General features: G+C 35.7%; 1 long non-coding RNA gene across 1 annotated transcript in view; it reads left to right on the forward strand.

Moving 5' to 3' along the window:
- Positions 1 to 1465, forward strand: part of LOC139855974 (uncharacterized) — a 2429-nt gene extending 964 nt beyond the window's left edge. Inside the window, exons 2-3 of the long non-coding RNA XR_011761627.1 lie at positions 84 to 166; positions 1200 to 1465. This is a non-coding gene — a long non-coding RNA (uncharacterized lncRNA). The remainder of the gene's footprint in view (positions 1 to 83; positions 167 to 1199) is intronic.
- The last annotated feature ends 70624 nt before the right edge of the window (positions 1466 to 72089 follow it).

A 72089-nucleotide genomic window follows, 5' to 3' on the forward strand; every position in this document is an offset into this window, starting at 1 on the left:
GATTTGTTTAACATTTAATCTTCTTTATGTTTTGACTAATTCTAAGATTACATTGCATATTATTTTATTTGAAAAATATGCAGGTATGAAAAAAGTGGGGTTAAATGTTAATAATCCGGTGCGTTTAAGGTGTTCGACGAAATGACTAAGACAAAAGAGAAACTTGGTAAGATTTTTTAAATACCTACTCTTTGATTGAGATTATCGATTTTATATTTATAAAAAATTTGTACATGTTAATTGTGAACTTTCTTAGTTTCATATTTAGATTTGAGTAGTTATAATTAAATGTTACTAGCTAATTAAGAATTGGTAGTTGTTGACCGAATACATGACAGACGTGGGAGTGTGGTATGATTTCTTTAGGTAGTGAAATTAGTAGTATGGGAGTGCTACTTTTATGGTTTCTTTTTGGCTATATATGTAGCCCATTTCTCTGTTAATGAATATGAGTGAAACTTTAAAGTATGTTTGTGATATTTGGACTAACAATTGTAGATTAGTTAATATAATCTTTGCCTTTAAGATTTGAGCAAATTAGTTGGACTCATGCCTCCGTTTGAAAAGACCCATTTGAGTAAGAGTTGAACCCATTTCAAGAATAAAAAAACTTGAAATCAATAATCATATTGTTATTTATGTTTTTCTGCTCAGAAATGATGTTTGCAGCATATAGTTTATCATGCGTCTTAAAATATACAGTTATACTTGGTAGTTTGAAAATGTCTACTACTTTGTTGCTTATGCTACTTTCTATTATAAAATAGTGTTCCTGCATTTATATTAGGCCAAAAGTTACTCCAAGAACTTAGGTTGTGTGTTAAAATTTATTAGTTTTGGAAATTTGTATGTTAATAATTTTTATAGAGACCTTACATCCATGTTTATTAGTTAAATATTGTTTTTATATTACTCTTCTTAAAGGTGGTAATATGGGTGGGTTGGCCGACTTTGTTTGACATGCCATAATTAATGGGGTTGTGTTGAAACATGCATACAAATTAAAATATCTATCTTGAACTGACATCAAATGCATGGTTTAAAAACTAATAACAATTTCAATACGGAGTAAGGGAGTATAATCTAGGCTTCTTAATTTATTTATTCATAAAAGCTTTAATTACGTTTTTATATATAATAGTTGTAGTCACTGACATTGTGTGGTTTATCTTTTGGGGTTGTTTTGCGAGATACTGCAGGGTATTATCAATGTGTGATGGTAAGGAAAAACTTGAACGGAGGTTTTGATAGAATATTCCAATGTTTGAACAACATGGTCGAAAAATCACTTGCTCAATGCCAATTAATTGTAAGGTTTGCCACTTATGTAATTTTTTGATGTATTCTACGTTATAATAGATTTGACATTACAATTTTGATGAGTTTGCATACACATCGGACACTTGGAATATATTCGATCACTTTCTACTCAAATGTTTTTATTATGATTTGTAGATGTTGAAATTCAAACCTGTAATGACCAAGTATAGGTCCTTTGATAAGCTTAAGTATTAGTCGCCTTTCAGTTTATTGTTGTGTTCTGCTTTTTTTTTCTTCTATGGATTATGGGTCCATTTGTTTTTTCAAAAGGATTATTAGGCGATGTTAAAGTCAGTTCCAATAACAACAACAACAACAACAATACCCAATCCCACCAATGTGGGGTATGGGGGAGGTTGATCGTAGACAATCCTTCCTCTATCCTAGAATAAAGAGCGATCATTTCTCCACCCCGAGTGTAACACTCCCAAGAGTAGAGAAATTCCTTTCTCTCTATATTCGTCAGATAGACAGTTCTAAATCTTCAAAAGGATTAGTCGGATCGTGTGTACTGTAGTCCATATGTTAGCAGGATCAAGTGCCGGAATCTTTTCAATAGAGCATTGTGTATGCTCAAAGTAGTTATTAAAATGATAATTCTTGAGATTGTTATAAGAAAACGTTCATGTAATATCCAATGCTTTTGGATTAGTGCACTCAAAGCAAGGCTGGTAGTTTTGGGTATAAAAGGCTGTATATTTACAAAGCTTTCAGGTCAATGAACTCACTGCTACAATCCAGATCTTTTTTTAATTGTTTTTTGATAATTATTTTTATAATTTTTATAAACAAACTCATAAATTCACGGGTATTTTAACTAGTTTATTACTATTATTATATTAACGTTTATACCCTCCTTCCTCCTCCTCCTATACATTATATAAAACCTAAATAGAGCAATTAATAAAAATCGAAATTGATATAGTCTATATTACATTGGCTAATTACATTGACTAGCCTTTATTTATTTATTTATTTGCAAAAAAAAAAATACTCATATAGAAACGACGCCATTTTCCGAAAGAAAACGCCCTCAACATGAAACAAAAGGACAAGAGGAGAACGGGGAAGCACGAACATAGAAAGCTACACTCTAAACAAAAATTATCTAAAAACGAGCATCCTCAACATCTCGAAAGACACCATGCAAACATATAAACCAAGCAAAAATCAAAAAATACATGAAAATACAAGGAACGAAACTAACCGAAGAACACAAAACGACCTAACAACAATTAACCTCGAGGACCTGCCCATTTCAATGTACCATTGACCATCTCTTTCAAAAAAAAATTTCCAGACTGATTTTCAATTTTGTAAGATAACACATTAGCGGATTCATCACCCTGTGCGCACTTCCCGACCAACCGTGTCATCATATCATCAAAGGCCGCGAAAGCTTCCACGAACATATTACCTTTCCCAAATGCCGATGAGCCGCCATCTTTTCCATCACGGGGACCCATAAACAAGTTTTGAATTGCATCCCCGTGATCCAAGTCATTGTTATCTTTAAGCTTATACTCACGCGAAGTGGAGGCCTCGTTCGTCTTCTTTCTTGATTTCGGGTTAACACCACTAAGTCCACATCTAGAAACATCTTTATTCAAAACATACCACGCCTTACAAAAGCCGTCACACGAGGGAACCTCGCAATCACAATAGCATCTACCACTACGACCAATCAAAATCGATTTAGGCCTTTCAACATCAACCTTTGTTTTTGCCAACAATTCTCCATTCTTTTTCTTTTTCTCCTTCTTCAATCGATCCAATCTTACCACAAACGTAATGTTATCATCATTCGGCTCCAACACATCAAGAGAAACGTCATTGGCCCCTTCGACTAGATCCTTATGATGTTCAGTTGACTTCGAATATTCTTTGGACACACTTTTCATAATATCCTCGAAACAAACACCTTTATCAATTTTTGAATCTAACTTCGTCATATCGACATCGTCTACCGCAAACAAATCAAAATTAATCTTTTTACAAAAAGGACCATTAACCTCACTGCTTCTTTTGTCCACTTCAACACAATTAATATTAAGGCTAGAACCAACTGTTTCTTTTGAATCGACAGTTAGCCTAGTAACATGAGCTTCATTCAATGACCTAAAATTGATTGTTGTAACAGCCCAATCGATGAATTTGAAGGTATAACATCAGCATCATAACACGCCTCTGATTTTGAGTATTTAAAACATTTGGAAACATCATTAGGAGGATTGTCCAACACAATAGTATTACGATTTAAAGCAACACCCACTGCCTCCAGATGAACATGAACTGAAGGTTTCTCGCTATTCGAAAAAACCTTCTCAAACCGAAATTCATCTTCTATCAAAGGGCCACTCGCAACCACACATCGAATAGTAGACAACAAGTGTTTATTATCAAATGAATCGAAAGTAAGTCTAGCCACACTAGACGTATCTGAAACCTCAGATGCCCACACTTCACATCTAGAGCAAAACGAATCTTCTATATCGGCCGTTACCAAATCATGAATATGTTTAACATTACTAGATTTGATAAAAAATAAAAAGCGAACCTACACAATCCAGATTAGTCGACGTTTTAGCCACGCAAATTACCTCGCCGAATTTTTCAGCCACATCATGAACACTTTCTTTAGACGCGCAATCAACGAGAATACCCGTGATTTCGATCCAAGCGAAACGAAAAAAGGAAGAGCCCATCTTTGCAAATGGAGCAACCAAAACAAATTCTTTGGAACACTGTTTAATGACATTGTTGTAGCTATCCGAATCTACGCAAATACAAATGCATCCATATGGACCAAACTTGCAATTCGAGCCACTTGGGCATTACACACGATTAAGAAGCTCGAAACTTTGGCGTCTATTATTTGTACATTTGTAACAGACTGAAACCAGGGTTAGAAGTAAGATTACTTAATTGCCTTAGGTTTTTATTTGTGTTTAAATATGCATTAATTAATTATATGTTTATAAGTGATTGAATATGTGGTTAAGACCAGTTTGTGACAAGGTCACAGAAATGGTTCGTTTGTTAAAATTTGGACTCCGTTAGGATTTCCTAACATAGTACGAAAGAATATCAGATAACTGATAAATACCCGTGTGTTGTGGGGTATGAGTTTTAATAACTCACTTAAGAGTTTAAGCTACTCCATTTTAATCTAGCTAGAAATATCCAAAAAATACAACCTGTACTTGTATGTGTCTCCATCTCAAACCATAGTTTAATTCAAGTGTGAAATTGAATCAAAAGGCTTTAGAGACTGATTTCTATCATCCTTGTAATCATCAAACCAGGTTAGAATGCTTGAATTCGTGTTTTAATTCATAGAAATTGGGTTTTTATGTCTAAATGGGTTTTGATGAAAAGCTAGCTTGATTCTTGATCTTAAATGTTTTTTATGCTTAATTATTGTTAGAAATAGTTTCTATATACTTTATATGATGTTTTTGAAGTGGTCTTGGGGTTAGAACTAGCAAAAATCAAGAATTGGGGTCAAAAGTGCGAAAACAGCGAGCTGGAGCTGTTCTTCAGTCCCACACTTTTGACAGCTCAGCCACGCGGTCAAGCACGTGTTGGAGGGATCAACCATGCGGTTGAGGGTTCAACCGTACGGTTGAGTACTCAACCACACGGTTGAGCACTTGTCAGCTTTTGGTAAAATTGAAAGGGCATAACTTTCAACTCGTAACTCCGTTTTCGATGAATAAACTATAATTGAAATCGTCCCGAGGTCTACTTTCTAATGATAAGGTTTTAAGAAGCTAGATCAAACTTTATTTTGGTCAGAAAAAGGGGTATTAGGATGTATGTCTTGTTTTGCACACATGTGAATGTTGTTATTAGGTTATGATGTAGACTTATCTCATAGTGAATACATGATTGTATGTGTTGATTTACAGTATGTATTGATGTTTTATGTTGTGCCTTTTGGGTTGAAACTGAAATGTCCCGTTCTTATTGATTAAAAACGTTCCATATTAATTGATTTCGTTGCGAGGTTTTGACCTCTATATGAGACGTTTTTCAAAGACTGCATTTATTTTAAAACAAACCATAACCTTTATTTCATCAATAAAGGTTTAAAAAGCTTTACGTAGATTATCACATAATGATAATCTAAAATATCCTGTTTACACACGACCATTACATAATGGTTTACAATACAAATATGTTACAACAAAATAAGTTTCTTGAATGCAGTTTTTACACAATATCATACAAGCATGGACTCCAAATCTCGTCCTTATTTAAGTATGCGACAGCGGAAGCTCTTAATAATCACCTGAGAATAAACATGCTTAAAACGTCAACAAAAATGTTGGTGAGTTATAGGTTTAACATATATATATCAAATCGTAACAATAGACCACAAGATTTCATATTTCAATACACATCCCATACATAGAGATAAAAATCATTCATATGGTGAACACCTGGTAACCGACATTAACAAGATGCATATATAAGAATATCCCCATCATTCCGGGACACCCTTCGGATATGATATAAATTTCGAAGTACTAAAGCATCCGGTACTTTGGATGGGGTTTGTTAGGCCCAATAGATCTATCTTTAGGATTCGCGTCAATTAGGGTGTCTGTTCCCTAATTCTTAGATTACCAGACTTAATAAAAAGGGGCATATTCGATTTCGATAATTCAACCATAGAATGTAGTTTCATGTACTTGTGTCTATTTTGTAAATCATTTATAAAACCTGCATGTATTCTCATCCCAAAAATATTAGATTTTAAAAGTGGGACTATAACTCACTTTCACAGATTTTTACTTCGCCGGGAAGTAAGACTTGGCCACTGGTTGATTCACGAACCTATAACAATATATACATATATATCAAAGTATGTTCAAAATATATTTACAACACTTTTAATATATTTTGATGTTTTAAGTTTATTAAGTCAGCTGTCCTCGTTAGTAACCTACAACTAGTTGTCCACAGTTAGATATACAGAAATAAATCGATAAATATTATCTTGAATCAATCCACGACCCAGTGTAAACGTATCTCAGTATTGATCACAACTCAAACTATATATATTTTGGAATCAACCTCAACCCTGTATAGCTAACTCCAACATTCACATATAGAGTGTCTATGGTTGTTCCGAAATATATATAGATGTGTCGACATGATAGGTTGAAACATTGTATACGTGTCTATGGTATCTCAAGATTACATAATATACAATACAAGTTGATTAAGTTATGGTTGGAATAGATTTGCTACCAATTTTCACGTAGCTAAAATGAGAAAAATTATCCAATCTTGTTTTACCCATAACTTCTTCATTTTAAATCCGTTTTGAGTGAATCTGTAACACCGGCCATTTTTTTATTTTTTATTTAAATACACAGCGGAAGACTTTATTAACAAACACAATATAAGTCACGTCATTACGTTTAAGTTTACACAACGGTGTTACGTTATCACAAAACATTATTTATACAAAAGTCCACATCAGAGTTGGGTTGTCAAACATGTCTTTTGCAATAGCACCCTTCCCGACTAGCAGTACCTAAACCTGCAAGGGGAGAATATGTGAGGGATTAGCGCACCGCTAAGTGAATGGAATCTATCTAACAGATATAGCTTAAGTCACACACAAGCTATATACTAACAACAACACATGCTAACTATCAACTAACATACAATAAGACAATACGAAGATCGGCGGCTTGTACGAGCACACGACTCCTAGCTGATCGGACTTGAGTCTACCGATAGTCCCTGCTACTCAATTCACAGTATAGTTATCCAGATGCAGGGGATGCATCATTCACACTATACTCTACAATCAGTAGCCTATGGACCCAACCTCCCATAGGCACGGTTGACCTCATACGGACTCTAACCTCTCCTAGGCACGGTCTCGAGTCCCCAGTCTCCCTAGGCCCGACTGGTGCCATTCACACAGTGTACACATAATTCACATACAACATCAGGCATACTATATTATTCTAACATGGCAATTTCTACACTATGCATGGTAAAAGAGTCAACCACAGTAGCATGATATGCTACTTAAACTCTATCCGGAGATAGACCCACTCACCAATTACCAGCAACTGCTGAGTTATTATTTCTGAGCTTCCTCCTTGTCCTTATAACCTGAGAACAACACAAACAAAGTTAATATAGATATCCAATAAATAATATAATCATTTCATACGATTAACTAGGTCATAACACCATATATTCATAATTTTATGAGTCTACATCATGACTCCACTCAATAATGGCATACAGGTGCGTGCAAAACACGACATACACACTAAAACTCCTTTTCCGGCCCAAAAATAGTTTGATCTAGTTTCTTAAAAGTTCACCATTAAAAAGTATTCTTTATTACGATTCTAACGATAGTTTATTCATCAAAAACGGAGTTACGTTTTGAAAGTTACGCCCGTTTCAATTTCATAAAAGTACTGTAGCAAATAGTGACACTGTAGCAACTCGGTACTGTAGCAAATAGTGACACTGTAGCAACTCGTGTACTGTAGCAACTCGAGCACTGTACCAACTCGGTACTGTAGCAAATAGTGACACTGTAGCAACTCATGTACTGTAGCAACTCGAACACTGTACCAACTCGGTACTGTAGCAAATAGTGACACTGTAGCAAATAGTGACAATGTAGCAGTTTGGGTACTGTAGCAACTGGGTTTCGAACTTCTTACGCTGATTTTGAGCATTTTTCGCCCAAAACTCGATTTTTGAGTGTTTTTGATCCGTTTTTAAGCACATGGAAGCTACTAAACATATATACAACCTATTTCTAACATCAATTAACACATACAAACACATAATATGAAGATTCAAGCTCAAAATTCATCAAAAACCCATTTACACCCAAAACCCAATTTCTATGAATTAAAGCACGAATTCAAGCTAACAAACCTGGATAAATGATCACAAGGATGATATGAATCAATCCTTAAAGCCTCATAATCCAATTTAAGACTTAGATCAATTAGGGTTTGAGATGAGATAAGTTTGGTACGTACTTGTTTGAGAAAAGTCTAGAAATGAGAAAATAGAAGCAGTTTACACTCTTAAGTGGGTATTAAAACCCATACCCCACAACACACGGGTATTTACCAGTTATCTTATCTGATAACCTTTCGTATCTCCTTAGGCGGTCCTAACGGAGTCCAAATTAAATAAACCAACCTGTTCTGGGACCCTTGTCACAAACTGGTCACAACACAATTATAATAAAACACTAATAAAATAATTAAAATAAAAGCACTTAAGACTAAGCACAAACCCTAAGGGCAAAATAGGCAACTTACAACTAGCCCGGGTTTCAGTCTGTTACAAATCCACCCCCCTTAAGAAGATTTCGTCCTCGAAATCTGGTCTTGGTCAAACAAACGAGGGTAGCGTTTTCTCATCAACTCTTCCGTTTCCCACGTAAGATTAGATCCCAAACTGTGTTTCCACTCAATCAACACCATCGGAATCTCTTTCTTTCTCAGCTTAGTCACCTTTTGGTCAACCACACGGACCGGCTCTTCCACCAATTTCTTATTCAAATCAACCCTTAAATCTTCTAAAGGAAGAAGTTGTGTTTCATCGTCGACTTTACACTTACGAAGATAACACACGTTGAATGTATTATGAATACCAGATAACTCTGACGGAAGATTTAACACCACAGTCTGATCATTCAACACTTCACTGATCGGAAACGGACCAATAAATCTCGGTGCTAACTTACCACGTTTACCGAATCTGATAACCCCTTTCCACGGCGAAACTTTCAGATACACTCGTTCACCCACATTAAAGGTTACCGGATGTCTACGTGGATCAGCATACATTTTCTGCCTATCTCTAGCGGCTTTTAACTTTTCTCTCGCAATTGCAACTTTTTCGGCTGTCATTTGAACAATTTCGGGACCTGCAAACTGTTTCTCCCCGGCTTCTAACCAACAAGTCGGAGTTCTGCAATGGCGACCGTATAACATTTCATAGGGCGGCATCCCTATACTCGAATGATATGAATTATTATACGCGAATTCGAGCAACGGCAAATGTGTATCCCACGAACCACCGTATTCTAACACACAAGCCCTTAACATATCCTCCAAAGTCTGTATTGTTCTTTCACTCTGTCCGTCTGTCTGAGGATGATAAGCTGTACTTAAATTCACACGTGTACCCAGATTCTGTTGAAGACTATTCCAAAAATTTGACACAAATCTGGAATCTCTATCTGAAACGATCGATAACGGCACACCATGACGACTAACTATTTCTTTCACATACAATTCGGCTAACTCACTTAACGAAGCTGTCTAACGAGTAGCAAGAAAATGAGCACTTTTAGTTAGACGATCCACTATTACCCAAATCATATCATGTCGTTTCTGAGTTCGAGGTAATTTGGTCACAAAATCCATCGTTATATGTTCCCATTTCCACTCTGGAATCTGTAACTGACGTAATGAACCATAAGGTTTCTGATGTTCGGCCTTCACTTGAGCACATATATGACACTTTTCGACATAACGGGCGATATCTGATTTCATTGTTGGCCACCAATACACTATTTTCAAATCATGATACATCTTATTACTACCCGGATGTACTGTCAATCTGGATTTGTGAGCTTCCGTCATGATTAAATCCCTCAAATCTCCAAGCTTAGGCACCCAAACACGATTGTTTAAGGTCTTTAGTCCACGTGAGTCATCAATTAAGTCCACTTTTCGTTTGGTCATTTGTTCAGATTTAATATGTTCGTCCTCTAAAGCACAGGCCTGAATGGTTTTTAAGCTGTTAATCAAATCTGAAGTTATATTCAAACGAAGAAATTTCACATTTTCACTTGACTTTTTACGACTTAGCACATCTGCAACCACATTTGCCTTACCCGGATGGTATTTAATTTCACAATTATAATCTTTGATCAACTCTTGCCATCGTCTCTGACGCATATTCAATTCTTTCTGTGAGAAGATATACTGCAAACTCTTGTGATCTGTACATATAACACAATGGGTTCCATACAAATAGTGTCTCCACAGTTTCAAAGCAAACACTACTGCAGCCATTTCAAGATCATGCACTGGATAATTCTTCTCATGAACTTTCAACTGTCGTGAGGCGTAGGCGATTACTTTATCTCTTTGCATTAATACACAACCCAACCCAGCATATGATGCATCACAGTATACCACGAAGTTGTCTGAACCTTCTGGTAAAGCTAACACTGGTGCCTGACACAGTAGCTGTTTCAAAATCTGAAAAGCCTTTTCCTGTTCATCAGTCCATCGAAAGGCTACATCTTTACGAGTAAACTTAGTCAACGGACCCGCTATTTTCGAGAAATCCTTGATAAATCTGCGATAATAACCGGCTAATCCCAGAAAACTCTTAATCTCAGTCGGAGTCTTCGGAGAATTCCAATTCATTACCGCTTCTATCTTTGTCGGATCAACTTTTATACCCTCGGCACAAATCACATGACCCAAAAACTGCACTTCACGTAACCAAAATTCACACTTTGAAAATTTTGCAAATAGTTGTTCACGTTTCAACATGTTCAAAACCTGTCTCAGATGTTCAGCATGTTCACTTTCGGTCTATGAATACACCAGTATATCATCTATAAACACAATCACAAACTTATCTAAGAACGGGCGACACACTCTATTCATTAGATCCATGAAGATTGCTGGCGCATTCGTCAACCCAAACGGCATGACAAGAAATTCATAATGACCATACCTTGTTCTGAACGCTGTTTTCGGTATATCAGATTCAGCAACACGAACCTGATGATATCCGGATCGTAAGTCTATCTTAGAAAAGAATGAAGCACCCTGTAACTGATCGAACAAATCGTCTATTCGAGGTAACGGATACTTATTCTTCACTGTTCTTTTGTTCAATTCACGATAATCAATACACATACGCATTGACCCATCTTTCTTTTTAACAAACAATACCGGAGCACCCCACGGTGAAGAACTCGGTCGGATAAACCCACGATCTAATAGTTCTTGAATCTGTGACATCATTTCACGGATTTCAGACGGCGCTAATCGGTATGGAGCTTTTGCAACTGGAGTTGTTCCAGGAACCAATTCAATCTTATATTCAACTTCCCTTACCGGCGGCAGACCTGGTAACTCATCTGGGAACACTTCGGGAAATTCTGATACTATCGGAATATCGGCCACTGTTTTCTTTTCTTTCTTCGCATCAACACATATGCAAGAAATGATTCACAACCCTTTGCCATCGACTTTTTCGCTTTCATCATGGTTATCAACAGAAAATTATACCCTCCCCGCTCCCCTCGGGCCACAACACGGGTTCCATCGGTCGAACGAAAGGTAATCATTTTCCTATCACACTTAATATTAGCCCTAAGCGAGCTCAACCAATCCATTCCTAGTACTACATCAAAGCTAGGAATAGGTAACACTAAACAAGTCACCGGGAAAGACTTCCCTTCGATCTCTATACAAACCCCAGTCACATAGGTTGTGACGGGTGTGGTCTTACCATCAGCTACTTCTACACTAACCGGCTTGGGTAACACAGTAGCTGGTAAATTCAACTTAGCACAGAAATCTAGGGACATAAAACACCTATTGGCACCACAATCAAACAATACGCGAGCAGGTATTGAATTGATTAGAAACATACCGGTGATTACTTCGTCGGTTGCCACAACATTTTCCACCGACATCTGAAAAGCTCTAGCCTCTGCTATTGGAGGGTTCTTCCTCTTCTGCCCACTCGAGGCAGTTGACCCTCCAGCTGATGCTGAACGCGCCCCTGACCCTGCCCCGGAACTACCACTCTTCGACGGACAACTAATTGCACGATGCCCTGGTTTGTGACAACTCCAACACACACTATTAGGATATGGGCATGCTGAAGACTCATGCCCAACAACACCACACTTTAAGCATCTTCTTGTAGCCTCAGAACACTGACCACTGTGAGAAGATCGACACGTGTGACACCAATTCCCTTTACCTGATCCAGATCCAGTACTACTCTGACCACTTTTACCCTTCGATTTAAACCCACTAGACTTCTTAAATTTAGATCCTGATTGACCAGATACTTGTCCACCTTGTTGTAGCACATTACCAAACATTCTGTTTCTGGCAGCCTGAACATCACTTTCTACCATCTTAGCCATCACAACAGCTTGAGACAATGATGTAGCTGTTCTAACAAAAGTTCTGTACTCAGGCAGAATGATATTAACAAAATGCTGGATACGAGACGCTTCGTCTGGCACCCATTGTTGTACAAACCTCAGTTTATCCATAAACTTCTCTACTACCTCATCGATCGTCATTTGAGGTGTCATCTTCATTTCAAGAAACTCAGTCTTGATTCGGTTCATATCAAATGGATTACAATATTGTTCACACACCTTCCCATAAAACTGCTCCCATGTGATCATACTCACTTGCTCTTTTGGTATACTAGAAATCAAAGAATCCCACCAAATCATAGCCCTACCTTTCAACAGTCTACTAGCATATGTTACCTTCAGCTCGGGTTCACACTGACACGCTTCAAATACCCTTTCAACTTCTCGCAACCAATTGAGAGTTACAGTCGGATCAGTACTTCCAGAGAACTCGGAGGGTTTGCAATCACGGAAGTTCTTATAAGGACATCTTTTGGGTGGTTGCATGTAAGGTTGATGGAACATTTGCATTTGGTATGGATTCATCATCATGGGATTTTGGTAAGTAAAGGTGTTTTGTGGTGGCATATAATATTGGTTAGGCATTTGATTCTGAAACTGGTTCTGGGGCACATTAGGTATCGTTTGGGATTGCGCTGTTGGGAATCCAGGTGGTGTATCATCATTTCCAGAATGCCTCGCCAATTCAAGCTCATTAATTTTGTCCTCAGCCTCTTTTAGCTTGCTTTCTAACTGAAGGATGTAACTACTCTGATCATCATCTGACTCAACACCTTCTTCTGGTGCTCTGAATGTTCCGGGGTTAGATGGGCCAGTTGCGTTTCTATCAGTCATACCTGTGCTACAAAACAGCTCACACAAAAGCTTAGTGGATAACAGTTAGTTCAATCACAACTAACACACGTATATCCTATTTTCACTTAGCCCCCACTCCCACAGACATGTTTGACTTGCCTCAGGGTTTGGGAACAAAATACGCGCACGTATTTGCTGCCAAACCATGCTCTGATACCAACTTGTAACACCGGCCATTTTTTTTTTAAATACACAGCGGAAGACTTTATTAACAAACACAATATAAGTCACGTCATTACGTTTAAGTTTACACAACGGTGTTACGTTATCACAAAACATTATTTATACAAAAGTCCACATCAGAGTTGGGTTGTCAAACATGTCTTTTGCAATAGCACCCTTCCCGACTAGCAGTACCTAAACCTGCAAGGGGAGAATATGTGAGGGATTAGCGCACCGCTAAGTGAATGGAATCTATCTAACAGATATAGCTTAAGTCACACACAAGCTATATACTAACAACAACACATGCTAACTATCAACTAACATACAATAAGACAATACGAAGATCGGCGGCTTGTACGAGCACACGACTCCTAGCTGATCGGACTTGAGTCTACCGATAGTCCCTGCTACTCAATTCACAGTATAGTTATCCAGATGCAGGGGATGCATCATTCACACTATACTCTACAATCAGTAGCCTATGGACCCAACCTCCCATAGGCACGGTTAACCTCATACGGACTCTAACCTCTCCTAGGCACGGTCTCGAGTCCCCAGTCTCCCTAGGCCCGACTGGTGCCATTCACACAGTGTACACATAATTCACATACAACATTAGGCATACTATATTATTCTAACATGGCAATTTCTACACTATGCATGGTAAAAGAGTCAACCACAGTAGCATGATATGCTACTTAAACTCTATCCGGAGATAGACCCACTCACCAATTACCAGCAACTGCTGAGTTATTATTTCTGAGCTTCCTCATTGTCCTTATAACCTGAGAACAACACAAACAAAGTTAATATAGATATCCAATAAATAATATAATCATTTCATACGATTAACTAGGTCATAACACCATATATTCATAATTTTATGAGTCTACATCATGACTCCACTCAATAATGGCATACAGGTGCGTGCAAAACACGACATACACACTAAAACTCCTTTTCCGGCCCAAAAATAGTTTGATCTAGTTTCTTAAAAGTTCACCATTAAAAATTATTCTTTATTACGATTCTAACGATAGTTTATTCATCAAAAACGGAGTTACGTTTTGAAAGTTACGCCCGTTTCAATTTCATAAAAGTACTGTAGCAAATAGTGACACTGTAGCAACTCGGTACTGTAGCAAATAGTGACACTGTAGCAACTCGTGTACTGTAGCAACTCGAGCACTGTACCAACTCGGTACTGTAGCAAATAGTGACACTGTAGCAACTCGTGTACTGTAGGAACTCGAGCACTGTACCAACTCGGTACTGTAGCAAATAGTGACACTGTAGCAACTCATGTACTGTAGCAACTCGAACACTGTACCAACTAGGTACTGTAGCAAATAGTGACACTGTAGCAAATAGTGACAATGTAGCAGTTTGGGTACTGTAGCAAAATACTGTAGCAAAATACTGTAGCAACTGGGTTTCGAACTTCTTACGCTGATTTTGAGCATTTTTCGCCCAAAACTCGATTTTTGAGTGTTTTTGATCCGTTTTTAAGCACATGGAAGCTACTAAACATATATACAACCTATTTCTAACATCAATTAACACATACAAACACATAATATGAAGATTCAAGCTCAAAATTCATCAAAAACCCATTTACACCCAAAACCCAATTTCTATGAATTAAAGCACGAATTCAAGCTAACAAACCTGGATAAATGATCACAAGGATGATATGAATCAATCCTTAAAGCCTCATAATCCAATTTAAGACTTAGATCAATTAGGGTTTGAGATGAGATAAGTTTGGTACGTACTTGTTTAAGAAAAGTCTAGAAATGAGAAAATAGAAGCAGTTTACACTCTTAAGTGGGTATTAAAACCCATACCCCACAACACACGGGTATTTACCAGTTATCTTATCTGATAACCTTTCGTATCTCCTTAGGCGGTCCTAACGGAGTCCAAATTAAATAAACCAACCTGTTCTGGGACCCTTGTCACAAACTGGTCACAACACAATTATAATAAAACAATAATAAAATAATTAAAATAAAAGCACTTAAGACTAAGCACAAACCCTAAGGGTAAAATAGGCAACTTACAACTAGCCCGGGTTTCAGTCTGTTACAGAATCAAATTGCTATGGTTTCATATTGAACTCTATTTTATGAATCTAAACAGAAAAAGTATAGGTTTATAGTCGGAAAAATAAGTTACAAATCGTTTTTGTAAAGGTAGTCATTTCAGTCGAAAGAACGACGTCTAGATGACCATTTTAGAAAACATACTTCCACTTTGAGTTTAACCATAATTTTTGGATATAGTTTCATGTTCATAATAAAAATCATTTTCTCAGAATAACAACTTTTAAATCAAAGTTTATCATAGTTTTTAATTAACTAACCCAAAACAGCCCGCGGTGTTACTACGACGGCGTAAATCCGGTTTTACGGTGTTTTTCGTGTTTCCAGGTTTTAAATCATTAAGTTAGCATATCATATAGATATAGAACATTTGTTTAGTTAATTTTAAAAGTCAAGTTAGAAGGATTAACTTTTGTTTGCGAACAAGTTTAGAATTAACTAAACTATGTTCTAGTGATTACGAGTTTAAACCTTCGAATAAGATAGTTTTATATATATGAATCGAATGATGTTATGAACATCATTACTACCTCAAGTTTAGTAGGTAAACCTACTGGAAGTGACAAGAAATGATCTAGCTTCAAAGGACTTGGATGGCTTGAAAGTTCTTGAAGTAGGATCATGACACAAAAACAAGTTCAAGTAAGATTTTTACTCGAATTAAGATAGTTTATAGTTATAGAAATTGAATCAAAGTTTGAATATGAATATTACCTTGAATAAGAAAGATAACCTACTGTATATAACAAAGGTTTCTTGATCTTAGATGATTACTTGGAATGGATTAGAAAGCTTGGAAGTAAATTAGTAAACTTGAAGGGATTTTTGAAGTGTTCTTGAAGTGTTCTTCCTATGATGATTATAGCTTGATTCTTGAAGTGATTTTTGATGAAGATGATGATTAACTACTGGAAAAATACGTTCATAATAGTGTGTGTGCGTTGAGAGAGAATTAGAAAGAGAATTGGAAGTGAAATGGAGTGAATGATGAGTGGTAATTGGTGAGTGGTGAGTGGGGTTAAAAGGAGTTCTAGTTAGTTGACTAGCTCATGGTAGAAGTTAAAATTGATTAGTCATACATGACATAATCAAGAGTGGAATCCCATGCTAGTTCCTATTGGTATATACCCATAGTAAGTACGTTTTGAAGCTGTGTATAATACGGGTAAGAATACGACTAGAATTCTTGATGAAAGAAAAGAATGGGAAAGTAACTGTAACCATTTTCGTTAAGTATGAGTGTTTTGATATATGTCTTGAAGTCTTCCAAAAGTAATTTAATACATCTAAATACACTACATGTATAATAATTTTAACTGAGTCGTTAAGTCATCGTTAGTCGTTACATGTAAGTGTTGTTTTGAAACCTTTAAGTTAACGATCTCAATTAATGTTGTTAACCCATTGTTTATTATATCTAATGAGATGTTAAATTATTATATTTTCATGATATTATGATATATTAATATATCTTAATATGATATATATACATTTAAATGTCGTTACAACGATAATCGTTACATATATGTCTCGTTTCGAAATCCTTAAGTTAGTAGTCTTGTTTATATGTATATAACTCATTGTTAATATACTTATGGAGATACTTACTTATCATAATCTCATGTTAACCATATGTATATCCATATATATATCGTCATGTCGTTTTTACAAGTTTTAACGTTCGTGAATCGCCGGTCAACTTGGGTGGTCAATTGTCTATATGAAACATATTTCAATTAATCAAGTCTTAACAAGTTTGATTGCTTAACATGTTGGAAACATTTAATCATGTAAATATCAATCTCAATTAATATATATAAACATGGAAAAGTTCGGGTCACTACAGTACCTACCCGTTAAATAAATTTCGTCCCGAAATTTTAAGTTGTTGAAGGTGTTGACGAATCATCTGGAAATAGATGCGGGTATTTCTTCTTCATCTGATCTTCACGCTCCCAGGTGAACTCAGGTCCTCTACGAGCATTCCATCGAACCTTAACAATTGGTATCTTGTTTTGCTTAAGTCTTTTAACCTCACGATCCATTATTTCGACGGGTTCTTCGATGAATTGAAGTTTTTCGTTGATTTGGATTTCATCTAACGGAATAGTGAGATCTTCTTTAGCAAAACATTTCTTCAAATTCGAGACGTGGAAAGTGTTATGTACAGCCGCGAGTTGTTGAGGTAACTCAAGTCGGTAAGCTACTGGTCTGACACGATCAATAATCTTGAATGGTCCAATATACCTTGGATTTAATTTCCCTCGTTTACCAAATCGAACAACGCCTTTCCAAGGTGCAACTTTAAGCATGACCATCTCTCCAATTTCAAATTCTACATCTTTTCTTTTAATGTCAGCGTAGCTCTTTTGTCGACTTTGGACGGCTTTCAACCGTTGTTGAATTTGGATGATCTTCTCGGTAGTTTCTTGTATAATCTCCGGACCCGTAATCTGTCTATCCCCCACTTCACTCCAACAAATCGGAGACCTGCACTTTCTACCATAAAATGCTTCAAACGGCGCCATCTCAATGCTTGAATGGTAGCTGTTGTTGTAGGAAAATTCTGCTAACGGTAGATGTCGATCCCAACTATTTCCGAAATCAATAACACATGCTCGTAGCATGTCTTCAAGCGTTTGTATCGTCCTTTCGCTCTGCCCATCAGTTTGTGGATGATAGGCAGTACTCATGTCTAGACGAGTTCCTAATGCTTGATGTAATGTCTGCCAGAATCTTGAAATAAATCTGTCATCCCTATCAGAGATAATAGAGATTGGTATTCCATGTCTGGAGACGACTTCCTTCAAATACAGTCGTGCTAACTTCTCCATCTTGTCATCTTCTCTTATTGGTAGGAAGTATGCTGATTTGGTGAGACGATCAACTATTACCCAAATAGTATCAAAACCACTTGCAGTCCTTGGCAATTTAGTGATGAAATCCATGGTAATGTTTTCCCATTTCCATTCCGGGATTTCGGGTTGTTGAAGTAGACCTGATGGTTTCTGATGCTCTGCTTTGACCTTAGAACACGTCAAACATTCTCCTACGTATTTAGCAACATCGGCTTTCATACCCGGCCACCAAAAATATTTCTTGAGATCCTTGTACATCTTCCCCGTTCCAGGATGTATTGAGTATCTGGTTTTATGAGCTTCTCTAAGTACCATTTCTCTCATATCTCCAAATTTTGGTACCCAAATCCTTTCAGCCCTATACCGGGTTCCGTCTTCCCGAATATTAAGATGCTTCTCCGATCCTTTGCGTATTTCATCCTTTAAATTTCCCTCTTTTAAAACTCCTTGTTGCGCCTCCTTTATTTGAGTAGTAATGTTGTTATGAATCATTATATTCATAGATTTTACTCGAATGGGTTCTCTGTCCTTCCTGCTCAAGGCATCGGCTACCACATTTGCCTTCCCCGGGTGGTAACGAATCTCAAAGTCGTAATCATTCAATAATTCAATCCACCTACGCTGCCTCATATTCAGTTGTTTCTGATTAAATATGTGTTGAAGACTTTTGTGGTCGGTATATATAATACTTTTGACCCCATATAAGCAGTGCCTCCAAGTCTTTAATGCAAAAACAACCGCGCCTAATTCCAAATCATGCGTCGTATAATTTTGTTCGTGAATCTTCAATTGTCTAGACGCATAAGCAATCACCTTCGTTCGTTGTATTAATACACAACCGAGACCTTGCTTTGATGCATCACAATAAATCACAAAATCATCATTCCCTTCAGGCAATGACAATATAGGTGCCGTAGTTAGCTTTTTCTTCAATAACTGAAACGCTTTCTCTTGTTCATCATTCCATTCAAATTTCTTCCCTTTATGCGTTAATGCAGTCAAGGGTTTTGCTATTCTGGAAAAGTCTTGGATGAACCTTCTGTAGTAACCAGCTAGTCCTAAAAACTGGCGTATGTGTTTCGGAGTTTTCGGGGTTTCCCACTTTTCAACAGTTTCTATCTTTGCCGGATCCACCTTAATACCTTCTTTGTTCACTATGTGACCGAGGAATTGAACTTCTTCCAACCAAAATGCACACTTTGAAAATTTAGCGTACAATTCTTCCTTCCTCAATACTTCTAACACCTTTCTCAAATGTTCACCGTGTTCTTGGTCATTCTTTGAGTAAATAAGTATGTCATCAATGAAAACAATGACAAACTTGTCAAGGTATGGTCCACACACTCGGTTCATAAGGTCCATGAACACAGCTGGTGCATTAGTTAAATCAAATGGCATGACCATAAACTCGTAATGACCATAACGTGTTCTGAAAGCAGTCTTTGGAATATCATCTTCTTTCACCCGCATTTGATGATACCTAGAACGTAAGTCAATCTTTGAATAAACAGACGAGCCTTGTAGTTGATCAAATAAGTCGTCGATTCTCGGTAGTGGGTAGCGGTTCTTGATGGTAAGTTTGTTCAACTCTCGGTAGTCGATACACAACCTGAATGTACCATCTTTCTTCTTGACAAACAAAACAGGAGCTCCCCACGGTGATGTGCTTGGTCGAATGAAACCACGCTCTAAAAGTTCTTGTAATTGGCTTTGCAGTTCTTTCATCTCGCTGGGTGCGAGTCTGTAAGGAGCACGAGCTATTGGGGCAGCTCCTGGTACAAGATCTATTTGAAATTCAACGGATCGATGTGGGGGTAATCCCGGTAATTCTTTCGGAAATACATCGGGAAATTCTTTTGCAATGGGAACATCATTGATGCTCTTTTCTTCAGTTTGTACTTTCTCGACGTGTGCTAGAACAACATAGCAACCTTTTCTTATTAGTTTTTGTGCCTTCAAATTACTAATAAGATGTAGCTTCGTGTTGCCCTTTTCTCCGTACACCATTAAGGGTTTTCCTTTTTCTCGTATAATGCGAATTGCATTTTTGTAACACACGATCTCTGCTTTCACTTCTTTCAACCAGTCCATACCGATTATCACATCAAAACTCCCTAACTCTACTGGTATCAAATCAATCTTAAATGTTTCGCTAACCAGTTTAATTTCTCGATTCCGACATATATTATCTGCTGAAATTAATTTACCATTTGCTAATTCGAGTAAAAATTTACTATCCAAAGGCGTCAATGGACAACTTAATTTAGCACAAAAATCTCTACTCATATAGCTTCTATCCGTACCCGAATCAAATAAAACGTAAGCAGATTTATTATCAATAAGAAACGTACCCGTAACAAGCTCCGGGTCTTCCTGTGCCTCTGCCGCATTAATATTGAAAACTCTTCCGCGGCCTTGTCCATTCGTGTTCTCCTGGTTCGGGCAATTTCTAATAATGTGGCCCGGTTTTCCACATTTATAACAAACTACATTGGCATTACTTGCTCCGACACTACTTGCTCCGCCATTACTCGTTCCAACACCATTTGTTCCTTTCGTTATATTAACCCCTGGTCCGTAGACCTCACACTTCGCCGCGCTATGACCATTTCTTTTACACTTGTTGCAAAATTTGGTGCAGAACCCCGAGTGATACTTTTCACACCTTTGGCATAGCTGCTTCTGATTGTTGTTGTTGTTGCGGTTATTATTGTTGTTGGGATGATTGTTGTAGTTGCTGTTGTTGTTGTTGTTGTTGTTGGGCCGTTTGTTGTAGTTGCGATTGATGTTTCGATTGTTGGGATAATTGTTGCGATTATTGTTGTAATTGCTGTTGTTGTTGTATTGGTGATTCTTATCACCGTTTTCCTCCCACTTTCTTTTGACTTGCTTCACATTGGCCTCTTCAGCAGTCTGTTCTTTAATTCTTTCTTCAATCTGGTTCACTAGTTTGTGAGCCATTCTACATGCCTGTTGTATGGAGGCGGGCTCGTGTGAACTTATATCTTCTTGGATTCTTTCCGGTAATCCTTTCACAAACGCGTCGATCTTCTCTTCCTCATCTTCGAATGCTCCCGGACACAATAGGCACAATTCTGTGAATCGTCTTTCGTACGTGGTAATATCAATTCCTTGGGTTCGTAACCCTCTAAGTTCTGTCTTGAGCTTATTGACCTCGGTTCTGGGACGGTACTTCTCGTTCATCAAGTGCTTGAATGCTGACCACGGTAGTGCGTACGCATCGTCTTGTCCCACTTGCTCTAGATAGGTATTCCACCATGTTAACGCAGAACCTGTGAAGGTATGCGTAGCGTACTTTACTTTGTCCTCTTCAGTACACTTACTTATGGCAAACACCGATTCGACCTTCTCGGTCCACCGTTTCAATCCGATCGGTCCTTCGGTTCCATCAAATTCCAAAGGTTTGCAGGCAGTGAATTCTTTGTAGGTGCATCCTACACGATTTCCTGTACTGCTAGATCCAAGGTTATTGTTGGTATGTAGCGCAGCCTGTACTGCGGCTATGTTTGAAGCTAGAAAAGTACGGAATTCCTCTTCATTCATATTCACGGTGTGTCGAGTAGTCGGTGCCATTTTCTTCAAAATAGTCAAATGGAACAAGTTAATCATACAGAATATTAAGAGTAGTTAATAGTATTTCGTAGCATAATATGAACTCATTTATAAAAGCTTTTTCTTCATATTAGCGTTTTATAAGTTTAAATTCGGGTAGTACCTACCCGTTAAGTTCATACTTAGCAGCTAATATACAATTCAACTACTACAATTCTATATGAAAAACTGATTATAATAATATTTCGCGTTCAAACTTTTATACAATATTTTACAAACTTACAATACCGCTTATTTTACATAAAGCATGAAATATAGCACACAATAACTTCGATACAAGATAGTTGTGAAGATAATTCTAGCTAGTACACAAGTCGTTCAGCAAAGGCAATAAAGACACGTAATTCATACGTCCAGAAACAAGTCATGCATTCTGGTTTTACTAGGACTACTTCCCATCCTTGGTCTTGTGGAACATAACCATTATGGCCGTTGATAAGACAGCGTGTTGTAACGTCGTCAAAGGGACGAGGGTTACGTAATGTCCAACAGTCCCGTAACAATCTAAAAATCTCATTTCTTACCCCAATTACCGACTCCGTCACTTGTGGGAATGTTTTGTTTAATAGTTGTAGGCCGATGTTCTTGTTCTCACTTTGGTGAGAAGCGAACATTACTAATCCGTAAGCATAACATGCTTCTTTATGTTGCATGTTAGCCGCTTTTTCTAAATCACGAAGTCCAATATTCGGATATATTGAGTCAAAATAATTTCTTAACCCATTGCGTAAAATAGCATTTGGGTTCCCCGCAATATATGCGTCAAAGTAAACACATCGTAACTTATGGATTTCCCAATGTGATATCCCCCATCTTTCGAACGAAAGCCTTTTATAAACCAAGGCATTCTTGGAACGTTCTTCGAATGTCTTACAAACTGATCTCGCCTTAAATAGTTGTGCCGAAGAATTCTGACCGACTCTAGACAAGATTTCATCAATCATGTCTCCGGGTAGGTCTCTTAAAATATTGGGTTGTCTATCCATTTTGTGTTTTTATACTGTAAAATAGACAAGAGTTAGATTCATAAAAACAAATACTTATTAATACAAGCAATTTTTACAAATATCATAAAGCATAAGCACACTATATTACATATATTACACCACACGAATACAACTATCTTATTCCGACTCGCTTGTTTCTTCTTCTTCGGTTTTGGTTCGTTTTGCCAAGTTTCTAGGGATATATGATGTTCCCCTAATACGAGCCGTCGTTTTCCACATTGGTTTAGAAAAACCTGGTGGTTTAGAGGTTCCCGGGTCATTGTTACAACTTAAGGGCTTCGGGGGTTGACGATACATATAAAGTTCATCGGGGTTGGAATTAGATTTCTCTATTTTTATGCCCTTTCCCTTATTATTTTCTTTTGCGTTTTTAAATTCAGCTGGGGTAATTTCTATAACATCATCGGAATTCTCGTCGGAATCCGATTCATCGGAGAATTGGTAATCCTCCCAATATTTTGCTTCCTTGGCGGAAACACCATTGACCATAATTAACCTTGGTCGGTTGGTTGAGGATTTTCTTTTATTTAACCGTTTTATTATTTCCCCCACCGGTTCTATTTCCTCCTCCGGTTCCTCCTCTTCCGGTTCTGATTCTTCTTCCGGTTCCGACTCTTCTTCCGGTTCCGACTCTTCTTCCGGTTCCTCTTCGGGAACTTGTGAATCAGTCCACGAATCATTCCAATTTACATTTGACTCTTCATTATTATTAGGTGAGTCAATGGGACTTGTTCTAGAGGTAGACATCTATCACATAATATCAAACGCGTTAAGAGATTAATATATCACATAGTATTCACATGTTAAAAATATATAGTTTCCAACAAAATTTGTTAAGCAATCATTTTTCAAGTAAACACGGTCGAAGTCCAGACTCACTAATGTATCCTAACAAACTATATAAGACACACTAATGCAAAATTCTGGTTCTCTAAGACCAACGCTCTGATACCAACTGAAATGTCCCGTTCTTATTGATTAAAAACGTTCCATATTAATTGATTTCGTTGCGAGGTTTTGACCTCTATATGAGACGTTTTTCAAAGACTGCATTTATTTTAAAACAAACCATAACCTTTATTTCATCAATAAAGGTTTAAAAAGCTTTACGTAGATTATCACATAATGATAATCTAAAATATCCTGTTTACACACGGCCATTACATAATGGTTTACAATACAAATATGTTACAACAAAATAAGTTTCTTGAATGCAGTTTTTATACAATATCATACAAGCATGGACTGCAAATCTCGTCCTTATTTAAGTATGCGACAGCGGAAGCTCATATTAATCACCTGAGAATAAACATGCTTAAAACGTCAACAAAAATGTTGGTGAGTTATAGGTTTAACCTATATATATCAAATCGTAACAATAGACCACAAGATTTCATATTTCAATACACATCCCACACATAGAGATAAAAATCATTCATATGGTGAACACCTGGTAACCGACATTAACAAGATGCATATATAAGAATATCCCCATCATTCCGGGACACCCTTCGGATATGATATAAATTTCGAAGTACTAAAGCATCCGGTACTTTGGATGGGGTTTGTTAGGCCCAATAGATCTATCTTTAGGATTCGCGTCAATTAGGGTGTCTGTTCCCTAATTCTTAGATTACCAGACTTAATAAAAAGGGGCATATTCGATTTCGATAATTCAACCATAGAATATAGTTTCACGTACTTGTGTCTATTTTGTAAATCATTTATAAAACCTGCATGTATTCTCATCCCAAAAATATTAGATTTTAAAAGTGGGACTATAACTCACTTTCACAGATTTTTACTTCGTCGGGAAGTAAGACTTGGCCACTGGTTGATTCACGAACCTATAACAATATATACATATATATCAAAGTATGTTCAAAATATATTTACAACACTTTTAATATATTTTGATGTTTTAAGTTTATTAAGTCAGCTGTCCTCGTTAGTAACCTACAACTAGTTGTCCACAGTTAGATATACAGAAATAAATCGATAAATATTATCTTGAATCAATCCACGACCCAGTGTAAACGTATCTCAGTATTGATCACAACTCAAACTATATATATTTTGGAATCAACCTCAACCCTGTATAGCTAACTCCAACATTCACATATAGAGTGTCTATGGTTGTTCCGAAATATATATAGATGTGTCGACATGATAGGTCGAAACATTGTATACGTGTCTATGGTATCTCAAGATTACATAATATACAATACAAGTTGATTAAGTTATGGTTGGAATAGATTTGTTACCAATTTTCACGTAGCTAAAATGAGAAAAATTATCCAATCTTGTTTTACCCATAACTTCTTCATTTTAAATCCGTTTTGAGTGAATCAAATTGCTATGGTTTCATATTGAACTCTATTTTATGAATCTAAACAGAAAAAGTATAGGTTTATAGTCGGAAAAATAAGTTACAAATCGTTTTTGTAAAGGTAGTCATTTCAGTCGAAAAAACGACGTCTAGATGACCATTTTAGAAAACATACTTCCACTTTGAGTTTAACCATAATTTTTGGATATAGTTTCATGTTCATAATAAAAATCATTTTCTCAGAATAAAAACTTTTAAATCAAAGTTTATCATAGTTTTTAATTAACTAACCCAAAACAGCCCGCGATGTTACTACGACGGCGTAAATCCGGTTTTACGGTGTTTTTCGTGTTTCCAGGTTTTAAATCATTAAGTTAGCATATCATATAGATATAGAAAATGTGTTTAGTTAATTTTAAAAGTCAAGTTAGAAGGATTAACTTTTGTTTGCGAACAAGTTTAGAATTAACTAAACTATGTTCTAGTGATTACGAGTTTAAACCTTCGAATAAGATAGTTTTATATATATGAATCGAATGATGTTATGAACATAATTACTACCTCAAGTTTAGTAGGTAAACCTACTGGAAGTGACAAGAAATGATCTAGCTTCAAAGGATCTTGGATGGCTTGAAAGTTCTTGAAGTAGGATCATGACACAAAAACAAGTTCAAGTAAGATTTTTACTCGAATTAAGATAGTTTATAGTTATAGAAATTGAATCAAAGTTTGAATATGAATATTACCTTGAATAAGAAAGATAACCTACTGTATATAACAAAGGTTTCTTGATCTTAGATGATTACTTGGAATGGATTAGAAAGCTTGGAAGTAAATTAGTAAACTTGAAGGGATTTTTGAAGTGTTCTTGAAGTGTTCTTCCTATGATGATTATAGCTTGATTCTTGAAGTGATTTTTGATGAAGATGATGATTAACTACTGGAAAAATACGTTCATAATAGTGTGTGTGTGTTGAGAGAGAATTAAAAAGAGAATTGGAAGTGAAATGGAGTGAATGATGAGTGGTAATTGGTGAGTGGTGAGTGGGGTTAAAAGGAGTTCTAGTTAGTTGACTAGCTCATGGTAGAAGTTAAAATTGATTAGTCATACATGACATAATCAAGAGTGGAATCCCATGCTAGTTCCTATTGGTATATACCCATAGTAAGTACGTTTTGAAGCTGTGTATAATACGGGTAAGAATACGACTAGAATTCTTGATGAAAGAAAAGAATGGGAAAGTAACTGTAACCATTTTCGTTAAGTATGAGTGTTTTGATATATGTCTTGAAGTCTTCCAAAAGTATTTTAATACATCTAAATACACTACATGTATATACATTTTAACTGAGTCGTTAAGTCATCGTTAGTCGTTACATGTAAGTGTTGTTTTGAAACCTTTAAGTTAACGATCTCAATTAATGTTGTTAACCCATTGTTTATTATATCTAATGAGATGTTAAATTATTATATTATCATGATATTATGATATATTAATATATCTTAATATGATATATATACATTTAAATGTCGTTACAACGATAATCGTTACATATATGTCTCGTTTCGAAATCCTTAAGTTAGTAGTCTTGTTTATATGTATATAACTCATTGTTAATATACTTATGGAGATACTTACTTATCATAATATCATGTTAACCATATGTATATCCATATATATATCGTCATGTCATTTTTACAAGTTTTAACGTTCGTGAATCACCGGTCAACTTGGGTGGTCAATTGTCTATATGAAACATATTTCAATTAATCAAGTCTTAACAAGTTTGATTGCTTAACATGTTGGAAACATTTAATCATGTAAATATCAATCTCAATTAATATATATAAACAAGGAAAAGTTCGGGTCACTACAGAAACATGTCTAAAGAAGTTGTTACTACTGTTCTTCATCACTCACACGAGTGAACCCTCACCCGTACGGTTGAGGTGGTCAACTGTGTGATGAGACATGCGAGTGAGTGGTTAAGGAGAATTATTGTTTTAGTTAAGATAATACGTACGGTTGAGATGTGACTCATACGAGTCACTGGTCACTCGTGTGGCGAACTGTACGGATCAGGTGATTCATTGATGGATGTTCAGTCATAGATCAAACATACGAGTAAATTGTCAACTGCACGGTTGACCGTTCTCAAATGTGCGTTTGAGGGTGTTACTCGTACTGTTGGCATATCAGTCGTAAAGTGCTTAAATGTTGGTATTTGTTGTTGTTTTATTGTTGTCGGGTTGTTATTAAGACATGATTACTGACTGTTATTTCTATTCTCAAATGGAAAAGATAAAGAGAAAACTCATTAGTTACAATTTGAGCCGTTGCTGGTAATTGGTGAGTGGGTCTATCTTCGGATAGAGTTTATGTAGAAAATCATGCTACTGTGAATTACTGTAATTACCATGTGTAATATAGTGATTGCCATGCTAGTAGATAATTGCCTGCTCTGTGAATTGTATGTTGTATATGTGTGCACTGTGTTAGACGCCAACCGATGCTGGGTCAGGTTGGGAACCCAGATGCCGGGACAGGTGGAGTTCGTATGAGGTCAACCGATGCTAGGTCAGGTTGGGTCCAAGTCCTACAGTCTGTTCAGTATATCTTTGAAGGACGCATGTGTTGCATTTGGATAGTTATGCAGAGACTTGGTAGGAAGGACTATCGGTAGATCATAGCCCTATCAGCTAGGGTCGTATGCCCGTACAAGCCATTGATCCTTATATTGTCTTTGATTGTATGCTTGTTGGTTGTAAGCATGTTCGTTGACTGTTGTATGATGAATTGCTTAAGCTTAATCTGTAGATAGATTCCATTCACTTAGCGATCCGCTAATCCCCCACATTCCCCCTGTAGGTTTTAGGTACTGCTAATGGGATTGGGCCATGATGTAGAAGACATGTTTAACTAGTAACTCTGATATGGACAATTGTAACCGTGTTTGTAATAATGTAACACCGTTTGTGAAAGTTAAACTTAATTAAGTAGCTTTTGTACTAATGTAATTAATGTTGTGATTTTGTTAAGTAAGACTTCCGCTGAGTTATAAAAAAACAGCCGTTGTTACAAGTTGGTATCAGGGCATAGGTTTGACAGCAAGTACACGCGTTTATCTTGTTCTCAAACCTTGAGTGGAGTCAAACATGTCTGTGGGTGGGGCTAAGTGGAGTCAAACCTTGAGATGCAAACGCTACCAGCCCGACAAACCCTGCAACATACAGAGCACCAGACGAGGGTGTTGAGTCCGATAATGATGATGATCAATAGAGTTATATTCAAGAGTTAGAAAGTAAACTGTAAGAAACCCAGGATAGGATTATTGAGCTTGAGCTGGTAAATGCTGCGGGAAATGATGATACCCCACCTGGATTTCTGACAGCACAATCCCAAACAGTACTCAACATGAACCATACCTAATTCCAATACCCATGGCAAAATTAGATACATCAGCAGTACTACATGCCACCACAAAATACTTTTCCATTTCAAAATCCAATGTTAATGAACCTGTATCAAATGCAGATGTTCCAACAACCCTTTGTTCTACCCTATAAGAAATGTACTTATAAACAGTTCTTAGATTGCAAACGCCCAGAATATTCGGGAAGTTCTGACCAGACAAAAACTATAAATTGGTTGATGGAGGTTAAAAAGGATTTGGAAGCCTGTCCATGTGAACTGGATTTGCGGGTTATGTATGTTAGTAGATTGCTAAAGGGTAGAGCTATGGTTTGGTGCAATGCATTAACGTCAAGTATGCCAAAGGAGAATGTTAAGCAGATTACTTGGGAACAGTTCCAATGGAAAGTTGGTGAACATTAATGTTCCTCGTTCGATCTTAACCGATTGAAGACTGAGTTTTTAGACATGAGAATGACACCTCAGATATCAATTGATGAAGTGATTGGTCAGTTTATAGATAAGTTGAGATTTGTCTCTCGGTGGATACCAGATGAAGCATCAAGGATTCAACATTTTGTTAATGTGAGCTTGCCAGAATATAGAATGTCAATGAGGATGGCAACGAGTTTGTCTCAGGCCTTTGTTATGGCCCGAATGGTGGAAAGTGATTTAAAAGCAGCAAGAGGAATGATGACAGGGAGTATGATGACTCAGAGTGGTCAAACGGGTGGTTAGTCCAGTGGTAAGTCAAAGAAATCGTTTGAATTTAGACAGAAGGGCAAAAGTAAATAGAGTAGTTCTGGAACTGGTTCAGTCGAGGTGAATGGTGTACGACGTGTAGGTCATCACATAGTGGTCAGTGCTCAGAGGCTACCAGAAGATGTTTGATATATGGTGCAGTAGTGTAACAAACTGAAATCGGGGTTAGACGTAAGATTACTTAATTGCCCTTAGGTTTATAGTTGTGTTTGAAATATGCTTTTAATTTAATTATATGTTTATAAGTGATTGAATATGTGGTTAATACCAGTTTGTGACAAGGGTCACAGAAGTTGTTCGTTCGTTAAATTTGGACTCCGTTAGGACTTCCTAACATAGTACGAAAGGATATTAGATAACTGGCAAATACCCATTTCTATACATTTCTCAAGAAAACCCGTATCTAATCTTTATCACTCTAAAACCCTAATTGAATCAAAGTGTGTAATTGGATCAAGAAGCTTTAGAAACTGTTTTCTTTCATCCTTGTGATCATCTATTCAGGTTAGCATGTTTGATTCGTTGTTTGATTTCTTAAAAATTGGGTTTTGGGTGTAAATGGGTTTTATGTATTTTTGAGCTTGAATCTTCATGAATTGTGTTTGTTAGTGCTAATTGATGTTAGATATATGTTATATACGTGGAAATGATGTTTGTAAGTGAGTTTTGTGACCAGAACAAGCAAAAATCAAGATTTGGGGTAAAAAAGTGCGAAAACAGCGACCTGGAGCTGTTCTTCAGCTCCCACTTTTGACAGCTCAACCACGCGTTGAGCACGCATTTGAGGGCTCAACCGTACGGTTGAGGGTTCAACCACGCGGTTGAGCACTCGTCAGCTTTTGGTAAAATTGAAAAGGGCATAACTTTCAAACCGTAACTCCGTTTTTGATGAATAAACTATCGTTGGAATTGTCTTTAGGTCTACTTTAAAATGATAAGGTTTTAAGAAGCTAGATCAAACTTTATTTTGGTCAGAAAAGGGGGTTTTAAAGTGTATGTCTTGTTTTGCACACATTGATTGTCGTTATTGATTGAGTTTATGATGTAGACTTATCATATAGTGAATTAATGATTGCATGAATTGATTTAAAGTATGTATCAATGTTTGATGTCATGAATTTTGGGTTAAAACCCGTCTAAACAAGTTGCTGCTACTGTTCTTCATCACTCGCACGAGGGAGCCTTCACTCGTACGGTTGGGGTGGCCAACCGTGTTATAAACCGTGCGAGTGAGTGGTTAAAGAGAACTATTGTTTTGGTTAAGATGATACGTACGATTGAGATGTGACTCGTATGAGTCAATGGTTACTCGTGTGGTGAACCGTACAGATTATTTGATTCATTGATGGGTGTTCAGTCATAGACCAAACATACGAGTAAGTTTTCAACCGCACGGTTGAGTGTTCTCAAACATGCGAGTGAGGGTGTTACTCGTACGGTTGGCAAACCAGTCGTAAAGTGATTAAGTGTTGGTATTTGGTGTTATTGTCTTGTTGTCAGGTTGTTATCTAGACATTATTACTGACTGTGTTATGTCTATTCTCAGGTGAAAAAGATAAGGAGAAAACTCAATAGTAAGAATCTGAGCCATTGCTGGTATTTGGTGAGTGGGTCTATCTTCCGATAGAGTTTAAGTAGAAAATCATGCTACTATGGATTACCCTGATTACGCTGTGTAGTGATTGCCATCCTAGTTGGATAGTTGCATGCTATGTGATTAATATGTTGTATATGTGCACTGTGCTTAACACCAGCCGTTCTTAGGGAGGTTGGGGATTCGAAACTGTTCCTAGGGAGGTTGCATTCCGTATGAGGTCAACCGTTCCAAGGGAGGTTGGGTCTCAATATTCTGATGGGTGATTGATTCGGTAGAGAGGACTATCGGTAGATGCTAGTCTGAACAGCTAGGTCGTGTGCTCGTGCAAGCCGCCGATCCTCATATTGTATTTGTTTGTATGCTTGTTGGTTGTAAGCATGTTAGTTGAGTGTTGTATGATGGATTCCTTAAGCTTAATCTGTAGATAGATTCTATTCACTTTGTGGTACGCTAATTGTAACATCCCGCCTTTTTCCGTTTACTTTTCCGTTTAACTATTTAAATTCCGTTAAATGTTTATAACATCTCCCGTTAATACGCGTTTTAAAAATATCTCATTTAGGTAATTCACGCACCCGCAACCGAACTCGAGGGACTAGTTTCGCCAAAGTGCCAAAGAGGTGACTAGCATTTGACTAGTCAACCCACCTCCTCTTTCTTTTCCATTTCATTTTCCTTTTCTTTCTATACTTCCCATTTTTCTCTCAAATCTTCAAACAAAGAATCATCATCTAAATTCAAGCTAGCGGGTGTCTTGCAAAACAAATTACATATTTGGAATCCTTGCAACTTCCTCTTCGATTCCATACCGATTTCATTACATTTGGGTAACTTTCTAAAATCACTAGATTTTGTGTTCTTGATGTTTTTAACTTATAAAGTTGTTAATTAGTGTCTATGGCTCAAGTCTAACATGAATATATGATTTATATGTTCGATTTTATTATTTGAAGTAACTAGCATGAACATAAACTTTGGTGTGTTTGATTTAGTGATTTGGTTGTTTGAATGATGTTAAATGTTATAAATGCATGTATTAAATGTGTTCCTAACATCACTAGCTTCAATTTGATGTGTAGGTTGCTTGAGAAAACTCCATAAAATTGATTAGTGATTTTGGTAAATTTGGGTTAGGGTTTGATAAGCTTGAAATGAATATTTGATGCATTGAATGCCATGAATTATTGTTAGTAAGTAGTTAGTTGTATTGTATGCTCGATTACCTACAAAACGGCGTGTTGTATGTATGCATTAAATGCCCGAATCATAAATGTGCACTTATCAAATTTGAGTATTAAATGTGTGCATTAATTGATCATTTATTTTGGAAAGCCGATTGTTACAAATAACGTTTTTGGTTGGTGAAATGTATTTAGTTGTGTTCTTTGTCAAATTAGCTTTCCAACGATATAAAATGTGTGTCGTAAGAGTTTACGGTTTATGATTTATGTGAAAATGAAGTTTGATTTGAGACTTGGACAATTGAGACTGACCAGGTACCAGCAACCGTTGATCGGCGCGGCCATCCTGGGTAGCGGCGCGACATATAACGTGTCCAGGTTCTGACCTCCTTGGTCAAAATAAGAAAAATGTTTGGCACACTATGGACCTACGATTCACATGAGACTTGTTCTAACATGCTTATATATGAATAAAAACCTCAGAAAAATAGTTTGGGACCCGACCCGAACGTGTTGACTTTTTCGTTGACTTTGACAAACCAAAGTTTGACTTTTTGTCAAACTTAACCAAATGATTATGCAATCTTTCTAATTTGTTTCTATACTTGTATCTTGCATAAAACTTGACAATTTGATTCACATGCTACATAATCGAGTCGTAATGAGCCATAGGACTAATTGAACATCTTTGACCTATCGTGTTTACCGTTATTGATACAACCTATTTGTTTAGGTCAAGACTAGCATTTTCCTTCGCACACATTACTTTATGAAGTACTTTTCATACGTGCACTCAAGGTGAGATCATAGTCCCATCTTTCAAACAACTTTTATGCCTTAAACTATGGGAAGAGAAGCATATACGTATCATACTTTTTCACATTGAACACAAGTACGAAAACGAACATTCCACGTACGGGTTTGAACGAAAATCCTCAATTCAATTATCATTAGTTACACTTGCAAGGTGTAAACGTGAACTTATATTATGTGATCACATGGGCTTGACGAGCCTCATTCGGACGGTTCGCTACCGTTAGCGGATGAAATATATTTTCGGGTCTAGTGTATGTTCTAACACTACGCAAAGGGTGCAAAACAGTTAAGTTTGATAATTGGGTGTCCACGAAACAATTAACAACTTTGGAATGCAAATGATTTTGATAATCATATTATATTAAATCTTGTGGTTCAAATGCAACGTTTACTAAAACACCTATGATTTCACCAACGTTTTCGTTGACAGTTTTCTATATGTTTTCTCAGGTCCTTGAACGCTACTTGATACATGCTTCCGCACTCTTTTTGATACTTGCTTGGATGTCGAGTATACATGCATAGTTGGAGCGTCTTTTGACAACTTTTAAATTGTGTCGCATAGGTTTCATTCGTACGTTAAACTTTGTAATGTAACTAGTCTTTTGAACTACATTTGTAAACTTGAAACATCCTTTTACTTATGAAATGAATGCGATATATTTTGGTCAAACGTCATGTTAAAGACTTATGACCACGTAACGAGACATAAGTAGTCGGCGCCGTCAAACATGATTTGGTCGGGTCGCTACAGATGGTATCAGAGCGTTGGTTGTAGGGATTTAGAGTCCATTAGTGTCGACCCCGAGTCATAGGGTACATTGGTGAGTCTAGACTACAACCGGCGTATAGACTTGAAGTAGGGATTACTTGACTACTTGTGTATTATACTCGATCTCGTCTATCATATCTAATTCTTATTCAATCTTAATCTCACGTTACTTGATTTAATTGACGCACCACCTTGACTATATGAATTAGTGTCGAATGCACATATGAATTAGGGTAATATAATTTCCGGGATTATATTACGGTGACTCATATGAACATTCCGACATTATGACATAAAGAATTTAAGGCGAGTCAAGGAAAATTTCTCTCTATCCTTATTCCATATCATGGTTAGTATTATTAAGAATACTAATCAACGGTATTCTTGTGTTTTGAAGGAACAATGCCTCCTCGTCTTGTGCCACGCCATGAGACTCCCGAACAAGCTCTACAACGAATGATAGCCACCGCCGTGGAAGCGGCCATGGCCGATCACTCCTCCAACAATAACAACAACCACAACAACAATCAAGGGGCCGGTAACTCAAGAGAAGGGTGCTCCTACAAAGCCTTCATGTAGTGAAAACCTCACACTTTTGATGGAACCGGGGGACCGGTTGTACTCACTCGATGGTTCGAACAAACGGAAGCCGTTTTTAGCATAAGCGGTTGTCGAGACCAAGATAAAGTCGAATATTCCACCCACACCTTTGCCAGTATCGCCCTCACGTGGTGGAACACGTATGTACAATCGGTGGGTACCGACGAAGCTTACATCCTCTCTTGGGCCGATTTAAGGGAAAGGATGATCGTCGAATTTTTCCCTCGTGAAGAAACCCGAAAGCTCGAACAAGAGCTAAGAACTTTAAAGGCGGTTGGAAACGATCTCAAGGCCTACAATCAACGATACGCCGAGCTATCCTTGATGTGTCCCAACCTCGTGAACCCCGAATCTCAAAGGGTTGAACTCTATATGGATGGTCTTCCAAAGAGCATCAAACAAGGAGTGATGTCATCCAAACCCGCTAACCTACAACAAGCTTTGAACATGGCCCGCCAATTGATCGAAACGGTTGACGAAATCGTAGTTTCGGTACCTAAGGCCGAGGATAAATCGGGCGGCAACAAAAGAAAATGGAAAGCCCCCCAATCAAGCAACAACTACAACAACAACTTCACCAAAAAGCCTTTCACCTCCGATGCCAAGAAAAGTTATGGCATAAATAAACCCTTTTGCAACAAATGCCACAAACACCACTATGGTGAATGTAGCAATCTATTTTGGCATCAGTGCCAAAGGGGTGGTCATGTGGCCAACGATTGTAGAAGTGCCGCCCCCGTCGCTCAAAAGGTGCCCAATGCACCAAAATTGGGTACTTGTTATGAATGTGGCCAAACGGGTCATTTTAGAAATGCATGTCCGAAGAAGAAAGCCAACCCCAACACACGTGGTTGAGCTTTCAACATCAACACCAAGGAAGCCCGAGATGACAATGAATTAGTCACGGGTACGTTTCTCCTCAACAACACTTATGTTACTTGTTTATTCGATTCGGGTGCCGATAAGAGTTTTGTATCCAAGACTTTGACTCATTCTTTTAACACTCCACCACTTCCACTAGATACTATTTATACCATTGAAGTGGCCAACGGAAAACTATTGCGTGCCGACACATATTACCGGGGGTGTACGTTAAACATTTTGGGTAATGAGTTTGAAATTGACTTGATACCCATGGAACTAGGAAGCTTCGATGTAATAATCGGCATGAATTGGCTAGCCAAAACGAAATCTCACATCCTTTGTGATCTTAACGCAATCCAAATTCCTATCGAGAATGGTGAACCTTTGATCGTCTATGGCGATAAGAGTTGCACCGGACTCAATCTCGTTTCATGCATTAAAGTTAGAAAACTACTCCGTAAGGGTTGTTTTGCGATCCTTACTCACATTAAGAAAGTTGAGTCCGATGAGAAGCACATCGATGATGTGCCAATTGTTAGTGACTATTCCGATGTATTTCCCGACGAATTGCCAGGTCTTCCACCTCATCGACCAGTTGAATTCCAAATTGATCTTATTCCGGGAGCCGCACCTGTAGCACGTGCACCATATAGACTCGCTCCATCCGAAATGCAAGAATTGAAAAGTTAAATCCAAGAACTACTTGATCGTGGTTTTATCCAACCTAGCCATTCACCTTGGGGTGCTCCGATTTTGTTTGTTAAAAAGAAAGACGGATCCCTACGAATGTGCATTGATTATCGTGAACTAAACAAATTGACGGTTAAGAACCGATATCCTCTTCCTCGCATCGATGACCTCTTTGATCAACTACAAGGGTCTTGTGTATACTCAAAAATCGATCTCCGCTCGGGTTATCATCAACTAAGGGTTAAAGGGGAAGATATCTCCAAAACCGCTTTCCGAATTCGTTATGGTAGTTATGAATTCCTTGTCATGCCATTTGGTCTCACTAACACACCGGCGGTGTTCATGGATCTTATGAACCGCGTGTGCAAACCGTATCTTGACAAATTCGTTATTGTGTTCATCGATGATATTTTGGTTTATTCTAAAAGCGAAGAAGAACACGAGGAACACCTCCGACTTGTGCTTGAAATTTTGAGACAAGAACGACTCTATGCCAAATACTCCAAGTGTGAATTTTGGTTAAAGGAAGTTCAATTTCTTGGTCATGTTGTAAGTGACCAAGGTATTAAAGTCGATCCATCAAAAATCGAAGCCATTAGTAAATGGGAGACTCCTAATACTCCTACTCACATTCGTCAATTCTTGGGTCTCACTGGATACTATCATAGATTCATCAAGGATTTCTCTTTGGTTGCTCGTCCTCTAACCGCGTTAACTCACAAGGCAAAGAAATTCGTTTAGGCGACCGAACAAGAATCCGCATTTCAAATCTTGAAAACGAAGCTAACCACCGCTCATATTTTGTCACTTCCCGAGGGCAACGATGATTTTGTTGTGTATTGCGACGCCTCGAAACATGGTTTTGGGTGTGTGTTGATGCAACGAACGAAAGTCATTGCTTATGCTTCTCGACAACTCAAAATTCATGAATGAAATTACACGACGCATGATAATGCTAAAAACAAACATATATTTCATAGCATTATTCCCCAAGAAAGACAAGCTTTTAGTTGCAAATGTTCTATTTACAAGTGATATTCGTTTAAATATTAAAAGGTGAAGACAAAAGACAGATTCGACGAATTGAAGACGCAAACGACCAAAAAGCTCAAAAGTACAAAATACAATCAAAGAGGTTCAAATTATTGATAAGAAACGTCTCGAAATTACAAGAGTACAAGATTCAAAACGCAAAGTACAAGATATTAAATTGTACGCAAGGACGTTCAAAAATCCGGAACCAGGACCAGAGTCAACTCTCAACGCTCGACGCAACGGACTAAAAATTACAAGTTAACTATGTATATAAATATAATATAATATATAATTAATTCTTAAAATTAATATATATATATTATAATATATTTATAAAACGTCGGCAAATTAAAAGACAAACCTTTGTGAGCTGGAATTACGAACTCCGCGAGTTGCGGAGTATGGAGGCCAAAAATGCCGCGACTCGCGGAGCAGCCAAATACGAAAATCCCTATAAAACCCAACGAATTCTGATCATTTTTATCATCCAATATATCCATCCATCTATCTATACGTAATATTTATATTTATAATTTATATTTTAATTTTAATTTTAATTTTAATCCTAATAATAAGGGTATGTTAGCGAATGTTGTAAGGGTGTAAGTCGAAATTCTGTCCGTGTAACGCTACGCTATTTTTAATCATTGTAAGTTATGTTCAACCTTTTTAATTTAATGTCTCGTAGCTAAGTTATTATTATGCTTATTTAATCCGAAGTAATCATGATGTTGGGCTAATTACTAAAATTGGGTAATTGGGCTTTGTACCATAATTGGGGTTTGGACAAAAGAACGACACTTGTGGAAATTAGACTATGGGCTATTAATGGGCTTTATATTTGTTTAACTAAATGATAGTTTGTTAATTTTAATATAAAGATTTACAATTGAACGTCCCTATAAATAACCATATACACTAGATCGGACACGATGGGCGGGGTATTTATATGTACGAATAATCGTTCATTTAACCGGACACGGGAATGGATTAATAGTCACTAGAATTATTAAAACAGGGGTGAAATTATGTACAAGGACACTTGGCATAATTGATAACAAAGTATTAAAACCTTGGATTACACTCAGTTGACATCCTGGTGTAATTATTAAACAAAGTATTAAAATCTTGTTACAGTTTAAGTCCCCAAATTAGTTGGAATATTTAACTTCGGGTATAAGGATAATTTGACGAGGACACTCGCACTTTATATTTATGACTGATGAACTGTTATGGACAAAAACCAGACGGACATATTAAATAATCCAGGACAAAGGACAATTAACCCATGGGCATAAAACTAAAATCAACACGTCAAACATCATGATTACGGAAGTTTAAATAAGCATAATTATTTTATTTCATATTTAATTTCCTTTAATTTTATATTTAATTGCACTTCTAATTATCGCATTTTTATTGTTATTGTATTTAATTGCACTTTTAATTATCGTACTTTTTAATTATCGCAAGTTTATTTTATCGTACTTTTATTATTCGCAATTTCATTATCATTATTTACTTTATGCTTTAAATTAAGTCTTTTATTTATTTAATATTTTACATTTTGTTTTAACTGCGACTAAAGTTTTAAAATCGACAAACCGGTCATTAAACGGTAAAAACCCCCCTTTATAATAATAATATTACTTATATATATATATTTGTATTTTTATAAAAGTAAACTAATATAGCGTTAAGGTTTGTTTAAAGATTTTCCCTGTGGAACGAACCGGACTTACTAAAAACTACACTACTGTACGATTAGGTACACTGCCTATAAGTGTTGTAGCAAGGTTTAAGTATATCCATTCTATAAATAAATAAATATCTTGTGTAAAATTGTATCGTATTTAATAGTATTTCCTGCTAAAATTCAATAGTATTTTATACCCCTTAGCTTTAACATCAAGTTTTTGGCGCCGCTGCCGGGGAACAATCAAACTTAAAATCCGGAAGCGCAACGCTAAATAAATAAAAAAAAAAAAGATTTTTATTTTTAGTTTACTTTTATTAAAATTCACTTTTGTAAAAATACGTTTTTAATTATTCGAAAATATAAAAAGAAAACAAAAATTTATATATTTTTTTAAGATTTTGTTAAATATTTAAGTTTTATAAAGTTTCTTTATTTTTATTTTATAAAAATATAAGTTTTATTTAAATATTTTTATTTAAAACATAAAAAAAACTGAAAAAAAATTAATATATATATAAATCTATTTTTAAGATATTTTTAAAATTATAAAGTAGTTCTATTTTTATTTTAGTTTTTAAATATAAGTTTTTATTATATAAATATTTTTATTTAAACAGAAAATATAAAACAGAATATAAAAAAAAAACGCGTCGAATTTTAATCAACCTGTCATCTGAAAATTGGAACCCCGCGACTCGCGGAGTTTGCAGCTTCGAATACCGCGACTCGCGGAGACACTCTGACACACCGACAGAAACCCTAATCAGCATTAAATACGGGGTAATTATTATTTATTTATTATTATTAACCCTAATTACTTATTTATTATTATAATTAGTTTTAAGTTTTTAAATTAAATTGTATTTTAGTTAAATTAGTTTAATTAAAATATAAAATTAATAGTTTAATAAAATAAATAATATAAAAATAATATTTTTATAAAAATTGTAATTTTTACAACTTTTTGTATATTTTTATATTTTGTCCTTTTTTAATTGTTTTAGCGTAATATTTGTATTTTTCGCTCGTATTTAGTTTTAAGATATAGTTTTTGCCATAGTTATTTTTTTACTTCTAGATTTTTAGGCTTTGCCGTAAAATCCCTTAAGTGCCTTTTCTTTAGACTAAGATTTAGGTACTTTAGAATTTTGCGATGCCTTTTTAAGTTTTAGTTTCTTTTTAAGTTATTGCCATTTGGGATATAGTTTTTCTTGTAAGCTTTAATATTTTTAGACACCTTTTACCTATGTATCAATTATCATTCCAATTAGTAATCTCAATTTGCGATTATAATTTTAAGTTAGTGATAGTAATAAGGTTGGGTTAGTCTAGTGTTTTTAAGTTCTATAAGTCACTCTTTTTCTTTCTTATTTTTATTTTTCGATCTTTTTCCGACACGCTCTTTTTCTTTCTTATTTCTCGCTATTCTAGTTTTTAGGACATAGATTTTTTATTCTACTTCTTATCTAAATTTCTTAAAATTACGAAAATTTATTTTAAGTGGTTAAATTGATAGACATCAAAATTTTCTGGTTCGTAGTAATAGTTGGATTTGTACGTGGACCGGGTTATTGAAGCCAAACAGTCCTCAATTATATTGAGACCAAACGAATCCTGCCCCTCTGCTGCATCTTTTGGCTATTCGAAACGTGGGCAAAATCAGAAAAGTCTATTAATTGGATAACTTATATAATTTTTCTTTCCTTTTTAAAAACTAATAGGATATTCAGTGAATGCACCGAGCAAGACGTTCACCACCTTTTGTACATTCACCACCTGTAACTAGATCAAGACATTTAGCAAATATTACCGCCGTTGATTTTTCTTTAGAATCGTCATCCAGTCAACCAAGTACTCCAATTCAAATTTCCGATAATCCATTTTTTGAACCCGACCTCACAATTGAGAATCCGGAGAATATTCAGGGACGATTCATAGATCCTGAACCATTAAATTTTCCTCCGGAACCACCAATCATTCAAACAAAGATTGTTGAGGAACGAACCATTAAATCAGAATCCTCTAGTGATTCCGATTCAACAAATTCAATTATGGAGAATCTGGAACCTTTAAGTATGGAAGACCGAATGAGAGCTAAACGTACCGGCCAAGGTCACGCAATTACTCATCCAGACATTAATGCGCCAGATTATGAAATCAAAGGACAAATTCTACACATGGTGACTAATCAATGCCAATTTAGTGGTGCGCCGAAGGAAGATCCAAATGAACATCTTCCTACCTTTAATAGGATCTGCACTCTATTTAAAATCCGAAAAGTGGAGGATGAACAGATATATCTCATGTTATTTCCCTGGACTTTAAAGGGAGAAGCCAAAGATTGGTTGAAATCGTTACCTGAAGGGGCGATTGATACATGGGACGTTTTAGTTGAAAAATTTCTTAAACAATTCTTTCCTGCATCTAAAGCCGTAAGACTTCAAGGAGAAATTGTTACGTTTACACAGAAACCGAATGAAACTCTATATGAGGCGTGGACAAGATTTGGAAAGTTATTAAGAGGATGTCCGCAACATGGTTTAGATACCTGCCAAATAGTACAAATATTCTACCATGGATGCGACATCACTACAAGGAAAGACATAGATATAGCAGTTGGTGGTTCCATTATGAAGAAAACCGAAACTGATGCTTATAAAATTATTGATAACACTGCTTCCCACTCACATGAGTGGCACCAAGAAAAAGATATTGTTAGATCATCTAAAGCAGCTAGAGCCGATTCTAGCCATGACTTAGATTCCATTTCCGCAAAGATAGATGCTGTGGAGAGACGAATGGAAAAGATGACTAAGGATATTCACTCAATACGAATTAGTTGTGAGCAGTGTGGAGGACCACATTTGACAAAAGATTGTCTCAGTATTGAATTAACAATGGAACAAAGAGAGAATATTTCATACATAAACCAAAGGCCTGGAAATAATTATCAGAATAATTATCAACCGCCAAGACCTATTTACAATCAAAATCAGAACTATAACCGAAATATTCCATACAACAACCAACAAGGTCCTAGCAATCAACAAGTATCCAACAATACTTACAATCAGCAAAGACCTAATTTTCAAAACAAACCACCACAACCCGATGATAAAAAGCCGAATTTAGAAGATATGATGACGAAGCTAGTTGAAACTCAAACGCAGTTTTTCACATCTCAAAAACAAACCAATGAACAAAATGCTCAAGCATTTAGAAATCAACAAGCTTCTATTCAAAATCTGGAACAAGAAGTAAGTAACCTAGCAAGGTTAATAGGTGAAAGAAAACCGGGAAGTTTACCTAGTGATACAAATGCTAAACCCAGGAATGAAACATCTAAAGCCATTACCACAAGAAGTGGTACAACACTTAAACCACCTGAAATACCTGTAACTTCTGATGAAGCTATTCCTACTCCACAAGAACCACAACCTGAACAAGATAAGGAAAAAGAACCGGTAGTTGAAAAGGTTAATGAAAATAACACAGTTAAGGCTAAACCTTATGTTAAACCATACCAACCACCACTTCCTTACCCGAGTAAAATGAAGAAAGAGAAACTTGAAGCCGAGCAATCCAAATTCTTGGATATGTTTAAACAGATAAATGTAAATCTTCCTTTCATTGATGTGATTTCAGGAATGCCTAGATATGCTAAATTCTTGAAAGATCTGATCACGAATAGAAAGAAAATGGAAGAACTCTCGGCTGTTACCATGAACGCTAATTGTTCAGCAGTGCTGTTAAATAAGATACCAGAAAAATTATCTGATCCAGGAAGTTTCACAATTCCATGTTTTCTGGGTAGTCTTAGTTCAATAGAAGCATTGGCAGACTTAGGTGCTAGTATAAATTTAATGCCGTTTTCACTATACACTAAACTAGACCTTGGAGAATTGAAACCAACAAGAATAAGCATACAACTAGCCGATAGATCAATAAAATATCCTAGAGGGATAATGGAGAACATGCTAGTTAAAGTTGGTACTTTAGTATTTCCAGTAGATTTTGTTGTTCTGGACATGGAAGAAGATTCTCAAGTTCCTCTCATATTAGGAAGACCATTCTTAAACACGGCTAAAGCAATGATAGACGTGTTCGGTAAGAAACTGACCCTAAGTATAGAGGACGAGAGTGTTACCTTTTCAGTTGATAGAGCAATGCAACAACTGCAATCTGCAGATGATACATGTTATTATATTCAAACTATAGATTCACATGCAGAATTATTAGAAGAATTTCCAGAATTACAAGGAACAGGAGAATGTTCTTTAGGAGAAGGAACTGAACCAATTGATGAAGTTGAAATGTTAGCTACACTTATAGCTAATGGATATGAACCAACAACAGAAGAAATTCAAATGCTAAAAGAAGAAGACAGATATCGATACAAATCATCGATAGAAGAACCTCCGAAATTAGAGTTAAAGCCACTTCCAAACCATTTGGAATACGCTTATTTACATGGTGAATCTGAATTACCTGTAATAATATCGTCTTCTCTTACTGAAAATGAGAAATCACAACTCATTTCTGTGTTGAAAGCTCATAAACCAGCCATTGCATGGAAGATTCATGATATTAAAGGAATAAGTCCTTCGTATTGCACACATAAAATTCTTATGGAAGAAGGTCATAAAACGTATGTGCAACGCCAACGAAGACTAAATCCTAATATGCAAGATGTAGTTAAAAAAGAAATTATTAAACTGCTAGACGCAGGTCTAATTTATCCAATTTCTGATAGTCCATGGGTAAGCCCAGTTCAATGCGTACCTAAGAAGGGTGGCATGACTGTAATTACAAATGAAAAAAATGAGCTTATTCCTACTAGGACTGTAACAGGATGGCGTGTATGTATTGATTATAGAAAATTAAATGACGCCACCAGAAAAGATCACTTTCCCTTACCTTTCATTGATCAAATGTTGGAAAGATTAGCCGGAAATAGTTACTATTGTTTTCTAGATGGATTTTCCGGATATTTTCAAATTCCAATAGCACCCGAAGATCAAGAGAAAACCACATTCACGTGCCCTTATGGTACTTTTGCTTACAAACGCATGCCATTTGGACTTTGCAACGCCCCTGCAACCTTTCAAAGGTGTATGATGGCGATTTTTCACGACATGATAGAAGAATGCATGGAAGTTTTCATGGATGACTTTTCAGTCTTTGGTGATATATTTGAATCATGTCTAGTTAATCTGGAACGAATGCTTATTAGATGCGAACAATCAAATCTAGTACTTAATTGGGAGAAATGCCATTTCATGGTTAAAGAAGGCATCGTTCTTGGACATAAAATTTTAAAAGAAGGAATTGAAGTGGATAGAGCTAAAGTAGATGTAATTGCTAAACTTCCACATCCCACCAATGTTAGAGGAGTTAGGAGTTTTCTAGGGCATGCCGGTTTTTACCGACGTTTCATAAAATATTTTTCTAAAATTGCCACTCCTATGAATAAACTCCTAGAAAAGGATGCTCCATTCATCTTTTCAGATGAATGTATCAAATCTTTTAATATTCTTAAAGAGAAACTCACTAATGCGCCAATCATGATAACACCAAATTGGAATCTACCGTTTGAACTAATGTGCGATGCAAGTGATTTTGCAATGGGAGCCGTTTTAGGACAAAGGATTGAAAAATGATTTCAACCTATATATTATGCTAGTAAGACGTTACAAGGAGCACAAATGAACTATACAACTACTGAAAAAGAACTCCTTGCTATTATCTTTGCTTTTGACAAATTTCGTTCATATCTCGTTCTAGCAAAAACGGTGGTCTATACCGACCATTCTGCTCTTAGATACCTATTTTCGAAACAAGATGCCAAACCAAGATTAATCCGTTGGATCTTACTCTTACAAGAGTTTGATATTGAAATCCGAGATAAAAGAGGAGCAGAAAATCTCGCCGCTGATCATCTTTCTCGTCTTGAAAATCCCGAATTAGAAGTTCTAAATGAATCGGCCATACAAGACAACTTTCCTGATGAATATCTATTGAAGATAGATTATAATGAAATTCCATGGTTTGCAGACTATGCAAACTACTTAGTTTGTGGATTCCTTGAAAAAGGATTATCGTACCAAAAACGAAAGAAATTCTTTAGTGATATAAAACACTATTTTTGGGAAGATCCACATCTGTTTAAAAGTTGTCCAGATGGAATAATACGCCGATGTGTATTTGGAGATGAAGCTAGTAAAATTTTAAACCATTGTCACACAGGACCAACAGGAGGGCATTATGGGCCTCAACTAACAGCAAGAAAAGTTTATGAAGCTGGATTCTATTGGCCTACAATTTACAAAGACGCACACCTTCTTTGCAAATCCTGTGATGCATGTCAAAGGGCCGGAAAAATAAGTCAACGTGATGAAATGCCACAAAATGTCATCCAAGTATGTGAAGTATTTGACATTTGGGGTATTGACTTTATGGGTCCATTTCCAAAATCTCATAATAATCTATATATACTCGTAGCCATTGATTATGTATCTAAATGGGCGGAAGCACAAGCTCTCCCAACTAACGATGCATGAGTTGTAGTCAACTTTTTAAAACGTCTTTTTGCAAGGTTTGGAACACCGAAAGCTTTAATAAGTGATCGGGGAACTCATTTTTGTAATAATCAACTTGAGAAAGTTCTTAAAAGATATGGAGTAACTCATAAAATCTCCACCGCATATCATCCACAAACAAGTGGACAAGTTGAAAATACCAACCGAGCTTTAAAACGTATTCTAGAGAAAACCGTAGGATCAAATCCGAAGGAATTGTCCATTAAATTGGAGGATGCACTCTGGGCTTTTAGAACAGCCTACAAAACTCCAATTGGAACCACACCTTTTAGACTTGTTTATGGAAAAGCATGTCATCTTCCAGTAGAAATTGAACACAAAGCATTTTGGGCTTTGAAGACATGTAATCTTGATTTACATGAAGCTGGACGTCTACGATTAAGTCAACTAAATGAATTAGAAGAATTAAGACATGAAGCATACGAAAATTCGTTAATCTATAAAGAAAGAACGAAGAAATGGCATGATAAAAGAATCAGAAGTTTAAAAGAATTTAAAGAAGGAGACAGAGTTCTTCTTTTCAATTCACGATTCAAGCTATTTCCTGAAAAATTGAAATCAAGATGGTCTGGACCATTCATAGTCAAAAGAGTTTTCCCATACGGAATGATAGAATTAATAAATTCAAATGGGATTGAATTTAAAGTTAATGGTCACAGAGTTAAACACTACATAGATAGTCCGATGGAATTCGACAATGAAGTTAATCACAATTTCGATACCACAGCTAACTAAGTATGGGGAGAATCAAGTCTTTAAAGGATAATATGTATTTCTTTTAGAGTTAGATTGTCTGTTTTCGTGTAGTTCTCGAAAATGAAACCCGAATGGTCTTTCCCTAGCAGACCCTAAAGAACTAGTCTTCTCCCCCCATTCTGAATTTCTATTTTTTTAGGAAATGAAGACTGCCTGTGAACTAAACCATGGTCTAATGCTACACGCTTTGATCACTAAACGTAATAATGACACACTTCCGAGTGAAATAGTATCAGTAATCAGAGAAAGATTGGACGGAGTAAGAAAAGAATCCAGATGCGAAGATAATAAGTCACAATTTGGTAAAGGAAAATCAAAATCCGTTGCGAAAAGAAGAGCACGACACCTAGAAAGATGTCACAAATGCGGAAAATGGTCACATGGAGGTAAATGTTCAAATAATCAAACCTATTCAAATACCGAATTTGTTACTTTATGCAGAGACGGACCGTTCATATGTTTAGAAGAAAAAACACTGAATGCTGGAGGTTACGCCTATGTAGCCTTGGAAAACCAATTAAACCGACTATCTTATGAATGGGATAGATCATATAACTAAGAATACTATCTCACAGGTGAAATGTCCCGTTCTTATTGATTAAAAACGTTCCATATTAATTGATTTCGTTGCGAGGTTTTGACCTCTATATGAGACGTTTTTCAAAGACTGCATTCATTTTTAAAACAAACCATAACCTTTATTTCATAGATAAAGGTTTTAAAAAGCTTTACGTAGATTATCAAATAATGATAATCTAAAATATCCTGTTTACACACGACCATTACATAATGGTTCACAATACAAATATGTTACAACAAAATAAGTTTCTTGAATGCAGTTTTTACACAATATCATACAAGCATGGACTCTAAATCTCGTCCTTATTTAAGTATGTGACAGTGGAAGCTCTTAATAATCACCTGAGAATAAACATGCTTAAAACGTCAACAAAAATGTTGGTGAGTTATAGGTTTAACCTATATATATCAAATCATAATAATAGACCACAAGATTTCATATTTCAATACACATCCCATACATAGAGATAAAAATCATTCATATGGTGAACACCAGGTAACCGACATTAACAAGATGCATATATAAGAATATCCCCATCATTCCGGGACACCCTTCGGATATGATATAAATTTCGAAGTACTAAAGCATCCGGTACTTTGGATGGGATTTGTTAGGCCCAATAGATCTATCTTTAGGATTCGCGTCAATTAGGGTGTCTGTTCCCTAATTCTTAGATTACCAGACTTAATAAAAAGGGGCATATTCGATTTCGATAATTCAACCATAGAATGTAGTTTCACGTACTTGTGTCTATTTTGTAAATCATTTATAAAACCTGCATGTATTCTCATCCCAAAAATATTAGATTTTAAAAGTGGGACTATAACTCACTTTCACAGATTTTTACTTCGTCGGGAAGTAAGACTTGGCCACTGGTTGATTCACGAACCTATAACAATATATACATATATATCAAAGTATGTTCAAAATATATTTACAACACTTTTAATATATTTTGATGTTTTAAGTTTATTAAGTCGGCTGTCCTCGTTAGTAACGTACAACTAGTTGTCCACAGTTAGATGTACAGAAATAAATCGATAAATATTATCTTGAATCAATCCACGACCCAATGTATACGTATCTCAGTATTGATCACAACTCAAACTATATATATTTTGGAATCAACCTCAACCCTGTATAGCTAACTCCAACATTCACATATAGAGTGTCTATGGTTGTTCCGAAATATATATAGATGTGTCGACATGATAGGTCGAAACATTGTATACGTGTCTATGGTATCTCAAGATTACATAATATACAATACAAGTTGATTAAGTTATGGTTGGAATAGATTTGTTACCAATTTTCACGTAGCTAAAATGAGAAAAATTATCCAATCTTGTTTTACCCATAACTTCTTCATTTTAAATCCATTTTGAGTGAATCAAATTGCTATGGTTTCATATTGAACTCTATTTTATGAATATAAATAGAAAAAGTATAGGTTTATAGTCAGAAAAATAATTTACAAGTCGTTTTTGTAAAGGTAGTCATTTCAGTCGAAAGAACGACGTCTAGATGACCATTTTAGAAAACATACTTCCACTTTGAGTTTAACCATAATTTTTGGATATAGTTTCATGTTCATAATAAAAATCATTTTCTCAGAATAACAACTTTTAAATCAAAGTTTTTCATAGTTTTTAATTAACTAACCCAAAACAGCCCGCGGTGTTACTACGACGGCGTAAATCCGGTTTTACGGTGTTTTTCGTGTCTCCAGGTTTTAAATCATTAAGTTAGCATATCATATAGATATAGAACATGTGTTTAGTTGACTTTAAAAGTCAAGTTAGAAGGATTAACTTTTGTTTGCGAACAAGTTTAGAATTAACTAAACTATGTTCTAGTGATTACAAGTTTAAACCTTCGAATAAGATAGCTTTATATGTATGAATCGAATGATGTTATGAACATCATTACTACCTTAAGTTCCTTGGATAAACCTACTGGAAAAGAGAAAAATGGATCTAGCTTCAACGGATCCTTGGATGGCTCGAAGTTCTTGAAGCAGAATCATGACACGAAAACAAGTTCAAGTAAGATCATCACTTGAAATAAGATTGTTATAGTTATAGAAATTGAACCAAAGTTTGAATATGATTATTACCTTGTATTAGAATGATAACCTACTGTAAGAAACAAAGATTTCTTGAGGTTGGATGATCACCTTACAAGATTGGAAGTGAGCTAGCAAACTTGAAAGTATTCTTGATTTTATGTAACTAGAACTTGTAGAATATATGAAGAACACTTAGAACTTGAAGATAGAACTTGAGAGAGATCAATTAGATGAAGAAAATTGAAGAATGAAAGTGTTTGTAGGTATTTTTGGTCGTTGGTGTATGGATTAGATATAAAGGATATGTAATTTTGTTTTCATGTAAATAAGTCATGAATGATTACTCATATTTTTGTAATTTTATGAGATATTTCATGCTAATTGCCAAATTATGGTTCCCACATGTGTTAGGTGACTCACATGGGCTGCTAAGAGCTGATCATTGGAGTGTATATACCAATAGTACATACATCTAAAAGCTGTGTATTGTACGAGTACGAATACGGGTGCATACGAGTAGAATTGTTGATGAAACTGAACGAGGATGTAATTGTAAGCATTTTTATTAAGTAGAAGTATTTTGATAAGTGTCTTTAAGTCTTTCAAAAGTGTATGAATACATATTAAAACACTACATGTATATACATTTTAACTGAGTCGTTAAGTCATCGTTAGTCGTTACATGTAAATGTTGTTTTGAAACCTTTAGGTTAACGATCTTGTTGAATGTTGTTAACCCATTGTTTATTATAACAAATGAGATATTAAATTGTTATATTATCATGATATTATGATATATAATATATATTAGTATGATGTATATACAGTTAAATGTCGTTACAACGATAATCGTTACATATATGTCTCGTTTCGAAATCATTAAGTTAGTAGTCTTATTTTTACATATGTATTTCATTGTTAATACACTTAATAATATATTTACTTATCATTTAACATAATTAACTAAGTGTATCAATATCTTAATATGATTCATATGTACCTAGTAAGACGTTGTTATAACGATAATCGTTATATATATCGTTTTCGAGTTTCTTAAATTAATAGTCTCATTTTTATGTATATAACTCATTGTTAAAATACCTAATGAGATACATACTTATAATAAAATCATGTTAACTATATATATAACCATATATATGTCATCGTATAGTTTTTACAAGTTTTATCGTTCGTGAATCACCGGTCAACTTGGGTGGTCAATTGTCTATATGAAACCTATATCAATTAATCAAGTCTTAACAAGTTTGATTGCTTAACATGTTGGAAACACTTAATCATGTAAATAACAATTTCATTTAATATATATATAAACATGGAAAAGTTCGGGTCACTACAGTACCTACCCGTTAAATAAATTTCGTCCCGAAATTTTAAGTAGTTGGAGGTGTTGACGTATCTTCTGGAAATAAATGCGGGTATTTCTTCTTCATCTGATCTTCTTGTTCCCAGGTAAACTCGGGTCCTCTACGAGCATTCCATCGAACCTTAACAATTGGTATCTTGTTATGCTTAAGTCTTTTAACCTCACGATCCATTATTTCGACGGGTTCTTCGATAAATTGAAGTTTTTCGTTGATTTGGATTTCATCTAATGGAATAGTGAGATCTTCTTTAGCAACACATTTCTTCAAATTCAAGACGTGGAAAGTGTTATGTACAGCCGCGAGTTGTTGAGGTAACTCAAGTCAGTAAGCTACTAGTCCGACACGATCAATAATCTTGAATGGTCCAATATACCTTGTCGACTTTGGGCGGTTTTCAACCTTTCCAAGGTGCAACTTTAAGCATGACCATCTCTCCAATTTCAAATTCTACATCTTTTCTTTTAATGTCAGCGTAGCTCTTTTGTCGACTTTGGACGGCTTTCAACCGTTGTTGAATTTGGATGATCTTCTCGGTAGTTTCTTGTATAATCTCCGGACCCGTAATCTGTCTATCCCCCACTTCACTCCAACAAATCGGAGACCTGCACTTTCTACCATAAAGTGCTTCAAACGGCGCCATCTCAATGCTTGAATGGTAGCTGTTGTTGTAGGAAAATTCTGCTAACGGTAGATGTCGATCCCAACTGTTTCCGAAATCAATAACACATGCTCGTAGCATGTCTTCAAGCATTTGTATCGTCCTTTCGCTATACCCATCAGTTTGTGGGTGATAGGCAGTACTCATGTCTAGACGAGTTCCTAATGCTTGCTGTAATGTCTGCCAGAATCTTGAAATAAATCTACCATCCCTATCTGAGATAATAGAGATTGGTATTCCATGTCTGGAGACGACTTCCTTTAAATACAGTCGTGCTAACTTCTCCATCTTGTCATCTTCTCTTATTGGCAGGAAGTGTGCTGATTTGGTGAGACGATCAACTATTACCCAAATAGTATCAAAACCACTTGCAGTCCTTGGCAATTTAGTGATGAAATCCATGGTAATGTTTTCCCATTTCCATTCCGGGATTTCGGGTTGTTGAAGTAGACCTGATGGTTTCTGATGCTTAGCTTTGACCTTAGAACACGTCAAACATTCTCCTACGTATTTAGCAACATCGGCTTTCATACCCGGTCACCAAAAATGTTTCTTGAGATCCTTGTACATCTTCCCCATTCCAGGATGTATTGAGTATCTGATTTTATGAGCTTCTCTAAGTACCATTTCTCTCATATCTCCAAATTTTGGTAACCAAATCCTTTCAGCCCTATACCGGGTTCCGTCTTCCCGAATATTAAGATGCTTCTCCGATCCTTTGGGTATTTCATCCTTTAAATTTCCCTCTTTTAAAACTCCTTGTTGCGCCTCCTTTATTTGAGTAGTAAGGTTATTATGAATCATTATATTCATAGATTTTACTCGAATGGGTTCTCTATCCTTCCTGCTCAAGGCGTCGGCTACTACATTTGCCTTCCCCGGGTGGTAACGAATCTCAAAGTCGTAATCATTCAACAATTCAATCCACCTACGCTGCCTCATATTCAGTTGTTTCTGATTAAATATGTGTTGAAACTTTTGTGGTCGGTATATATAATACTTTTGACCCCATATAAGTAGTGCCTCCAAGTCTTTAATGCAAAAACAACCGCGCCTAATTCCAAATCATGCGTCGTATAATTTTGCTCGTGAATCTTCAATTGTCTAGACGCATAAGCAATCACCTTCGTTCGTTGCATTAATACACAACCGAGACCTTGCTTTGATGCGTCACAATAAATCACAAAATCATCATTCCCTTCAGGCAATGACAATATAGGTGCCGTAGTTAGCTTTATCTTCAATAACTGAAACGCTTTCTCTTGTTCATCCTTCCATTCAAATTTCTTCCCTTTATGCGTTAATGCAGTCAAGGGTTTTGCTATCCTGGAAAAGTCTTGGATGAACCTTCTGTAGTAACCAGCTAGTCCTAAAAACTGGCGTATGTGTTTCAGAGTTTTCGGGGTTTCCCACTTTTCAACAGTTTCTATCTTTACCGGATCCACCTTAATACCTTTTTTGTTCACTATGTGACCGAGGAATTGAACTTCTTCCAACCAAAATGCACACTTTGAAAACTTAGCGTACAATTCTTCCTTCCTCAATACTTCTAACACCTTTCTCAAATGTTCACCGTGTTCTTGGTCATTCTTTGAGTAAATAAGTATGTCATCATTGAAAACAATGACAAACTTGTCAAGGTATGGTCCACACACTCGGTTCATAAGGTCCATGAACACAGCTGGTGCATTAGTTAAACCAAACGGCATGACCATAAACTCGTAATGACCGTAACGTGTTCTGAAAGCAGTCTTTAGAATATCATCTTCTTTCACCCGCATTTGATGATACCCGGAACGTAAGTCAATCTTTGAATAAACAGACGAGCCTTGTAGTTGATCAAATAAGTCGTCGATTCTTGGTAGTGGGTAGCAGTTCTTGATGGTAAGTTTGTTCAACTCTCGGTAGTCGATACACAACCTGAATGTACCATCTTTCTTCTTGACAAACAAAATAGGAGCTCCCCACGGTGATGTGCTTGGTCAAATGAAACCACGCTCTAAAAGTTCTTGTAATTGGCTTTGCAGTTCTTTCATCTCGCTGGGTGCGAGTCTGTAAGGAGCACGAGCTATTGGTGCAGCTCCTGGTACAAGATCTATTTGAAATTCAACGGATCGATGTGGGGGTAATCCCGGTAATTCTTTCGGAAATACATCGGGAAATTCTTTTGCAATGGGAACATCATTGATGCTCTTTTCTTCAGTTTGTACTTTCTCGACGTGTGCTAGAACAGCATAGCAACCTTTTCTTATTAGTTTTTGTGCCTTCAAATTACTAATAAGATGTAGCTTCGTGTTGCCCTTTTCTCCGTACACCATTAAGGGTTTTCCTTTTTCTCGTATAATGCGAATTGCATTTTTGTAACAAACGATCTCTGCTTTCATTTCTTTCAACCATTCCATACCGATTATCACATCAAAACTCCCTAACTCTACTGGTATCAAGTCAATCTTAAATGTTTCGCTAACCAGTTTAATTTCTCGATTCCGACATATATTATCTGCTGAAATTAATTTACCATTTGCTAATTCGAGTAAAAATTTACTATCCAACGGCGTCAATGGACAACTTAATTTAGCACAAAAATCTCTACTCATATAGCTTCTATCCGCACCCGAATCAAATAAAACGCAAGCAAATTTATTGTCAATAAGAAACGTACCCGTAACAAGCTCCGGGTCTTCCTGTGCCTCTGCCGCATTAATATTGAAAACTCTTCCGCGGCCTTGTCCATTCGTGTTCTCCTGGTTTGGGCAATTTCTAATAATGTGTCCCGGTTTTCCACATTTATAACAAACTACATTGGCATAACTTGCTCCGACACTACTTGCTCCGCCATTACTCATTCCGACACCATTTGTTCCTTTTGTTCTGTTAACCCTTGGTCCGTAGACCTCACACTTCGCTGCGCTATGACCATTTCTTTTACACTTGTTCCAAAATTTGGTGCAGAACCCCGAGTGATACTTTTCACACCTTTGGCATAGCTGCTTCTGATTGTTGTTGTTGTTGCGATTGTTATTGTTGTTGGGACGATTGTTGTTGTTGTTGTTGTTGTTGTTGTTGTTGTTGCTGCTGTTGTTGTTGTTGCTGCTGCTGCTGTTGTTGCTGCTGCTGCTGTTGTCGTTGCTGTTGTCGTTGTTGTTGTTGTTGTCGTTGTCGTTGTCGTTGTCGTTGTCGTTGTCGTTGTTGTCGTTGTTGTTGTTGTTGTTGTTGTTGTTGTTGTTATTGTTGTTGTTGTTGTTGTTGTTGTTGTTGTTGTTGTTGTTGTTGTTGTTGTTGTTGTTGTTGTTGTTGTTGTTGTTGTTGTTGTTGTTGTTGTTGTTGTTGTTGTTGTTGTTGTTGTTGTTGTTGTTGTTGTTGTTGTTGTTGTTGTTGTTGTTGTTGTTGTTGTTGTTGTTGTTGTTGTTGTTGTTGTTGTTGTTGTTGTTGTTGTTGTTGTTGTTGTTGTTGTTGTTGTTGTTGTTGTTGTTGTTGTTGTTGTTGTTGTTGTTGTTGTTGTTGTTGTTGTTGTTGTTGTTGTTGTTGTTGTTGGGCCCTTTGTTGATGTTGCGATTGTTGGGATAATTGTTGCGATTATTATTGTAATTGCTGTTGTTGTTGTATTGGTGATTCTTATCACCGTTTTCCTCCCACTTTCTTTTGACTTGCTTCACATTGGCCTCTTCAGCCGTCTGTTCTTTAATTCTTTCTTCAATCTAGTTCACTAGTTTTTGAGCCATTCTACAGGCCTGTTGTATGGAGGCGGGCTCGTGTGAACTTATATCTTCTTGGATTCTTTCCGGTAATCCTTTCACAAACGCGTCAATCTTCTCTTCCTCATCTTCGAATGCTCCCGGACACAATAGGCACAATTCTGTGAATCGTCTTTCGTACGTGGTAATATCAAATCCTTGGGTTCGTAACCCTCTAAGTTCTGTCTTGAGCTTATTGACCTCGGTTCTGGGACGGTACTTCTCGTTCATCAAGTGCTTGAATGCTGACCACGGTAGTGCGTACGCATCGTCTTGTCCCACTTGCTCTAGATAGGTATTCCACCATGTTAACGCAGAACCTGTGAAGGTATGCGTAGCGTACTTCACTTTGTCCTCTTCAGTACACTTACTTATGGCAAACACCGATTCGACCTTATCGGTCCACCGTTTCAATCCGATCGGTCCTTCGGTTCCATCAAATTCCAAAGGTTTGCAATCAGTGAATTCTTTGTAGGTGCATCCTACACGATTTCCTGTACTGCTAGATCCAAGGTTATTGTTGGTATGTAGCGCAGCCTGTACTGCGGCTATGTTTGAAGCTAGAAAAGTACGGAATTCCTCTTCATTCATATTCACGGTGTGTCGAGTAGTCGGTGCCATTTCCTTCAAAATAGTCAAATGGAACAAGTTAATCATACAGAATATTAAGAGTAGTTAATAGTATTTCGTAGCATAATATGAACTCATTTATAAAAGCTTTTTCTTCATATTAGCGTTTTATAAGTTTAAATTCGGGTAGTACCTACCCGTTAAGTTCATACTTAGTAGCTAATATACAATTCAACTACTACAATTCTATATGAAAAACTGATTATAATAATATTTCGCGTTCAAACTTTGACACAATATTTTACAAACTTACAATACCGCTTATTTTACATATAGCATGAAATATAGCACACAATAAATTTGATACAAGATGGTTGTGAAGATAATTCTAGCTAGTACACAAGTCGTTCAGCAAAGGCAATAAAGACACGTAATTCATACGTCCAGAAACAAGTCATGCATTCTAGTTTTACTAGGATTACTTCCCATCCTTGGTCTTGTGGAACATAACCGTTATGGCCGTTGATAAGACAGCGTGTTGTAACGTCGTCAAAGGGACGAGGGTTACGTAATGTCCAACAGTCCCGTAACAATCTAAAAACCTCATTTCTTACCCTAATTACCGACTCCGTCACTTGTGGGAACGTTTTGTTTAATAGTTGTAACCCGATGTTCTTTTTCTCACTTTAGTGAGAAGCGAACATTACTAATCCGTAAGCATAACATGCTTCTTTATGTTGCATGTTAGCCGCTTTTTCTAAATCACGAAGTCCAATATTCGGATATATTGAGTCAAAAAAATTTCTTAACCCATTGCGTAAAATAGCATTTGGGTTCCCCGCAATATATGCGTCAAAGTAAACACATCGTAACTTATGGATTTCCCAATGTGATATCCCCCATCTTTCGAACGAAAGCCTTTTATAAACCAAGGCATTCTTGGAACGTTCTTCGAATGTCTTACAAACTGATCTCGCCTTAAATAGTTGTGCCGAAGAATTCTGACCGACTCTAGACAAGATTTCATCAATCATGTCTCCGGATAGGTCTCTTAAAATATTGGGTTGTCTATCCATTTTGTGTTTTTATACTGTAAAATAGACAAGAGTTAGATTCATAAAAAAAATACTTATTAATACAAGCAATTTTTACATATATCATAATGTATAAGCACACTATATTACATATATTACACCACACGAATACAACTATCTTATTCCGACTCGCTTGTTTCTTATTCTTCGGTTTTGGTTCGTTTTGCCAAGTTTCTAGGGATATATGATGTTCCCCTAATACGAGCCGTTGTTTTCCACATTGGTTTAGAAAAACCTGGTGGTTTAGAGGTTCCCGGGTCATTGTTACAACTTAAGGACTTCGGGGGTTGACGATACATATAAAGTTCATCGGGGTTGGAATTAGATTTTTCTATTTTTATGCCCTTTCCCTTATTATTTTCTTTTTGCCTTTTTAAATTCAGTTGGGGTAATTTCTATAACATCATCGAAATTCTCGTCGGAATCCGATTCATCGGAGAATTGGTAATCCTCCCAATATTTTGCTTCCTTGGCGGAAACACCATTGACCATAATTAACCTTGGTCGATTGGTTGAGGATTTTCTTTTACTTAACCGTTTTATTATTTCCCCCACCAGTTCTATTTCTTCATCCGTTTCCGATTCTTCTTCCGGTTCCGATTCTTCTTCCGGTTCCGACTCTTCTTCCGGTTCCTCTTCGGGAACTTGTGAATCAGTCCACGAATCATTCCAATTTACATTTGACTCTTCATTATTATTAGGTGAGTCAATGAGACTTGTTCTAGAGGTAGATATCTATCACATAATATCAAACGCGTTAAGAGATTAATATATCACATAATATTCACATGTTAAAAATATATAGTTTCCAACAAAATTTGTTAAACAATCATTTTTCAAGTAAACACGGTCGAAGTCCAGACTCACTAATGCATCCTAACAAACTTGATAAGACACACTAATGTAAAATTCTGGTTCTCTAAGACCAACGCTCGGATACCAAATGAAATGTCCCGTTCTTATTAATTAAAAACGTTCCATATTAATTGATTTCGTTGCGAGGTTTTGACCTCTATATGAGACGTTTTTCAAAGACTGCATTCATTTTTAAAACAAACCATAACCTTTATTTCATAGATAAAGGTTTTAAAAAGCTTTACGTAGATTATCAAATAATGATAATCTAAAATATCCTGTTTACACACGACCATTACATAATGGTTCACAATACAAATATGTTACAACAAAATAAGTTTCTTGAATGCAGTTTTTACACAATATCATACAAGCATGGACTCCAAATCTCGTCGTTATTTAAGTATGCGACAGCGGAAGCTCTTAATAATCACCTGAGAATAAACATGCTTAAAACGTCAACAAAAATGTTGGTGAGTTATAGGTTTAACCTATATATATCAAATCATAATAATAGACCACAAGATTTCATATTTCAATACACATCCCATACATAGAGATAAAAATCATTCATATGGTGAACACCTGGTAACCGACATTAACAAGATGCATATATAAGAATATCCCCATCATTCCGGGACACCCTTCGGATATGATATAAATTTCGAAGTACTAAAGCATCCGGTACTTTGGATGGGGTTTGTTAGGCCCAATAGATCTATCTTTAAGATTCGCGTCAATTAGGGTGTTTGTTCCCTAATTCTTAGATTACCAGACTTAATAAAAAGGGGCATATTCGATTTCGATAATTCAACCATAGAATGTAGTTTCACGTACTTGTGTCTATTTTGTAAATCATTTATAAAACCTGCATGTGTTCTCATCCCAAAAATATTAGATTTTAAAAGTGGGACTATAACTCACTTTCACAGATTTTTACTTCGTCGGGAAGTAAGACTTGGCCACTGGTTGATTCACGCACCTATAACAATATATACATATATATCAAAGTATGTTCAAAATATATTTACAACACTTTTAATATATTTTGCTGTTTTAAGTTTATTAAGTCAGCTGTCCTCGTTAGTAACCTACAACTAGTTTTCCACAGTTAGATGTACAGAAATAAATCAATAAATATTATCTTGAATCAATCCACGACCCAGTGTATACGTATCTCAGTATTGATCACAACTCAAACTATATATATTTTGGAATCAACCTCAATCCTGTATAGCTAACTCCAACATTCACATATAGAGTGTCTATGGTTGTTCCGAAATATATATAGATGTGTCGACATGATAGGTCGAAACATTGTATACGTGTCTATGGTATCTCAAGATTACATAATATACAATACAAGTTGATTAAGTTATGGTTGGAATAGATTTGTTACCAATTTTCACATAGCTAAAATGAGAAAAATTATCCAATCTTGTTTTACCCATAACTTCTTCATTTTAAATCCGTTTTGAGTGAATCAAATTGCTATGGTTTCATATTGAACTCTATTTTATGAATCTAAACAAAAAAAGTATAGGTTTATAGTCAGAAAAATAAGTTACAAGTCGTTTTTGTAAAGGTAGTCATTTCAGTCGAAAGAACGACGTCTAGATGATCATTTTAGAAAACATACTTCCACTTTGAGTTTAACCATAATTTTTGAATATAGTTTCATGTTCATAATAAAAATAATTTTCTCAGAATAACAACTTTTAAATCAAAGTTTATCATAGTTTTTAATTAACTAACCCAAAACAGCCCGCGGTGTTACTACGACGGCGTAAATCCGGTTTTACGGTGTTTTTCGTGTCTCCAGGTTTTAAATCATTAAGTTAGCATATCATATAGATATAGAACATGTGTTTAGTTGATTTTAAAAGTCAAGTTAGAAGGATTAACGTTTGTTTGTGAACAAGTTTAGAATTAACTAAACTATGTTCTAGTGATTACAAGTTTAAACCTTCGAATAAGATAGCTTTATATGTATGAATCGAATGATGTTATGAATATAATTACTACCTTAAGTTCCTTGGATAAACCTACTGGAAAAGAGAAAAATGGATCTAGCTTCAACGGATCCTTGGATGGCTCGAAGTTCTTGAAGCAGAATCATGACACGAAAACAAGTTCAAGTAAGATCATCACTTGAAATAAGATTGTTATAGTTATAGAAATTGAACCAAAGTTTGAATATGATTATTACCTTGTATTAGAATGATAACCTACTGTAAGAAACAAAGATTTCTTGAGGTTGGATGATCACCTTACAAGATTGGAAGTGAGCTAGCAAACTTGAAAGTATTCTTGATTTTATGTAACTAGAACTTGTAGAATATATGAAGAACACTTAGAACTTGAAGATAGAACTTGAGAGAGATCAATTAGATGAATAAAATTGAAGAATGAAAGTGTTTGTAGGTGTTTTTGGTCGTTGGTGTATGGATTAGATATAAAGGATATGTAATTTTGTTTTCATGTAAATAAGTCATGAATGATTACTCATATTTTTGTAATTTTATGAGATATTTCATGCTAGTTGCCAAATGATGGTTCCCAAATGTGTTAGGTGACTCACATGGGCTACTAAGAGCTGATCATTGGAGTGTATATACCAATAGTACATACATCTAAAAGCTGTGTATTGTACGAGTACGAATACTGGTGCATACGAGTAGAATTGTTGATGAAACTGAACGAGGATGTAATTGTAAGCATTTTTGTTAAGTAGAAGTATTTTGATAAGTGTCTTGAAGTCTTTCAAAAGTGTATGAATACATATTAAAACACTACATGTATATACATTTTAACTGAGTCGTTAAGTCATCGTTAGTCGTTACATGTAAATGTTGTTTTGAAACCTTTAGGTTAACGATCTTGTTGAATGTTGTTAACCCATTGTTTATTATAACAAATGAGATGTTAAATTGTTATATTATCATGATATTATGATATATAATATATCTTAGTATGATGTATATACAGTTAAATGTCGTTACAACGATAATCGTTACATATATGTCTCGTTTCGAAATCATTAAGTTAGTAGTCTTATTTTTACATATGTATTTCATTGTTAATACACTTAATAATATATTTACTTATAATTTAACATAATTAACCAAGTGTATCAATATCTTAATATGATTCATACGTACCTAGTAAGACGTTGTTATAACGATAATCGTTATATATATCGTTTTCAAGTTTCTTAAATTAATAGTCTCATTTTTATGTATATAACTCATTGTTAAAATACCTAATGAGATACATACTTATAATAAAATCATGTTAACTATATATATAACCATATATATGTCATCGTATAGTTTTTACAAGTTTTAACGTTCGTGAATCATCGGTCAACTTGGGTGGTCAATTGTCTATATGAAACCTATATCAATTAATCAAGTCTTAACAAGTTTGATTGCTTAACATGTTGGAAACACTTAATCATGTAAATAACAATTTTATTTAATATATATATATAAACATGGAAAAGTTCGGGTCACTACAACAGGTAAGTCTGTACTGTTTTTATTTTTATTTTTATTTTTATTTTTAACCTTTTGATAATAAACGCTAATTTGTTCGCTATAAAGTATTAAATTGGTATTAAATAAAATTAGGTTTGGCGACCGAAATTATTGATATCATACAAAAATTTATTACATCACTGCGAAATTTAACGTTTATTCTTAAGGTATAAATATCTTTAATCAATCAACCCAAAATATTTCAAAAATTCGTCATGAGTTAAATTAGGTTATGGAACTGAAATTACTTTATCGAAAAGAGGGGCGCATATTTTTGATAATATTTGATTGATTAAAGTGGGATAAAAAGCCAAAAAGATTTTTAATTTTATTTTTACCATGTTTTTAAAATTAATATATAAATCTTAAATTAATATTGTAAACTTTGTAAAAACAATATATTTAAAATTGTAAATATTTAAAAAATTAATATAAGTTTGGTGTGAATTTATAATATGAATTTTTAAATTAAGTTTGGTGTGAATTTTTAATTTTTAAAATATGAATTTTTAATTTTATGCATTTTAAATTTTAAGTTTAGTGTGAATTTTTAATATTAATTTTAAATTTTATGTATTTTTAATTTAAGTTGGTGTGAATTTAAAAACAAAAATTTACTTTATCTCATTAAGTTAAAAATATGATTTTTAAAATTCGTCGTAAGTTGAAGACTAGGTCATTGAACCGAAATTGCTTTACCCGAGGGAAGGACGAGAACTTTTATCATCATTATTTTTAATCTTATTGAATTAAAGTAAGCCAAAAACATTAAAAAAAAAGAACCCAAAAATCTTAGCTTTTAAAACAATCACTACAAAAGATAAATTTTAAAATTTTGTTGAAGGAAGGACTAGGACATCGATCCGAAACGACCTCGTCCTAAATAACAAGGGAAACAAAATTTTAAAATTAATTACTTAATTGTTTTAATTAGTATAAGGTAAAAAAAAAAATACAAACTCCGCGACTCGCGGAGTTTGAAGGGTCAAACACAGCGACTCGCGGAGGGACCAAAACCCAGAAAAAATAAAAACGTAATCAGCTCAGTCCACACACCACAACACAAAAATAAACTGCGAAAAAACCCGAGAAAACACTCCCAAATTCACAATTTTTCACCGTTAATCATCAAATCTTTTACTAAAATCATGTTAAGAAGGATGCTATCAAGGAATTACTCAAGAAAAACGGTAAATTTCTACACCTAAACACCATTTAATCCGAAAATTAGTGTTCTTGAGCAATTTTATACCCAATTTGATTTTGATGCTTTTTAGTGTAATTATGCTTAAATTGCTTATGTATTATGCTTGTATAACCTAGATTGATGCTATTTAACATGATTAGAAGCCTTAAACTTCAAATTTTGAGTAATCTAGGGTTTGTGTTCTTGAGCAATTTGGGGCTTTTTGATATAAACAGGTTATGGCCGATTTTTGTCATGAATTGTTGCTAAATTAAGTAGTGTAACATGTTTAGGTAGTTAAATGATCCAAACTTTGAGCCTAAACATGATTTTGAGAATTAAAGTGGACTTTTTCAAGTCTAAAATTCATGAACTTGATTTTTGAGAGATTATGCCATTTGAAACTTGTTTAATTGCTAGTAATGATTATTTTGACATGTTATTTGAGTTGAATGCTTATGAACTTGGCGAACATTTTCGTATATGCTTATTTGAAAAAGTGTAGATTTGATGAAAATATGAAAATGAGCTTAAGTTTGATATAAATTGATCATGTCATTGTAATTATTTTGATTGATGATTTTGCTGACACTAATGCATATTTGGATGCACAAAAATTGTATTTGATGTGTTTTGCAGACTGAAAGGGGTGAATCTTCATCCCAAGCTCGCAATGCTCCTGCTGAGAATACGGAACAACAGGAGGTGGATAACTACTACAAACAAGATATACCTCATCCAGTCATGACATTTTCTGATATGCACCCGAACCTGAGATTTGACAGACTTTGGATAGATTATCCAAAATACCAAAGGGGTTTGCATACTCTTCATTCTAAAGCTGTTGAAGTACCTAGGGTCATAGAATGGGGAACATTAGAAGCTGTAGAATTGGCCGGGCCAATTAGGGAATTACTTGCACAGAGGTATGGTAATTCTACTTTTAACGATTGGGTACGGTTATTCAACATGCGTAGACCTGTATATAAAGTATGGTGTGAAGAATTGTTGTGTAGTATAGAATTAAATGATCGGGTAGCTAGTTTAACCGATCGATCTTTTATTAGATTTTTGTTAGGAGGTTTGATGCGCCACTTGTCTTTACTAGACATGGCTCAGGCTTTACGTATATATACGCCTGAGGAGCTAGCATCTGCCAATTGTAGAGGGTTGATACTAAATGGTAGAAAGATAGACGAAAATTTTGATACGCATGGTGTATGGAGTCAAATGACTAGCCATCACCGATTTAAAGGGGGAAATTACTCTTATTTGGATATAGATAGAGCTGAATTAAGAGTAATTCATAGGTTTTTAGCCAATTCGATTACACAACGAGGTAAGAACAAGGAAAAGGTAAATGAACAGGATTTGTTTTACCACATGTGTATTCGAGACCCACAAAGCGCTGTAAGTATACCTTATTGTGTGGGTTATTATTTATCAGCTATGGTTAGGGGGATGAGACCGCATAGCATAATAGGAGGTGGTATATTTATTACTTTGATTGCTGAATATCTCAGTGTGGATATAAGTTGGGGGGGGGGGATTACTAATCGAAGAACCAGAACCCCGAGATACAATAGGTTTAAATGTATACCATAGTGCGAAAGTTTTGAAGAGGCGAAATAACGCCGCAGTACGATATAATGGTAGACATCCACAGGTTGAGAGAAACCAACAGCAAGGTAATGTAGGAGGGGGAAATGAAATGGCAGAAATGCAAAGGTTTATAGCTTCACAAGAGTATGAAAATGCTAGACATAGAGCATTTGAAGATTGGCAAGTTCATCAAAACCAAATCATAGCTTATTGCCAACATATAGGTAGAAACTATATTCCTACTCCATCGCCCATATTCCCTCCCTGGTCTATAGAGATCCAACCACCGTATCCTACGTATAACCCAGCCGAAGCATTTTATAGCACATATGGTTATGCATGGAACCCCTTCTGGTATCAGTATCCTCCCTAGTCTACTTAGTTTTTTTTTATTATTTGTAATGTTGATACATTTAATACTTATGTTGGATTTGTAATAGTTTTATTATTTTCTAAATTTTATTATTAGATTTTAATAATTTTTGAATGTGGGGTAATATACAAAACTTCAAAAATATGTATATATGTTTGCAGTTTATCTTATGTACACAACATGGTAAAACAACGCATTTTCAAAGACTGGCATTAAGTTCAGCAAAAACAACTAATTTTGACGACAAGATGCAAAATATATGTGAAATAACAACAAGACGGAATGAACAAATGATATGCACCATTTATCATTCAGCAAGCAAACACAAATATGTTTGGAAACTTTGATAAAATTTAATCATTTTCACACAAATCACCCTCAATAATTTAAATTGTTACTGATTTCTTGCAAATGAGGGCATTGCAAGATCTTAAGTGTGGGAAGGGGTTAAATTCTTTCGGATTTTAAAATTTTTACTTTATACACTTGGTTACCATTAGAAATACTAGTAAAGTAGTAGTTGTATTAGAATCTAGTGCTCTCTGATAATAAAGAACAGCCCTAGTCTTATATACTGACTACCCAATTCTAGTAAAATTTTTCAAAATTTTCAATTAAATGAACTCAAAATCATGTTTATACATATTTATGAATGATAAAACTAGGTTTTAACACCGAAATTATTGTTACCTCGGAAAGGACATAAATTGAGAAACAAACCAAAATGTTAAAATTCATTTAAAATGGAATAGAGGACAATAAAAAGGAAAATAAAAGCCAAGTGTGGGAAAATTTACCAAGATATTTTAAACATATGTCACATATTTCTGTAACAAATAACTGAAAATACTTTTGCTTTAGACTAAACTAAACTGTTTTACCCGATGAAAGAAAAGAAGAGATGGATCTACACGATGAATCAATTCCATCATTAAAAGGAAGTAAAGTCTTCCGAAAAAGACACGCACTTCTTGATTAAAGTCAAGAAGTTGTCGTCCAGACCAGCTGTAGGTTGGCGAAAAATCTAGAAAAGTCATCTCTAAAATCAGCAGGAAATCCACGGACCTCAGCATTAAACAGGGTCGCCAAGTGGTCAGATTTATCCTAACCATGAGAAGGATCTGTCTTGTAAAATGGGGAGGGCACCGTGCAAATTAGCTAGATAAGACTAATGAATCAGATCCCAAGAAAGGATAATCTCCTTAAAAGATCAAAAATTAGCTTTTAAGCCTGATATTACTGAATCCTTGAGATTGACCTTAAAGATTGAGAATTACAAACTCATGGAATTCGATGATATCTAAACTCGAGCTTGAACGAGAAAATATTTTGATCAAAATTACAAACCGATTTGTTTTCTGAAAACCTATTTTCAATGCGTTCATTACCATTGAACGTAAAATCCTAGGAATTCACCTGGAATTCATTAGGTCACCTGAACCAAATCGGGTGTCAACCGTAAGAACGGTGGTTGCATAGCATGGTCGGAGACAGGACCTTGTACCAAACTGAAAAAAATTATAGGGTGATCTTTACTATTGCTCCTACAAAGGATAGTAATTGCATCCGACACGTTTTAGACCATGAACAAATGCATGTCATTAGACATTGCCTTAACAGTTTCTTGTTCATCGCTTTCCTTTACAACCGGACGGTAGTTTGCCGAAAGGTAATATACGGGACAAGTATACTGGACGTGTTGCTTTCCTAATACAAGGTTAGCAAGTGGGTGACACAAAACCATAAGTTTTGAGCTAAAATTTTCAAATCTGAAACCCACAAAACCCACAAAAATATTTTGCAACACCGGTGAAGGGTTATTCCGAAAAACTTATCTAGGGTAAAAGCTAGATTAAATTTTCAAAAAGATCAAATGTTTTCATAAAGATCCAATTTCCTTAATGGATCTAAATTTTTATAGTCATGTGGGATTGTAAACCATATCGTTACTACCATTGTTTATACCGCCGTAAAGAAATCACTGATGTACAAAGTGTGAAGAATAAAGAAGTGATTCTAGTATTTCAAGACTATATTGCTTGAGAACAAGCAACGCTCAAGTGTGGGAATATTTGATAATGCTAAAAACGAACATATATTTCATAGCATTATTCCCCAAGAAAGACAAGCTTTTAGTTACAAATGTTCTATTTACAAGTGATATTCGTTTAAATATTAAAAGGTGAAGACAAAAGATAGATTCGACGAATTGAAGACGCAAACGACCAAAAAGCTCAAAAGTACAAAATACAATCAAAGAGGTTCAAATTATTGATAAGAAACGTCTCGAAATTACAAGAGTACAAGATTCAAAACGCAAAGAACAAGATATTAAATTGTACGCAAGGACGTTCGAAAATCCGGAACCGGGACCAGAGTCAACTCTCAACGCTCGACGCAACGGACTAAAAATTACAAGTTAACTATGTATATAAATATAATATAATATATAATTAATTCTTAAAATTAATATATATATTATAATATATTTATAAAACGTCGGCAAATTAAAAGACAAACCTTTGTGAGCTGGAATTACGAACTCCGCGAGTTGCGGAGTATGGAGGCCAAAAATGCCGCGACTCGCGGAGCAGCCAAATACGAAAATCCCTATAAAACCCAACGAATTCTGATCATTTTTATCATCCAATATATCCATCCATCTATCTATACGTAATATTTATATTTATAATTTATATTTTAATTTTAATTTTAATTTTAATCCTAATAATAAGGGTATGTTAACGAATGTTGTAAGGGTGTAAGTCGAAATTCTGTCCGTGTAACGCTATGCTATTTTTAATCATTGTAAGTTATGTTCAACCTTTTTAATTTAATGTCTCGTAGCTAAGTTATTATTATGCTTATTTAATCCGAAGTAATCATGATGTTGGGCTAATTACTAAAATTGGGTAATTGGGCTTTGTACCATAATTGGGGTTTGGACAAAAGAACGACACTTGTGGAAATTAGACTATGGGCTATTAATGGGCTTTATATTTGTTTAACTAAATGATAGTTTGTTAATGTTAATATAAAGATTTATAATTGGACGTACCCATAAATTACCATATACACTCAACCGGACACGATGGGCGGGGTATTTATATGTACGAATAATCGTTCATTTAACTGGATACGGGAATGGATTAATAGTCATTAGAATTATTAAAACAGGGGTGAAATTATGTACAAGGACACTTGGCATAATTGTTAACAAAGTATTAAAACCTTGGGTTACACTCAGTCGACATCCTGGTGTAATTATTAAACAAAGTATTAAAATCTTGTTACAGTTTAAGTCCCCAAATTAGTTGGAATATTTAACTTCGGGTATAAGGATAATTTGACGAGGACACTCACACTTTATATTTATGACTGATGGACTGTTATGGACAAAAACCAGACGGACATATTAAATAATCCAGGACAAAGGACAATTAACCCATGGGCATAAAACTAAGATCAACACGTCAAACATCATGATTACTGAAGTTTAAATAAGCATAATTATTTTATTTCATATTTAATTTCCTTTAATTTTATATTTAATTGCACTTCTAATTATCGCATTTTTATTGTTATTGTATTTAATTGCACTTTTAATTATCGTACTTTTTAATTATCGCAAGTTTATTTTATCGCACTTTTATTATTCGCAATTTCATTATCGTTATTTACTTTATGCTTTAAATTAAGTCTTTTATTTATTTAATATTTTACATTTTGTTTTAACTGCGACTAAAGTTTTAAAATCGACAAACCGGTCATTAAACGGTAAAAACCCCCCTTTATAATAATAATATTACTTATATATATATATTTGTATTTTTATAAAAGTAAACTAATATAGCGTTAAGATTTGTTTAAAGATTTTCCCTGTGGAACGAACCGGACTTACTAAAAACTACACTACTGTACGATTAGGTACACTGCCTATAAGTGTTGTAGCAAGGTTTAAGTATATCCATTCTATAAATAAATAAATATCTTGTGTAAAATTGTATCGTATTTAATAGTATTTCCTGCTAAAATTTAATAGTATTTTATACCCCTTAGCTTTAACATCAACGCATGATCTCGAACTCGGAGCCGTTGTCTTTGCACTTAAAATGTGGAGACACTATCTTTATGGAACCAAGAGTACTATCTTTACCGATCACAAAAGTCTCCAACACATCTTCGATCAAAAGCAACTAAACATGAGACAACGAAGGTGGATTGAAACCTTAAACGATTACGATTGCGAGCTTCGTTACCATCCCGGAAAGGCAAATGTAGTAGCCAATGCCTTAAGTCGAAAAGAAAGAGCAGTGCCTCTTCATGTCTGAGCCTTAAACATCACCATCCACACAAACCTTAATAGCCAAATTCGGGTAGCCCAAGATGAAGCTCTCAAGGATGAAAACGTTTCACACGAGCTCTTGAACATTCTCGTCTCTCGATTCGAAACTAAGGAAACCGGACTCCGATATTTCGCCGGAAGGATTTGGGTGCCTAGTTATGGGGACCTACGAAGTCTTATTTTAGATGAAGCCCATAAGTCACGATACTCGATTCACCCCGGTGCCAATAAGATGTACCACGACCTTAAACAACAATATTGGTAGCCGAACATCAAAAGGGACGTAGCTACTTATGTTTCCAAGTGTTTGACATGTTCCAAAGTTAAAGCCGAACACCAAAGACCGTCCGGACTACTTCAACAACCCGAGATCCCGCAATGGAAGTGGGAAAGGATAACGATGGATTTTATCACCAAACTACCAAAAACGACGGGCGGTTATGATACCATTTGGGTTATTGTTGACCGTCTCACCAAATCCGCACACTTTCTCGCCATGAAGGAGACCGACAAAATGGAGAAACTTGCACAACTTTACATCAAGGAGATCGCAGCCCGACACGGTGTACCTTTATCGATTATCTCCGACCGAGATGGCCGTTTTGTTTCTAGATTTTGGCGTACCTTGCAAGAAGCATTGGGAACGCGTTTAGACATGAGCACCGCATATCATCCCCAAACCGATGGGCAAAGCGAACGCACAATTCAAACCTTGGAGGACATGTTACGAGCTTGCGTGGTTGATTTTGAAAAAGCTTGGGACAAGCACTTACCTCTCGCCGAGTTCTCTTACAACAATAGTTATCACGCGAGTATTAAAGCCGCACCTTTTGAAGCGCTATATGGCCGAAAATGTCGTTCACCTCTTTGTTGGGCCGAGGTAGGCGACGTGCAAATCACCGGACCCGAACTCATTCACGAAACCACTGAGAATATCATTCAAATCTGAGATAGGCTTCGGACGGCCTGGAGTCGTCAAAAGTGCTATACTGACAAAAGACGCAACGACCTTGAATTTCAAGTCGGTGACCGCGTCATGTTAAAAGTCGCACCTTGGAAAGGTGTCATTCGTTTTGGAAAACGTGGGAAATTAAATCCGCGGTATATTGGTCCTTTCGAAATCTTGGAACGTATTGGAACCGTTGCTTATCGTTTAGATCTTCCGCCCCAATTGAGCTCCGTTCATCCTACCTTCCATGTATCTAACTTGAAAAAGTGTCTTGCCGAACCCGATATCGTCATCCCTCTCGAGGAACTTACTATTGATGACAAACTTCATTTTGTGGAAGAACCGGTTGAAATTGTGGACACCTCCGTCAAGGCGTTGAAACAAAGCCGAATCCTGATTGTTAAGGTTCGTTGGAATGCCAAAAGAGGACCCGAGTTTACTTGGGAAAGGCAAGATCAAATGCAAAAGAAATACCCTCACTTATTCCCGATTCCGGAAACGCAAAATTTCGAGGAAGAAACAACGAATACTACGCCTACTTAAATTTCGGGACGAAATTTCTTTTAAGGAGTAGGTAATGTAACATCCCGCCTTTTTTCGTTTACTTTTCCATTTAACTATTTAAATTCCGTTAAATGTTTATAACATCTCCCGTTAATACGCGTTTTAAAAATATCTCGTTTAGGTAATTCACGCACCCGCAACCGAACTCGAGGGACTAGTTTCGCCAAAGTGCTAAAGAGGTGACTAGCATTTGACTAGTCAACCCACCTCCTCTTTCTTTTCCATTTCATTTTCCTTTTCTTTCTATACTTCCCATTTTTCTCTCAAATCTTCAAACAAAGAATCATCATCTAAATCCAAGCTAGCGGGTGTCTTGGAAAACAAATTACATATTTGGAATCCTTGCAACTTCCTCTTCGATTCCATACCGATTTCATTACATTTGGGTAACTTTCTAAAATCACTAGATTTTGTGTTCTTGATGTTTTTAACTTATAAAGTTGTTAATTAGTGTCTATGGCTCAAGTCTAACATGAATATATGATTTATATGTTCGATTTTGTTATTTGAAGTAACTAGCATGAACATAAACTTTGGTGTGTTTGATTTAGTGATTTGGTTGTTTGAATGATGTTAAATGTTATAAATGCATGTATTAAATGTGTTCCTAACATCACTAGCTTCAATTTGATGTGTAGGTTGCTTGAGAAAACTCCATAAACTTGATTAGTGATTTTGGTAAATTTGGGTTAGGGTTTGATAAGCTTGAAATGAATATTTGATGCATTGAATGCCATGAATTATTGTTAGTAAGTAGTTAGTTGTATTGTATGCTCGATTACCTACAAAACGGTTTGTTGTATGTATGCATTGAATGCCCGAATCATAAATGTCCTCTTATCAAATTTGAGTATTAAATGTGCGCATTAATTGATCATTTATTTTGGAAAGCCGATTGTTACAAATAACATTTTTGGTTGGTGAAATGTATTTAGTTGTGTTCTTTGTCAAATTAGCTTTCCAACGATATAAAATGCGTGTCGTAAGAGTTTACGGTTTGTGATTTATGTGAAAATGAAGTTTGATTTGAGACTTAGACAATTGAGACTGACCAGGTACTAGCAACCGTTGATCGCCGCGGCGCGGCCATCCTGGGTCGCGGCGCGACATATAACGTGTCCAGGTTCTGACCTCCTTGGTCAAAATAAGAAAAATGTTTGGCACACTATGGACCTCCGATTCACATGAGACTTGTTCTAACATGCTTATATATGAATAAAAACCTCAGAAAAATAGTTCGGGACCCGACCCGAACGTGTTGACTTTTTCGTTGACTTTGACCAACCAAAGTTTGACTTTTTGTCAAACTTAACCAAATGATTATGAAATCTTTCTAATTTGTTTCTATACTTGTATCTTGCATGAAACTTGACAATTTGATTCACATGCTACATAATCGAGTCGTAATGAGCCATAGGACTAATTGAACATCTTTGACCTATTGTGTTTACCGTTATTGATACGACCTATTTGTTTAGGTCAAGACTAGCATTTTCCTTCACACACGTTACTTTGTGAAGTACTTTTCATACGTGCACTCAAGGTGAGATCATAGTCCCATCTTTCAAACAACTTTTATGCTTTAAACTATGGGATGAGAAACATATACGTATCATACTTTTTCACATTGAACACAAGTACGAAAACGAACATTCCACGTACGAGTTTGAACGAAAATCCTCAATTCAATTATCATTAGTTACACTTGCAGGGTGTAAACGTGAACTTATATTATGTGATCACATGGGCTTGACGAGCCTCATTCGAACGGTTCGCTACCGTTAGCGGATGAAATATATTTTCGGGTCTAGTGTATGTTCTAACACTACGCAAAGGGTACAAAACAGTTAAGTTTGATAATTGGGTGCCCACGAAACAATTAACAACTTTGGAATGCAAATGATTTTGATAATCATATTATATTAAATCTTGTGGTTCAAATGCAACATTTACTAAAACACCTATGATTTCACCAAAGTTTTCGTTGACAGTTTTCTATATGTTTTCTCAGGTCCTTGAACGCTACTTGATACATGCTTCCGCACTCTTTTTGATACTTGCTTGGATGTCGAGTATACATGCATAGTTGGAGCGTCTTTTGACAACTTTTAAATTGTGTCGCATAGGTTTCATTCGTACGTTAAACTTTGTAATGTAACTAGTCTTTTGAACTACATTTGTAAACTTGAAACATCCTTTTACTTATGAAATGAATGCGACATATTTTGGTTAAACGTCATGTTAAGGACTTATGACCACGTAACAGGACCTAAGTAGTCGGCGTCGTCAAACATGATTTGGTCGGGTCGC

This window comes from Rutidosis leptorrhynchoides, chromosome 6 (assembly GCF_046630445.1).
Source record: "Rutidosis leptorrhynchoides isolate AG116_Rl617_1_P2 chromosome 6, CSIRO_AGI_Rlap_v1, whole genome shotgun sequence".
In the NCBI taxonomy this organism is placed as follows: Eukaryota; Viridiplantae; Streptophyta; class Magnoliopsida; order Asterales; family Asteraceae; genus Rutidosis; species Rutidosis leptorrhynchoides.